Source organism: Cherax quadricarinatus, chromosome 12, assembly GCF_038502225.1.
Source record: "Cherax quadricarinatus isolate ZL_2023a chromosome 12, ASM3850222v1, whole genome shotgun sequence".
Taxonomy (NCBI): domain Eukaryota; kingdom Metazoa; phylum Arthropoda; class Malacostraca; order Decapoda; family Parastacidae; genus Cherax; species Cherax quadricarinatus.
In genome coordinates, this window is record NC_091303.1 from 52,095,738 (window position 1) to 52,167,826 (window position 72,089).

Here is a 72,089-nt window from a genome sequence, read left to right on the forward strand (position 1 = left end):
TACCAGCTTGACAGCCAGCCTACCACTGTACGTTTTTATTAGTGGGAGATTGCAGAGCGCCAATTTCATATGCCAAGTGTAGTTAGTACGATCCATTTTTTCTGGCATTGTACATATGCAGGAACAGAAACAAGTGCGAGCTAGTGCGCGCGATCTCTCTCTCTCTCTCTCTCTCTCTCTCTCTCTCTCTCTCTCTCTCTCTCTCTCTCTCTCTCTCTCTCTCTCTTTCTCTTTCTCTCTCTTTCTCTCTCTTTCTCTCTCTCTCTCTCTCTTTCTCTCTTTCTCTCTTTCTCTCTTTCTCTCTTTCTCTTTCTCTTTCTCTCTTTCTTTCTCTTTCTCTCTCTCTCTCTCTCTCTCTCTCTCTCTCTCTCTCTCTCTCTCTCTCTCTCTCTCTCTCTCTCTCTCTCTTTCTCTCTGTCTCTCTGACACAGACACTCAGATGAGTCAAAGGGATGTTAGGAAGTATTCCTTTCAGTCATAGAGTAGTCAGGAAGTGGAATAGTCTAGCAAGTGAGGTAGTGGAGGCAGCAACCATACATAGCTTTAAGATGAGGTATAATAAAGCTCATGGAGCAGGGAGAGAGAGGACCTAGTAGCGCTCAGTGAAGAGGCGGAGCCAGGAGCTCAGTATCGACCCCTGCAACCACAATTAGGTGAGTACACACACAGACACACTCACACATGTGGGAATAGTTTGGGAAGCGATGTAGTGGAGGCAGGATCCATACATAGCTTTAAGCAGAGGTATGATAAAGCTCACGGCTCAGGGAGAGTGACCTAGTAGCGATCAGTGAAGAGGCGGGGCCAGGAGCTCGGACTCGACCCCCGCAACCTCAACTAGGTGAGTACACACACTAGAATGATACAAGCAGTCACAATCTAGTCTATAAAGAATAAAACACCTCGTGTTTGGAAAACAAAAGCCTTATGGTTTGGTTTCACAGAATGGTTTAAGGCTGGAGATGAGAAGATAAAGGGAGGGAGAGGGCCATATAAATAGGAATTTTCTTTTCAACATGTACAAAATAAGCCTCGTCTTACATGTTCAGACATATTATTTTATGTTTTAAAAAGGTCTTTACCGCGTAAGTCATTACTGTTAAACTTTGTCAACATATGCGGGCCAATAACAGCAACAGCCTGGTTGACCATGCAAGCACCCGACGAGCCTGGCCCATGGCCTGGCTCCGGGAAAAGAAAAGCTCTCGAAACTCGTCAGATGTATATCAAAGGTATATATGCGGTTTCGTCGTGTATTGTATTTTGCTTTGCCGTCAACCCTCACCCGTGGCACCATGACACTTCTCCAGCATAAACAACACATGCTTCCCTGAACCTTGACGTCACCTTGACGTCATCTTGACGTCATCTTGATGTCTCTTACTCTGCTACACAATCTCACCACCACTGACAACGATCAAACATTCCTTATCACCAAAATTAAGCCTCTCATACATATCCTTTATTGTTACCACAACAGCTTCCTTCTCTTCCACATAACACAACTCAGACTCCTACCTTCCCTAGGTGTTTCGTCAACTCTGCAGGACATCTTTCCGTCTTATAATCAACCATACGATAGCTAATTTGAAATAATCATGGAAACCAAGACAGAGACCTAATCAAGGCTTCTTCCCAAGACACGGAAGAAAAATGGTAATAAAAGGTCAAATGAGAAGGAAGACAGAGCCACTAATAGAAAACAATGACTGCAGATTGTCTTCATAAATGGAAAAATAGACATAAATGCAATATAATGCTATCCACCATTGACTACTTTTCGGCCACACAGTTGGCTTTATCAAGTCACAAACAGATCTACCTGAGCAGAGAGTAAATGAGTCACATAGTGACGCGACGACTCAGGTATCGATGTTTTATGCATTTGTCTTCATGTCTTCACAGAGTTTTAAGAAACGAGTTTGTCAGTACCAGAAACGGAAGAAAGGATGGATCAAGTAGAACTATCCAGGACACAAATAACCCGCACATAGAGAGGAGCTTACGACGACATTTCGGTCCTACTTGGACCATTTACAAAGTCAGTGTGACTTTGTAAATGGTCCAAGTCGGACCGAAACGTCGTCGTAAGCTCCTCTCTTCTATGTGCGGGTTATTTGTGTATCGTTCCAGTCACGGTATTGTGCCTTTTTTTGTTATTTGGAACTATCCAGTAATGAAATGACTCATTAGAGAAAGTGAGGGAACGCCTAATGGAACCTGATAGAGCTAATGCAACAGGACCAGATCTAATATCACTAAGAATATTAATATGAGCCTTATCAACATGCACGTTGCTCACACTGATCTATAGCAAGCCATTAGAGATGAGAGAGTTGTCATAATTTAGTAAACGTGACATTAATAGTCAAGAAAGGTTACATTAAAGACTAACTTAAAGACAGTAACTTGAAAATTACCGTGGAAATTCATAAGCCAAAAAACTTGCTGAACATTAGCAAAGATCTGAAACTGGAAGCGGGTTGGGCAAATTTTCTGTTAGTGGGATGGATTTGTGAAGGACCTGTCTAGTATGGGCCAACAGGCCTGCTGCAGTGTTACTCCTTTCTTATGTTCTCAGAAGACATAACTGATGTAGAGATTACGCGGAGTGGGTAAGCTGCATATTCCTAGGCTGTAAGAAGGTTTATGATAGGGTGCTGTAAAGAAAAATACTTAGTATATCGGAAACAAAAAAAGTTGGGTTAATTCTTGACTTCATATCAAGAATTGTAAATAACAGGAGTCATCAGATTATTCTTAGGCCTCATTTAGATTATGCTGCACAGTTCTGGCCACTGTTACAGGACAACGTACACAGAAGGATGACAAAGTTGATCTCACTTATCAAAAACCTTTCCTACAAGGATGGACTGAGGGCACTGAATCTGCACTCTAGAAAGGCGTAGAATTAAGGGGTATGTGATTGAGGTGCATAAATGGAAAACAAGAATAAATACAAGGGGCGTAAACAGTGTACTAAAACTATCTACCCTGGAGTCTACCTGGAGGGTATTCCAAGGATCATCACCCCCGCGTCCCGGTCCACGACCAGGCCTCCTGGTGAATCAGGGTCTGATTAACTAGACTGTTACTGCTGACCGCACGCAATCCAACGTATGAACCACAGCCCGGCTGATCCGGCACTGATTTAGGTGTCTGTCCGGCTCCCTCTTGAAGACAGCTAGGGGTCCATTGGTAATTCCCCTTATGGCTGGTAGGAGGCTGTTGAACAACCTTGGGCCCCGAACACTAACTGTGTTTTCCCTTAGTGTACCAATGGTGCCCCTACTTTTCACTGGGCATATGTTGCATCGCCTGCCAAGTCTTTTGCTTTTGTAGGGAGTGATTTCTGTGTGCAGATTAGGGACCAGTCCCTCTAGGGTTTCCCAAATGTAGATTATGATGCATCTCTCTCACCTGCCTTCCAGTGAGTACAAGTCAAGTGCTTCCAAGCGTTCCCAGTAGCTAAGGTGATTGATGGAACTGATATATGAAGTAAAAGTTCTCTATACATTCTCTAGATCTGCGATTTCACCTGCCTTGAATGGAGATGTTAATGTACAGCAGTATTCCAGCCTAGAGAGAACAAATGATTTAATAAGGATCATTGGCTTGGCATCTCTTGCTTTGAATGTTCTCATCATCATCCTATCAGATGTCTGAAGGTGAGATCTTCAGACACCACAACTCTTAGGTCCTTCATATTACTTTTCTGCTCTATTGTGTTACTACAGTTCGTAGTGTACTCAGTTCTAGCCATTTCTTCCAGTTATCTATAACGGAGTAGTTGGAGATTTGTCGTGTCCTCAGTGGATGACACTCATGCGAAGGATGATAAGGTGCTATGGTTTACACCTCTGTCTATGTCTGATATGAGGATAAGGAATAGGATAGGGGCGAGTACTGTGCCTTGTGGAACAGAGCTCTTCGCTATGGCAGCTTCCGATTTAATTCTGTTTACCACTACTCTTTCTGCTCGATTGGCTAGAAAGTTGAAGATCCATCTGCTCACTTTGCCAGTTATCCCTTTAGCATGCATTTTGTATACTATTACACCATGATCGCACTTGTCAAAGGCTTAACAAAATCTGTGTATACCACATCTGCATTCTGATTGTTTTCCAGTGCTTCCAAGACTATATCATGGTGTTCCAGTAGTTGCGAGAGGCAGGAGCGACCTGCTTTGAACCTATGTTGCCCTGGATTGTGCAGTTGTTGGGAATCTTAGAACTCTTTCAAATATTTGTATGATGTGGGATGTTAAAGCTATTGGTCTATAATTCTTAGCTATTGCTTTGCTTCTACCTTTATGAAGTGGGGCTATATCCGTTGTTTTTAGTGACTGTGGAATCTCACCTGTGTCTATGCTCCTTCTCCTCAGCATACTTAGGGCCCATGAGAGGGGTCTCTTGCAGTTCTTAATGAACACAGAGTTCCACGAGTCTGGGCCTGGGACTGAGTGCATGGCCATGTGTCAATGGCTTTCTCAAAGTCTAGTGGAGTTAGGGTTATGTCAGAAATTTGTCATACAGTGGCAGGGCAGGACAGTGAGGTTCATGAAAAAAATATTTGGATTGTCTATCTTTAGACTGATTAATGGTTTGCTAAACACAGAGTCGTATTGAGATTTCAGTATCTCACTCTTTTCTTTGTTGTCATCTGCTTAATATCCATCTTGTCTGTGCAAGGGCCCTATACTAGATATGGTTTTTATCTTGTTTTTGGTATATGAAAAGAAATATTTCGAATTTCTTTCAATTTCACTAAATGCTTTTAGCTCCTCTTGTCTCTCCTGGATTCTGTATGAGTCCTTTAACTAAAGTTCAATATTTTCCACTTCCCTGGTTAGCACTTCCTTCCATGTTTCACATAATCTAGCATTCTTGAGGAGCTCAGTGATTCTTCGCCTTCTCCTGTAGAGGGAGTTCTTTTTTCCTAGGGGGTAATATGCCTTGAACGTACTTCAGCTACCAGGAAGTTGATCTTTTCAAGGCACTGGTTAGGGTCCATGTTACATAAGATATCTTCCCAACATGTTTTATTTAAGACATGGTTTACCTGGTCCCAGTTGATGTTCTTTTTTGTTGAAGTTGTATTTGGTGAAGGCATTTTGCTGATCAAGACCCTTGTGCATGTAAGTCTGGACTTCGATTAGATTGTGATCAGAATTAGTTATTGATATTGTTATGTTTCTTACCTGGTTCTCATTATTTTTGAAAATAAGGTCAGGTGTGTTCTCCAGTCTTGTTGGCTCCACTATCTGCTGGCTTAGGGTGTGTTTATTGAAGAAATTCAGCAGCCCATGTGTGTGTGATTTTTCATCTGAGCTGCCTCCAGGGATTATTTCTGCTACATTATTTGCTACATTCTTCCATTTTGTATGTCTTAGATTGAAATCAACAAGCGGCAAGATGTTTGGGGCTGGGGATGGAAGGTTTTGCAGACAATAGTCAATTTTCAGTAGCTGTTCCTTGAGCTGTTGGGAAGTTGCATCTGGTGGCTTGTATACAAGCACAGTGACTAAGTTTTGGTTCTCGATTTTTGTTAGAACTTCATCATTTGTGATCAGTATCTTCGTGAAAATGAGCGACTCTCTGACATACAAGCCAACCCCCTCTCCCTTGTTTCCTGTTCTTTTTGTCGCAACTGAAAAGGCTGTACCCAGGTATCCATGTTTCACTGGCAAAGTAACCTTTTGTGTGGGTGTCTGTGATGGCTGCAAACAGTGCATTTGACTCCCGTAGAAGTACATTGATGAAAGGTATTTTGTTGGTGGTGGATGGCTTAAGGCCCTGTACGTTAGCAAACATAAATGAGGTCTTGTTGCGTGTTTTTTGGAGAGGATCTTTTTGTTGGCATCAGTAATTGTGATTCTGGAGGGGCCACTGGCTGTGCCTCCAGTCCAACAAGGCTCCAAAATGGTGAATTATTTTGGTTATTTCTTTCCGTTTTCTTTCTTCATTTTCTGCCACTAAAAAATCACTGAGAGTGGAGTTTTCGTAACAACTGTAACTGATTTTTTTTTTGCTTTGTGATTTGTGTGTACCTCCTGGTCCCTTTTAAGTGGCATGTGAGGCAGTTGGTGTTGTAACATTGCATTTTAAGGAGTGAAGACTGACACATCTCAGGATGGAACAATTTGCAAGAAGTAGAACGACACATTCCTTTTAACAGGAGGTCGCGGCATATTTTGGGATGCTCAAAGTTCCATGTCCTGTTTGTTTCCCCCGATATTTCATGCTTATAGATGCCCAATCATAGAATTTGCACCAATTTGCTTTTGGTTGGATACAATTCGTACTGAATATATTCAGGACTCGCAGCAATGGGTTCAAGTTGAATTTTTTTTTATTTAGATAGGATACATAAAAGCACTGGTTTGTTAATAGACTTGTGGATGAGTGGAAACTCCCGAGTAGCGTAATTGTAGCTAAAAGCTTGAGTAACTTGAAAAATATAATAGAAAAGTACACGAGTGGGTGTAGGTGAGTGTGAGGTGGACCTAAAGCAATGCTCCATCCTTCCTTAAGTGGGTGTAACTCACACCTGTCTAGCATGGGCCAGTAGCTTTTTTGTTGTTGTTGTTGTTCTTATGTTCTTATTAATTAAGTTGAATATGTTCCAGTTCTTTATTTTTCCTGTCTCGTTTTTTAAATATCGGATCTATATCAACTGACATCCACACCTCTGGTATTTGTCTTTTATCAACTGAGTTGTCAAAGATTGTGACTGGTGGTTAACACAGTGCTTTTGTAATCTCTCTCTCTCTCTCTCTCTCTCTCTCTCTCTCTCTCTCTCTCTCTCTGTCTGTCTCTTTCTCCCCTCTCTCTCTCTCCCCCTCTCTCCCCCTCTCTCTTCCTCTCTCTCTCCTCCTCTCTCTCTCCTCCTCTCTCCCCCTCTCTCTCTCCCCCTCTCTCTCTCCCCCTCTCTCCCCCTCTCTCCCCCTCTCTCTCTCTCCCCCTCTCTCCCCCTCTCTCTCTCTCCCTCTCTCTCTTTTCCTCTCTCTCTCCCCCTCTCTTTTCCTCTCTCCCCCTCTCTCTCTTTTCCTCTCTCTCTCCCCCTCTCTCCCCCTCTCTCTCTCCCCCTCTCTCTCTCCCCCTCCCTCTCTCCCCCTCTCTCTCTCCCCCTCTCTCTCTCCCCCTCTCTCTCTCCCCCTCTCTCCCTCTCTCTCCCTCTCAAAACTTACTGAGAGAGGTTATCTGGTCTTCGAGGTATCACGCTCGGTCAGTAGTTTCTTCACCTGCTCTCCTCTTCAGTATTGTGTTTAATGCTCGCTGTTGTACTTTCTTTTTTTATCTCTCTGGTAACGTCCTTATTTCCTTCAAGGATCCCTCCTTAAATCTTTAGTTTGGCTCATTTCAGTTTTTCTGAACATTTCTTGAGAGCTCTCCTTCCTTTTTCACCCTTATTATTATTACTGCAGTATTTCTCCTAATATGCTTGCATAGCATCTCCTGTTTACATTTGGTTATCGATGCTCTGTCATTCTCACTCTCTTTTAGTCTCTTCTTGTTTTTGCATATTCATTTCTGCTCTTTCTCTCACTTCCCTGTTCTCCATTTTTTTGTTTCTTAATTTGCATGCTCTTGCATTTTTAGCTATAACCTCTCTGCACCTGTGTGTGTGTGTGTGTGTGTGTGTGTGTGTGTGTGTGTGTGTGTGTGTGTGTGTGTGTGTGTGTGTGTGTGTGTGTGTGGTTGAAGGGGTCGAGTAACAGCTAGTGGCCACACCTCGTCGCTAGTCGCTACTAGGTCACTCTCCCCCCGCTTAAGAACATAAGAAAAAAGGAACACTGCAACAGGCCTACTGACCCATGCGTAGCAGGTCCATGTCCCCTCTTCCCCCCGGATAGGCTCAATGACCCACCCAGTCTGGTTACCTCCGCTCAAGGAAGGAGCACGGCACCAGATCTAGCAGCACAAGCTAGTCAGGTCCAGCTCACACCCGCCCACACCCACTCATGTATTTATCTAACCTATTTTTAAAACTACACAACGTATTAGCCTGAATAACTGTACTCGGGAGTTTGTTCCACAACTCTATTACCAAACCAGTGCTTTCCTGTATCTTTCCTGAATCTGAATTTTTCCAACTTGAAACCATGGCTGCGAGTCCTGTCTTGGCAAATTTTCAGCACACTATTTACATCCCCTTTATTTATTCCTGTTTTCCATTTATACACCTCGATCATATCCCCCCTAATTCTACGCCTTTCGAGAGAGTGCAGATTCAGGGCCCTCAGTCTATCCTCATAGGGAAGATTTCTGATACATGGGATCATCTTTGTCATCCTCCTCTGTACGTTTTCCAGAACATTTATATCCATTCAGTAATGCGGTGACCAGAACTGAGCAGCATAGTCTAAATGAGGCCTATCCAAGGATATATAGAGTTGAACAACCTGAGGACTTCTATTATTTATACTTCTAGATATGAAGCCAAGAATTCTGTTAGCTTTATTGCAAACACTAATGCACTGTTGTCTTGGTTTTAGATTACTGCTAACCAGAACTCCTAAATCCTTTTCGCAATCAGTATTAAGATCTACATTATTTAGTTCATATGTGGCATGATTATTTTCCTGTCCAGCATTTAGAACTTTGCATTTGTCTATATTAAACTGCATTTGCCACTTCTCCGACCATTGCATCAGTCTATTCAAATCATCCTGGAGTGCTCTAGTGTCCTCATTAGAATGAATTGGACGGTCTATTTCGGTGTCATCAGCAAATTTGCTTATGTCGCTATTTATATTCTCTCATCTATGTCGTTTATGTAATTTGTGAACAATAACGGGCCCAACACTGACCCCTTAGGAACACCGCTTGTGACGTGCCCCCATTCTGATTTCTCCCCATTTATGCAAACTTTCTGCTGCCTATTTGTCAGCCATGCCTTTACCCAGGAAAAAATTTCTCCTATTCCGTGCGCCTTAAGTTTCCTCAGTAGCCTCTGGCGTGGAACTCTATCGAAAGCCTTACTGATGTCCATATACACAATATCATATTCATTACCATAATTTACCTCCTCAAACACCTTAGTGAAAAAAGTTAGTAAATTCGTAAGACAGGAACGCCCCTTTGTAAAACCGTGTTGAGATTCATTAATCAATCTGTGCCTGTCAAGATGGTTACGAATTGCTTCGGCAATTATTCATTCCATAAATTTTCCCACTATTGGTCTATAGTTCGAAGCCAGGGACCTGTCACCTGCCTTGTAAATAGGTATTACATTTGCCATTTTCCACTTATCAGGCACTATGCCAGTTTGTAGTGATATGTTAAAAAGATTAGCCAAAGGTATGCTAAGTTCCTCTTTACATTCCTTTAACACCCTTGCAAACAGTTCATCAGAGCCTGGGGATTTGTCAGGTTTTAGTTTCTCTATTTGTCTGAGGACCATGTCTCTAGTTACCACAATCGTGCATAGTTTATCATACTGTTGTACATAATCTATTATATCAGGAATATCGCTAGTATTTTCCTGGTTGAAAACTGAGAAGAAGTAGGTATTGAAAATTTTACACACATCCTTATCACTGTCAGTGATCTAACCAGAGTTACTCCTAAGTGGGCCAATCTTGTCCCTAATCTTACGTCTGTGTACCTGAAAAAAAACTTTTTGGGTTAGTCTTTGAATCCCTTGCGACCCTAGCCTCATAATCCCTTTTTGCTTTTCTTATTCCTTTCTTTATCTCTTTAATTGAATACATTAATTTGTTAACTGCCCATCCCCTCTTTTGATACGCCTCTATATGCTTCTCTTTTAACCAATGAGATGTTTTAATCTATTGTTCATCCATCTGGGATCATTTTTGTTAGATCTAATTTCCATACTCGGAACAAAAGTTGTCTGGGCAGCTAGAACTATGCTATGAAAAACGTCATATTGGCAACCAAGATCACCTACCTGACCCGTAGTCAGGACATCCCAATTTAGCCCACCCAAGTAATTTTTCAACCCCATGAAGTCGGCCAAGCGAAAATCTGGGACAGATATTTGATTGCAGTTTTCTGGGTAATTCCATAATATATTGAAACTAAGTGATTTGTGATCACTTTCCCCAAGCTCATCATTAACCTCAAGATTACTAATTAGTGACTCTTTGTTGGCAAGAACCAAGTCAAGCAGACTGTTTCCTCTAGTTGGTTCTGTCACAAACTGTTCTAAAAAGCAATCCTGAACCGTATCAATAAAGTCACTAGACTCGAGATTTCCTGTCATATTGTTCCTATCAATTTGTCTAAAGTTAAAATCTCCCATTTTCACAACATTTTCATATCTAGATGCCATATGAATTTCGTCCCATAACAGCTGACTGCACTCTCTATCAAGGTTTGGGGGTCTATAAATCACACCCAAAATTAATTTGTCACGACCCTCGAGAAACTGTAACCAAACAGATTCTTTGTTCGATGTGTCTAATCTTACATCATGTCTAAGACAATTTAAATTTTCTCTGACATACATCGTCACACCACCACCCTTCCTGTTGACCCTATCAGTGTGGAATAGTTTATAACCATGTATGTTGCATTCAGAAGGCATTTCTCTATCTTTCAGGTTGAATCAGGTCTCTGTTATACCAATAATATCTATATTACATACACTTGCAAGTAATCTTAGCTCATTGTAGATCAATGGTTCAGAGAACCGACACGTTGATAAATTAGACACATGTGCAACTCTTGGGTATCTTGATTGAGGAAACGTTTCGCCACACAGTGGCTTCATCAGTCCGTACAATGGAAAATCTTGAACAGGGGTAGAATGAGGTAATCTGTCCCTCAGCCTTGAGTCGATGTGGTCAGTCCATCAATCGTGAATATAATACGGCATAAGTGGAAACATAAACACATATGCAGTTTAATGTGACCCTTTATTGACAACGTTTCGCCCACACAGTGGGCTTTTTCAAGTCACAAACAGATCTGTTTGTGACTTGAAAAAGCCCACTGTGTGGGCGAAACGTTGTTAATAAAGGATCACATTAAACTGCATATATGTTCGTTTCCATTGTGTCGGTATTTTATACCATTTATTTTCAACGGCATAAGTGCAGAGAAGGAGCCTATCAACTCCATTGATCTACAGTCCTGTCAGACACTGCAACTTCTTTGGATCTTAATACTTGGGAATTCTTCGCTTGCTTAACCCTTGGGCACGACCTACTTCCACATTGAACAAACGTGACACCACCTACGACTGCTGCACTTCTCCTGCCTACGGTTTATAAGCTGCTTCTCCACACTTACGCCGTATTCTATTCAAGATTGATGGACTGACCACATCGACTCAAGGATGAGGGACTGATTACCTCATTCTCCTCCTGTTCTTCAAGATTCTCCTTTGTATGGACTGATGAAGCCACTGTGTGGCGAAACGTTTCCTCAATAAAGATACCCAAGAGTTGCACATGTGTCTTATTTATCAATCTTAGCTCGTCTATTTTATTTCTTAAACTCCTACTCTTTGTATAGTAAACCTTAAGGGAGCTAGTCACTCGTTGTCCACTACTATCTCTCTTTGTTGATCAATTGATTTGCCATTACTAGCAACTTTATTTTGAATATTGTCTTTTAAACATATCCCTGAGGTATCCCGGTAATAACTGCTGTTTTTAACCCTAATGCTGCAGCCTGATTGTTTCCCACAAACACCCATACCTCTATAATCTATCAGTTTAAATTCCTAGACAAGTCATCAATTACCCTCTCAATTGAATTGGCTAATGCAACCACTCCATCCCCAGAGAGATGAACCCCATCCCTTGCATACATATCACGTTTGCCAAAGAAAAGGTCCCAGTTATCAATGAATGGGATTGCAAGTTCCTTGCAGTACCTGTCTAGCCAGCCATTTATACCAATTGCCCTAGACATCCATTCATTGTTCACTCCCTTTTCAGGAAAGATGCTACATATGACTGGGATACTTCCCTTAGATCTACCTACTTCTATGGCTGACCTGTACTTATCCAGCAGCTCCTCACTCCTGCCCTTCCCAGTGTCGTTACCACCAGCACTAAAACAGATAATGGGCTTGTTCCCATTACCTAACATAATGTTATCTAACCTACTGACTATGTCACCAACACCAGGTCCTGGAAGACACACTCTCTGCCTGACCTTTCTGTCTCTGTTACAAAAAGCACGGTCCATATATCTTACATGAGAATCTCCTACTATTAAAATATTCTTACCTTGATTAGCAGGGGAATCAGTGGTACCTTCATCCTCACTAACCACTGAAGTACACTCATCCTGGAGAACAGAGAATCTATTTCCTACCTTGACATCTTCTCTGTTAACCCTCCTTATCTTCTTCCTGAACTGTGAACCACTTGCCACTTAAAGTGGCTGTCACTATCACTGCTGGTGACCATTTCCTCCTTACCAGCTAAATCCTTCTCACACTCCGAAACTCCTCTAGGCGAAGCTTCAGCCTCCTATTTTCCTCCTGAAGAAGTAGAACCTCCTTCTTCAACACTTTAACCTGAGATTCTAAAACACTACAACAAGCCATGGTGCTTGGTAACACCTCAGGCTAACTCCCAGAGCTAAGGACAGGTATGACCGCAGGTGACCACTAACCTCGGCTTCAATGGCTTCGTCATACCTGTTATTAAAGCTATGTATGGATCCTGCCTCCACTACATCAAGCTACACATTGTTCCACTTCGTGACAACTCTAAGGCTAAAGAAATACATTTCTATGACTCGTGTAAGATTTCAACTTCAAGTTGTCCCCCTTGTTCCTTTGTCTCATCTCTGAAACAATCTATCTCTGAAACAATCTTGTGAATTCCTTCCAGTATTTTATACGTAGTTATCATGTCCCCTCCTATAATCTATACTCTGAGTTCCCTTAACCTCTCCTCTTGAGACATACCCCTTAGTTCCAGAACTAGTGATCTTGCAAACGTTTCACTCTAATTTTTTGATGTGTTTGACGAGGTGTAGGTTCCAAACTGGTGCTGAATACTCCAGTATGGGCTTGACGTACATGGTGTACAGTGTTATGAATCACTCTAGATGTCAAAATGTTATTCTCAGGTTTGCCCAGCGCCCGTATCTTGCAGCAGTTGATTTGCGCCTCAAGAGATGTACTTGGTATGATGCTCATCCCAGGATCCTTTTCCTTAAGTGAAGTTTGCATGCTTTGATCTCCTAACCTGTACTCCGTCTGTCCAGATCCTCTAGCAGGGTTAACTAATCCTCGTCCACTTGTATTCTCCTCATTATTTTCAAATCATCAGCGAACAGGGAAACCTTTGAATCTATTCCTTCAGTCATATCATTCACATATTTTTTTTTATTATTATCACACTGGCCGATTCCCACCAAGGCAGGGTGGCCCGAAAAAGAAAAACTTTCACCATCATTCGCTCCATCACTGTCTTGCCAGAAGGGTGCTTTACACTACAGTTTTTAAACTGCAACATTAACACCCCTCCTTCAGAGTGCAGGCACTGTACTTCCCATCTCCAGGACTCAAGTCCGGCCTGCCGGTTTCCCTGAATCCCTTCATAAATGTTACTTTGCTCACACTCCAACAGCACGTCAAGTATTAAAAACCATTTGTCTCCATTCACTCCTATCAAACACGCTCACGCATGCCTGCTGGAAGTCCAAGCCCCTCGCACACAAAACCTCCTTTACCCCCTCCCTCCAACCCTTCCTAGGCCGACCCCTACCCTGCCTTCCTTCCACTACAGACTGATACACTCTTGAAGTCATTCTGTTTCGCTCCATTCTCTCTACATGTCCGAACCACCTCAACAACCCTTCCTCAGCCCTCTGGACAACAGTTTTGGTAATCCCACACCTCCTCCTAACTTCCAAACTACGAATTCTCTGCATTATATTCACACCACACATTGCCCTCAGACATGACATCTCCACTGCCTCCAGCCTTCTCCTCGCTGCAACATTCATCACCCACGCTTCACACCCATATAAGAGCGTTGGTAAAACTATACTCTCATACATTCCCCTCTTTGCCTCCAAGGACAAAGTTCTTTGTCTCCACAGACTCCTAAGTGCACCACTCACTCTTTTTCCCTCATCAATTCTATGATTCACCTCATCTTTCATAGACCCATCCGCTGACACGTCCACTCCCAAATATCTGAATACGTTCACCTCCTCCATACTCTCTCCCTCCAATCTGATATTCAATCTTTCATCACCTAATCTTTTTGTTATCCTCATAACCTTACTCTTTCCTGTATTCACCTTTAATTTTCTTCTTTTGCACACCCTACCAAATTCATCCACCAATCTCTGCAGCTTCTCTTCAGAATCTCCCAAGAGCACAGTGTCATCAGCAAAGAGCAGCTGTGACAACTCCCACTTTGTGTGTGATTCTTTATCTTTTAACTCCACGCCTCTTGCCAAGACCCTCGCATTTACTTCTCTTACAACCCCATCTATAAATATATTAAACAACCACGGTGACATCACACATCCTTGTCTAAGGCCTACTTTTACTGGGAAAAAATTTCCCTCTTTCCTACATACTCTAACTTGAGCCTCACTATCCTCGTAAAAACTCTTCACTGCTTTCAGTAACCTACCTCCTACACCATACACTTGCAACATCTGCCACATTGCCCCCTTATCCACCCTGTCATACGCCTTTTCCAAATCCATAAATGCCACAAAGACCTCTTTAGCCTTATCTAAATACTGTTCACTTATATGTTTCACTGTAAACACCTGGTCCACACACCCCGTACCTTTCCTAAAGCCTCCTTGTTCATCTGCTATCCTATTCTCCGTCTTACTCTTAATTCTTTCAATTATAACTCTACCATACACTTTACCAGGTACACTCAACAGACTTATCCCCCTATAATTTTTGCACTCTCTTTTATCCCCTTTGCCTTTATATAGGTAGTAGGTTGGTAGACAGCAACCACCCAGGGAAGTACTACCGTCCTGCCAGATGACTGTAAAACAAAAACCTGTAACTGTTTTGCATGATGGTAGGATTGCTGGTTTCTTTTTCTGTCTCATAAACACGCTAGATAACAGGGATATCTTGCTACTCCTACTTACACTTTGGTCACACTTCACAGACACGCACATGCATATATATATATACATACATCTAGGTTTTTCTCCTTTTTCTAAATAGCTCTTGTTCTTTTTTATTTCTTCTATTGTCCATGGGGAAGTGGAAAAGAATCTTTCCTCCGTAAGCCATGCGTGTCGTATGAGGCGACTAAAATGCCGGGAGCAATGGGCTAGTAACCCCTTCTCCTGTATACATTTACTAAAAAAGAGAAGAAGAAAAACTTTATAAAATTGGGATGCTTAAATGTGCGTGGATGTAGTGCGGATGACAAGAAACAGATGATTGCTGATGTTATGAATGAAAAGAAGTTGGATGTCCTGGCTCTAAGCGAAACAAAGCTGAAGGGGGTAGGAGAATTTCAGTGGGGGGAAATAAATGGGATTAAATCTGGAGTGTCTGAGAGAGTTAGAGCAAAGGAAGGGGTAGCAGTAATGTTAAATGATCAGTTATGGAAGGAGAAAAGAGAATATGAATGTGTAAATTCAAGAATTATGTGGATTAAAGTAAAGGTTGGATGCGAGAAGTGGGTCATAATAAGCGTGTATGCACCTGGAGAAGAGAGGAATGCAGAGGAGAGAGAGAGATTTTGGGAGATGTTAAGTGAATGTATAGGAGCCTTTGAACCAAGTGAGAGAGTAATTGTGGTAGGGGACCTGAATGCTAAAGTAGGAGAAACTTTTAGAGAGGGTGTGGTAGGTAAGTTTGGGGTGCCAGGTGTAAATGATAATGGGAGCCCTTTGATTGAACTTTGTATAGAAAGGGGTTTAGTTATAGGTAATACATATTTTAAGAAAAAGAGGATAAATAAGTATACACGATATGATGTAGGGCGAAATGACAGTAGTTTGTTGGATTATGTATTGGTAGATAAAAGACTGTTGAGTAGACTTCAGGATGTACATGTGTATAGAGGGGCCACAGATATATCAGATCACTTTCTAGTTGTAGCTACACTGAGAGTAAAAGGTAGATGGGATACAAGGAGAATAGAAGCATCAGGGAAGAGAGAGGTGAAGGTTTATAAACTAAAAGAGGAGGCAGTTAGGGTAAGATATAAACAGCTATTGGAGGATAGATGGGCTAATGAGAGCATAGGCAATGGGGTCGAAGAGGTATGGGGTAGGTTTAAAAATGTAGTGTTAGAGTGTTCAGCAGAAGTTTGTGGTTACAGGAAAGTGGGTGCAGGAGGGAAGAGGAGTGATTGGTGGAATGATGATGTAAAGAGAGTAGTAAGGGAGAAAAAGTTAGCATATGAGAAGTTTTTACAAAGTAGAAGTGATGCAAGGAGGGAAGAGTATATGGAGAAAAAGAGAGAGGTTAAGAGAGTGGTGAAACAATGTTAAAAGAGAGCAAATGAGAGAGTGGGTGAGATGTTATCAACAAATTTTGTTGAAAATAAGAAAAAGTTTTGGAGTGAGATTAACAAGTTAAGAAAGCCTAGAGAACAAATGGATTTGTCAGTTAAAAATAGGAGAGGAGAGTTATTAAATGGAGAGTTAGAGGTATTGGGAAGATGGAGGGAATATTTTGAGGAATTGTTAAATGTTGATGAAGATAGGGAAGCTGTGATTTCGTGTATAGGGCAAGGAGGAATAACATCTTGTAGGAGTGAGGAAGAGCCAGTTGTGAGTGTGGGGGAAGTTCGTGAGGCAGTAGGTAAAATGAAAGGGGGTAAGGCAGCCGGGATTGATGGGATAAAGATAGAAATGTTAAAAGCAGGTGGGGATATAGTTTTGGAGTGGTTGGTGCAATTATTTAATAAATGTATGGAAGAGGGTAAGGTACCTAGGGATTGGCAGAGAGCATGCATTCACATATACATACACGAAATAGCACCGGCCCCAGGATTGACCCTTGTGGAACCCCACTCAACATATGCGCCCACTCTGACACCTCGTCACGTATCAACACTAATTGTTTTTTTCCTGTCAGGTATTCCTTGATCCATTGCAGTGTTTTTTCTTCCTGTACTTAAGTGCTCCTCTAGCTTTTGTACCAAACTCTTGGTCTGAACTGTGTGAGTGTGCGTATAGTCACCTAGGTGTACTTACCTAGTTGTGGTTGCAGGGGTCGATTCATAGCTCCTGGCCCCACCTCTTCACTGTGTGTGTGTGTGTGTTTGTGTGTGCGTGGGTGCGTGCGTGCGTGTGTAGAGATAAAACGTTAGTATGCGTGTTTCCAGCCAGTGGTCTCCAGGCCTGCAGATCCAGGCACGAATATTTCCAGTCAAGTTACCATGGGGAGTGGCATGGAAAACTCATCTTGGTGTCTTTGTTGCTGGTACTCGTCCCCCCTCCCTCCCCCATTTATCTATGCCGCCAACTACTTCCTCTTACTCCCCACCCCCTCCTTTACTCCCCCCTCTCTTTCCCTTACTACTACTACCTAGTTCCCCTTTCCCCTATTCCGTTTTAACTTTCATGCTTTTATCTTTAATTTCCCGTCCCATATCTGTGTTCGCGCGCTTTTTCCCTCTCTCGGATCTTCATTCCTTTCAACATATCCCTTTTATTTTGCTACACATTGATCACCACTATCACCATCACCACCACCACTATCGCCACCACCACTATCACCACCATCATCACCACCACCACTATCACCACCACCACCACCACTATAACCACCACCACCCCAATCACCACCACCATGACCACCACCGCTATCACCACTACCATCATCACCACTACCACTATCACCACCACCACCACTATAACCACCACCACTGTGACCACCACCACTATAACCACCACCACTGTGACCACCACCACTATAACCACCACCACTGTGACCACCACCACCACACCAATCACCACCACCGCTATCACCACTACCATCATTACCACTATCACCACCACCACCACTATAACCACCACCACTGTGACCACCACCACTATAACCACCACCACTGTGACCACCACCACTGTGACCACCACCACTGTGACCACCACCACTATAACCACCACCACTGTGACCACCACCACCACACCAATCACCACCACCATGACCACCACCGCTATCACCACTACCATCATCACCACTACCACTATCACCACCACCGTGACCACCACCACTATCACCACTACTATCACCACCATCACCGATTCTCTCTCACCTTTTTCCCTTCCCTCTTTCAACACAACCCCACCCATACTTACCCATTACCTCTCCTCTCTTCCCCCATACCTCCACCATTTATCCCTCTTTCCTGCATCCCCTTCCTACTTTGGACTGGCTCCCCCCCCCTCCCCACTAAAAGCTTTACCCATTCATTCCCCTTCCTAATCCCTACGATCCCACCCCACCCCACCCCACTCCTCCCATAACCCACACCATACCATTCCCACAATTTAAACCCTCGCGCAACCTACCACCTCCCCACCCTCACCCTTCTCACAACCCACGCCATCTTACCCAACCCATGACCCTCGCCACCCCTCTCCTTCCATGACCCTCGCCACCCCACCCTTCCCATGACCCTCGCCACCCCTTCCCTTCCAAGACCCACGCCACCCCACCCTCCCCAAATCCCACGCCACCCCACCCTTCCCACATCCCACGCCACCCCCACCACATGTATTCCACCTTCCACTGCTCTCCAATCTCCACTCAAATTGTCACCCCTCCGCCCTAACACCCTCACTCCCTCACCTCTCCCCTCCTCTCTCTCTCCACCCCTCTCCTCTCCCCAGCTATCACCAGTGTTGCCTCTTGCTCTACACAACAATCTCCTCTCCCATTGCTCTCTGTCGAGTTTCACATTCAGTTTACTCTATTTTGACAGTTCTCTCTTATATTCCCTCTTCTTTTATCTCAACGCCTCCTCTTTTATATATCTTATCATTTTATTTTCCTTTCCTTGTTATTCCCATTTATCTATTGGTTTTATCTTTTTTGTATTCATTTTATCCTCCTTTCATAATGGCATTCCTCAGGCGCCATGTTGGTTCTTGTTCCTCAGTGTTCTTTTCTTATTCCCGCACCTCTTCCATGTTTTGTTCTCCCCTTTCTCTTCTCCCCTCTTCTCATTACACCCTGGCATATCTCTCGCCTTCCTCCTCACACCTTTATCACCAGTTACTCAGCAACCGACATGTCTATTTTCCTACCCTCTGATTATATTCTCATTCTCTCTCTCTCTCTCTCTCTCTCTCTCTCTCTCTCTCTCTCTCTCTCTCTCTCTCTCTCTCTCTCTCTCTCTCTCTCTCTCTCTCTCTCTCTCTCTCAACATATGCCATTGGCAAGAGAGTAACACCTCTATATGTCACAAATAAGAGATTACAAGGACCTCAATAGAAATTGAGAGACAACACAATAAGTGTACGGGGTCCAAGACTATTCAACTGCCTCCCAGCCTACATAAGGGGGATTACCAATAGACCCCTGGCTGTCTTTAAGAAGGCACTGGACAGGCACCTAAAGTCGGTACCTGACCAACCGGGCTGTGGTTCGTATGTCAGCTTACGTGCGGCTGGTAGTAACAGCCTGGTTGATCAAACTCTGACCCACCGTGAGGTCTGGTCTCACACCGAGCCGCGGGGGCGTTTACCCCCGAAACCTTCTCCAGGTAAACTCCAGGTAAACCTGTGTAACTTGTATGGGTTACCCAGGTAGGACATTTACACATTTCTTACTATGTATGATAATTGTTAAGTTTCTCAAGTTGTGTTGCTGAACTTTAGTGTAAAGTTGCACCTAAATAAACTTAGGCACTTGAAGCTTAGATACAGCAGAAATTCATGATCGAAATAAGTCAGTCGAGAAAGCCACAAACTGACACACTGACTTGCTGACACATTAACTTGCTGACACACTGATGCACTGATGCACTGACTCACAGACAAAGTGACTCACTGACAAAGTGACTCACTGACACACTGACTCGTTGACACACTGACTCACTGACTCACAGAAACACTGACACACTGACACACTGACTCACAGGCACACTGACTCGTTGACACACTGACTCACTGACTCAAAGAAACACTGACACACTGACTCACTGACACACTGACTCACAGGCACACTGACTCGTTGACACACTGACTCACTGACTCAAAGAAACACTGACACACTGACTCACTGACACACTGACTCACAGGCACACTGACTCGTTGACACACTGACTCACTGACTCACAGAAACACTGACACACTGACTCACAGGCACACTGACTCGTTGACACACTGACTCACTGACACACTGACTCACTGACAGTCTCTGCTTCATTCGTCCATTGCCTTTAAAAGAAGGTTAATGCTGTCACCACGTTGCCAGTGACAGACGACCCAGATTAATAGCATCACAAAGTCTCTCAGTGAGATCTTTTCATTACATCATTAATGGGACACCAACGTGTTATATATACTGTCATGGCGGTGATAATGTTAAAATATATAATAATAAAAGGGCACAATGCCTTAACTGGAATAAAACACAAATACCACAGACGAGGGGAAATTAACCTTATAACTACGTTTCGGTCAGATTTGGACCATTAATTAGTCCAAGTTGGACCGATACGTCATGAGTTTCATTATATGTGCTGGTTGTTTCGGTCGTTGCAGGAACCGATAAAGGTATCCCCGTACTGCATACCGTCAGTCCCTTGACCTCAATACAAGCGAATGGAATAGTGCAGAGTGCGGCATAAGTTGTAACTCGGTTAATTATCACCACTGAAGATTTGAAGAGACCGAGATGCATTCACAGGTCAGCATGTGGATAGTATTTCCCAGTTGCTTCAATTAAAAAAAAATAAGAAATGGACAGCTCAAATCGGTCTCAAACCTCCCATTAAGGAACATCATTTCTGAAGCTAAACTGAGGAGGCATTCTCTTGTTATCTCAAGAGACCAATTGACTGAAAATTAAAAAGTCTATCCTTATCATATATGAAGTCCTGAGAACCCATTTTTTTTTCATATTTTCTTTTCTCATAACCTATTTCAAATTTTCCGAAATCTTACGAGAAATAATACTCTATTTTTATATTTGAGAAAATTCTGTTTCTTAAAATTGGTTAAAAATGAAAAATTGGCACCCATACAGCCCAAAATTAATATAATTTTTTTGAAATTAAAGTACACCAAAGTTTATGGTTTGAAGCCGATCAGAAAATGCATTCTCTAGTTATTACATGGAAATCATTTAATAAAAGTCGCAAACTGAAATTTACGTAGCTGAAAATCTGTGTCAAATTTTCTTTTTATAAAGTCCTGTAACGGTGAACGTTTGAAGCCGATCAGGTAAAGCATTCTCCAGCAATGGATCTGATGACAACAATACAAGAATACATCAACATGTTGACAACAATACAAGAATATATCATCATGTTGACAACAATACAAGAATACATCATGATGTTGACAACAATACAAGAATACATCATCATGTTGACAACAATACAAGAATACATCATCATGTTGACAACAATACAAGAATACATCATCATGTTGACAACAATACAAGAATACATCAACATATTGACAATACAAGAATACATCAACATGTTGACAACAATACAGGAATACATCAACATGTTGACAACAATACAAGAATACATCAACATGTTGACAACAATACAAGAATACATCAACATGTTGACAACAATACAGGAATACATCAACATGTTGACAACAATACAAGAATACATCAACATGTTGACACCAATACAGGAATACATCAACATGTTGACAACAATACAAGAATACATCAACATGTTGACAACAATACAAGAATACATCAACATATTGACAACAATACAAGAATAAATCATCATGTTGACAATACAAGAAAACATCATCATGTTGACAACAATACAAGAATACATCAACATGTTGACAACAATACAAGAATACATCATGTTGACAATACAAGAATACATCAACATATTGACAACAATACAAGAATACATCATCATGTTGACAACAATACAAGAATACATCATCATGTTGACAACATTACAAGAATACATCATGTTGACAACAATACAAGAATACATCAACATATTGACAACAATACAAGAATACATCAACATATTGACAACAATACAAGAATACATCATCATGTTGACAACAATACAAGAACACATCATCATGTTGACAACAATACAAGAATACATCATCATGTTGACAACAATACAAGAATACATCATCATGTTGACAACAATACAAGAATACATCATCATGTTGACAACAATACAAGAATACATCAACATGTTGACAACAATACAGGAATACATCAACATGTTGACAACAATACAGGAATACATCAACATGTTGACAACAATACAAGAATACATCAACATGTTGACAACAATACAAGAATACATCAACATGTTGACAACAATACAAGAATACATCAACATGTTGACAACAATACAGGAATACATCAACATGTTGACAACAATACAAGAATACATCAACATGTTGACAACAATACAGGAATACATCAACATGTTGACAACAATACAGGAATACATCAACATGTTGACAACAATACAAGAATACATCAACATGTTGACAACAATACAGGAATACATCAACATGTTGACAACAATACAGGAATACATCAACATGTTGACAACAATACAAGAATACATCAACATGTTGACAACAATACAAGAATACATCAACATGTTGACAACAATACAAGAATACATCAACATGTTGACAACAATACAAGAATACATCAACATGTTGACAACAATACAAGAATACATCAACATGTTGACAACAATACAAGAATACATCAACATGTTGACAACAATACAAGAATACATCAACATGTTAAAGCTGATCAGGAGAAATATTCTTCACTTACTGAAGACAAAGGAATCACTGTTTATTGAATAAGATAAACCTGCTGTTTGACCCTTCTGGGTTTAGCGTTTAATTATAATAATAATGTAATAATAATAATCATAATACTGGGATTTCTGCCGCCCAGTAAGATCACGAATTCTGCATTCAAGAAACACCACGAGTGCTGATAGTTTGAAGCCGATCGCATGAATCATTTTCCAGTTATGGCGAGGCTTACAACGATTCCAAGCATTTTTTTTAAACCACTTGACTATACTGTTAAACTTGACCGTACACGAACAAGACATGTTGCTTGTAATGCTGACTTTAATCTGCGTCAGCCATTAAACAATGAAGTCGTTCAGAGGAGGTAAACTGAATCTTATTTCAGTGATTTAACAGGAATAAAAATGTGTAACACTTTCACACACAAAATGAACGACTCTCCACCAACACACTTGTGTTTCACTCTCCACCAACACACTTGTTTCACTCTCCACCAACACACTTGTTTCACTCTCCACCAACACACTTGTGTTTCACTCTCCACCAACACACTTGTTTCACTCTCCACCAACACACTTGTGTTTCACTCTCCACCAACACACTTGTTTCACTCTCCACCAACACACTTGTGTTTCACTCTCCACCAACACACTTGTGTTTCACTCTCCACCAACACACTTGTGTTTCACTCTCCACCAACACACTTGTTTCACTCTCCACCAACACACTTGTGTTTCACTCTCCACCAACACACTTGTTTCACTCTCCACCAACACACTTGTTTCACTCTCCACCAACACACTTGTGTTTCACTCTCCACCAACACACTTGTGTTTCACTCTCCACCAACACACTTGTGTTTCACTCTCCACCAACACACTTGTTTCACTCTCCACCAACACACTTGTGTTTCACTCTCCACCAACACACTTGTGTTTCACTCTCCACCAACACACTTGTGTTTCACTCTCCACCAACACACTTGTGTTTCACTCTCCACCAACACACTTGCGTTTCACTCTCCATCAACACACTTGCGTTTCACCACCAACACACTTGCGTTTCACTCTCCACCAACACACTTGCGTTTCACTCTCCACCAACACACTTGTGTTTCACTCTCCACCAACACACTTGTGTTTCACTCTCCACCAACACACTTGTGTTTCACTCTCCACCAACACACTTGTGTTTCACTCTCCACCAACACACTTGTGTTTCACTCTCCACCAACACACTTGTGTTTCACTCTCCACCAACACACTTGTGTTTCACTCTCCACCAACACACTTGTGTTTCACTCTCCACCAACACACTTGTGTTTCACTCTCCACCAACACACTTGTGTTTCACTCTCCACCAACACACTTGTGTTTCACTCTCCACCAACACACTTGTTTCACTCTCCACCAACACACTTGTTTCACTCTCCACCAACACACTTGTGTTTCACTCTCCACCAACACACTTGTGTTTCACTCTCCACCAACACACTTGTGTTTCACTCTCCACCATCACACTTGTGTTTCACTCTCCACCATCACACTTGTGTTTCACTCTCCAACACACTTGTGTTTCACTCTCCACCAACACACTTGTGTTTCACTCTCCACCATCACACTTGTGTTTCACTCTCCACCATCACACTTGTGTTTCACTCTCCACCATCACACTTGTGTTTCACTCTCCACCAACACACTTGTTTAACTCTCCACCATCACACTTGTGTTTCACTCTCCACCAACACACTTGTTTCACTCTCCACCAACACACTTGTGTTTCACTCTCCACCAACACACTTGTGTTTCACTCTCCACCAACACACTTGTGTTTCACTCTCCACCAACACACTTGCGTTTCACTCTCCACCAACACACTTGTGTTTCACTCTCCACCAACACACTTGCGTTTCACTCTCCACCAACACACTTGTGTTTCACTCTCCACCAACACACTTGTGTTTCACTCTCCAACACACTTGTTTCACTCTCCACCAACACACTTGTGTTTCACTCTCCACCAACACACTTGCGTTTCACTCTCCACCAACACACTTGCGTTTCACTCTCCACCAACACACTTGTGTTTCACTCTCCACCAACACACTTGCGTTTCACTCTCCACCAACACACTTGTGTTTCACTCTCCACCAACACACTTGTTTCACTCTCCACCAACACACTTGTGTTTCACTCTCCACCAACACACTTGTGTTTCACTCTCCACCAACACACTTGTGTTTCACTCTCCACCAACACACTTGTGTTTCACTCTCCACCAACACACTTGTGTTTCACTCTCCACCAACACACTTGTGTTTCACTCTCCACCAACACACTTGCATTTCTCCACCAACACACTTGCGTTTCACCACCAACACACTTGCGTTTCACTCTCCACCAACACACTTGCGTTTCACTCTCCACCAACACACTTGCGTTTCACTCTCCACCAACACACTTGCGTTTCACTCTCCACCAACACACTTGTGTTTCACTCTCCACCAACACACTTGCGTTTCACCACCAACACACTTGCGTTTCACCACCAAAACACTTGCGTTTCACTCTCCACCAACACACTTGCGTTTCACTCTCCACCAACACACTTGCGTTTCACTCTCCACCAACACACTTGCGTTTCACTCTCCACCAACACACTTGCGTTTCACTCTCCACCAACACACTTGCGTTTCACTCTCCACCAACACACTTGAGTTTCACTCTCCACCAACACACTTGCGTTTCACTCTCCACCAACACACTTGCGTTTCACCACCAACACACTTGCGTTTCACTCTCCACCAACACACTTGCGTTTCACTCTCCACCAACACACTTGCGTTTCACTCTCCACCAACACACCTGTGTTTCACTCTCCACCAACACACTTGTGTTTCACTCTCCACCAACACACTTTTGTATCACTCTCCACCAACACACTTGTGTTTCACTCTCCACCAACACACTTGCGTTTCACTCTCCACCAACACACTTGCTTTTCACTCTCCACCAACACTCTTGTGTTTCACTCTCCACCAACACACTTGTGTTTCACTCTCCACCAACACACTTGTGTTTCACTCTCCACCAACACACTTTTGTATCACTCTCCACCAACACACTTGTGTTTCACTCTCCACCAACACACTTGCGTTTCACCACCAACACACTTGCGTTTCCTCACCAACACACTTGTGTTTCACTCTCCACCAACACACTTGCGTTTCACTCTCCACCAACACACTTGCGTTTCACTCTCCACCAACACACTTGCGTTTCACTCTCCACCAACACACTTGCGTTTCACTCTCCACCAACACACTTGCGTTTCACCACCAACACACTTGCGTTTCACTCTCCACCAACACACTTGTGTTTCACCCTCCAACACACTTGCGTTTCACTCTCCACCAACACACTTGCGTTTCACTCTCCACCAACACACTTGCGTTTCACTCTCCACCAACACACCTGTGTTTCACTCTCCACCAACACACTTGTGTTTCACTCTCCACCAACACACTTTTGTATCACTCTCCACCAACACACTTGTGTTTCACTCTCCACCAACACACTTGCGTTTCACTCTCCACCAACACACTTGCTTTTCACTCTCCACCAACACTCTTGTGTTTCACTCTCCACCAACACACTTGTGTTTCACTCTCCACCAACACACTTGTGTTTCACTCTCCACCAACACACTTTTGTATCACTCTCCACCAACACACTTGTGTTTCACTCTCCACCAACACACTTGCGTTTCACCACCAACACACTTGCGTTTCCTCACCAACACACTTGTGTTTCACTCTCCACCAACACACTTGCGTTTCACTCTCCACCAACACACTTGCGTTTCACTCTCCACCAACACACTTGCGTTTCACTCTCCACCAACACACTTGCGTTTCACTCTCCACCAACACACTTGCGTTTCACCACCAACACACTTGCGTTTCACTCTCCACCAACACACTTGTGTTTCACCCTCCACCAACACACTTGCGTTTCACTCTCCACCAACACACTTGCGTTTCACTCTCCACCAACACACTTGCGTTTCACTCTCCACCAACACACTTGTGTTTCACTCTCCACCAACACACTTGTGTTTCACTCTCCACCAACACACTTGTGTTTCACTCTCCACCAACACACTTGTGTTTCACTCTCCACCAACACACTTGTGTTTCACTCTCCACCAACACACTTGTGTTTCACTCTCCACCAACACACTTGTGTTTCACTCTCCACCAACACACTTGTGTTTCACTCTCCACCAACACACTTGTGTTTCACTCTCCACCAACACACTTGCGTTTCACTCTCCACCAACACACTTGCGTTTCACTCTCCACCAACACACTTGTGTTTCACTCTCCACCAACACACTTGTGTTTCACTCTCCACCAACACACTTGTGTTTCACTCTCCACCAACACACTTGCGTTTCACCACGAACACACTTGCGTTTCACTCTCCACCAACACACTTTCGTTTCACTCTCCACCAACACACTTGCGCTTCACTCTCCACCAACACACTTGCGTTTCACTCTCCACCAACACACTTGTGTTTCACTCTCCACCAACACACTTGTGTTTCACTCTCCACCAACACACTTGTTTCACTCTCCACCAACACACTTGTGTTTCACTCTCCACCAACACACTTGTGTTTCACTCTCCACCAACACACTTGTGTTTCACTCTCCACCAACACACTTGCGTTTCACTCTCCACCAACACACTTGCGTTTCACTCTCCACCAACACACTTGTGTTTCACTCTCCACCAACACACTTGCGTTTCACTCTCCACCAACACACTTGCGTTTCACCACCAACACACTTGCGTTTCACTCTCCACCAACACACTTGTGTTTCACTCTCCACCAACACACTTGCGTTTCACTCTCCACCAACACACTTGCGTTTCACTCTCCACCAACACACTTGCGTTTCACTCTCCACCAACACACTTGCGTTTCACTCTCCACCAACACACTTGTGTTTCACTCTCCACCAACACACTTGTGTTTCACTCTCCACCAACACACTTGTGTTTCACTCTCCACCAACACACTTGCGTTTCACCACGAACACACTTGCGTTTCACTCTCCACCAACACACTTTCGTTTCACTCTCCACCAACACACTTGCGCTTCACTCTCCACCAACACACTTGCGTTTCACTCTCCACCAACACACTTGTGTTTCACTCTCCACCAACACACTTGTGTTTCACTCTCCACCAACACACTTGTTTCACTCTCCACCAACACACTTGTGTTTCACTCTCCACCAACACACTTGTGTTTCACTCTCCACCAACACACTTGTGTTTCACTCTCCACCAACACACTTGCGTTTCACTCTCCACCAACACACTTGCGTTTCACTCTCCACCAACACACTTGTGTTTCACTCTCCACCAACACACTTGCGTTTCACTCTCCACCAACACACTTGCGTTTCACCACCAACACACTTGCGTTTCACTCTCCACCAACACACTTGTGTTTCACTCTCCACCAACACACTTGCGTTTCACTCTCCACCAACACACTTGCGTTTCACTCTCCACCAACACACTTGCGTTTCACTCTCCACCAACACACTTGCGTTTCACTCTCCACCAACACACTTGTGTTTCACTCTCCACCAACACACTTGTGTTTCACTCTCCACCAACACACTTGTGTTTCACTCTCCACCAACACACTTTTGTATCACTCTCCACCAACACACTTGTTTCACTCTCCACCAACACACTTGTGTTTCACTCTCCACCAACACACTTGTGTTTCACTCTCCACCAACACACTTGTGTTTCACTCTCCACCAACACACTTGTGTTTCACTCTCCACCAACACACTTGTGTTTCACTCTCCACCAACACACTTGCGTTTCACTCTCCACCAACACACTTGGGTTTCACTCTCCACCAACACACTTGTGTTTCACTCTCCACCAACACACTTGCGTTTCACCACAAACACACTTGCGTTTCACTCTCCACCAACACACTTTCGTTTCACTCTCCACCAACACACTTGTGTTTCACTCTCCACCAACACACTTGCGTTTCACTCTCCACCAACACACTTGTGTTTCACTCTCCACCAACACACTTGCGTTTCACTCACCACCAACACACTTGTGTTTCACTCTCCACCAACACACTTGTGTTTCACTCTCCACCAACACACTTGTGTTTCACTCTCCACCAACACACTTGCGTTTCACTCTCCACCAACACACTTGCGTTTCACTCTCCACCAACACACTTGTGTTTCACTCTCCACCAACACACTTGTGTTTCACTCTCTACCAACACACTTGCGTTTCACTCTCCACCAACACACTTGTGTTTCACTCTCCACCAACACACTTGCGTTTCACTCTCCACCAACACACTTGCGTTTCACTCTCCACCCACACACTTGCGTTTCACTCTCCAACAACACACTTGTGTTTCACTCTCCACCAACACACTTGTGTTTCACTCTCCACCAACACACTTGTGTTTCACTCTCCACCAACACACTTGTTTCACTCTCCACCAACACACTTGTGTTTCACTCTCCACCAACACACTTTTGTATCACTCTCCACCAACACACTTGTGTTTCACTCTCCACCAACACACTTGTGTTTCACTCTCCACCAACACACTTGTGTTTCACTCTCCACCAACACACTTGTGTTTCACTCCCCACCAACACACTTGTGTTTCACTCTCCACCAACACACTTGTGTTTCACTCTCCACCAACACACTTGTGTTTCACTCTCCACCAACACACTTGTGTTTCACTCTCCACCAACACACTTGCGTTTCACTCTCCACCAACACACTTGCGTTTCACTCTCCACCAACACACTTGCGTTTCACTCTCCACCAACACACTTGCGTTTCACTCTCCACCAACACACTTGCGTTTCACTCTCCACCAACACACTTGCGTTTCACTCTCCACCAACACACTTGCGTTTCACTCTCCACCAACACACTTGTGTTTCACTCTACCAACACACTTGTGTTTCACTCTCCACCAACACACTTGCGTTTCACTCTCCACCATCGTGGAAGTAACAACCATTTTGAACACCTGAAGCTCTGCCTCCTGAGGGTTTAGGAAATTATCAGGACCATTCCAGGATGCTGGGAATGGGCTCAACAACTTGGGTCGTAGGGTACGAATAAATGTCAATTGTTCCAATTAATTTAGACCTAGTTACCGTACCCAGTCTCTGAAAATTTGAAGCCCCTCAGATTTTGCATTCTTGAGTTATGAGAGAAAAAATGAATGTTTGTTAGAGTGCGAAAGAAAGAAAAAAAATTCTGGCAACCAATTACAGGAAAACTCTAATAATAATAATAATAATAATAATAATAATAATAATAATAATTACAATTCACGAAATCGTATTAACACGATCGCAAACAAGCCACGGAACGGGTGAGGATTGAACCTATTGCGAGTGAGTCTTAAAACTCCACGTCGGTACGTAATGACTGGAGTTTTACGAATAACTCGCCATAGGTTCAAGCCCCATCCGTTCCGTGGTTAATATTCATAACAATAAAATATAAAGAATTAATTTTAGTCGAGCAGTGTTTCTGCGATAATTACTTATCCGTAAAAAACTCCAGAAGTTATAAGAGAAGAAACTTCAGAAGGCGCCACACAAGCACCACGCTGGCACACACAGTCTGCTGGGCAGCCACCTCATCAAAACTCGCTAATGACTTGACTACCAGTTGTGACACATCCCGCGGCTTCAAGTTCTTTGTATACAAAACGCTGCGACTTTCACACAGGACCCAGTCATTCTGTATTCCACGCTGTCTCTATATCTCTATTACGGTTTGGCAAACTGCCAGAGCATTTTTCGTTGTGAAAACAACACGTAGGCTCTTAAACCTGTCTTTCTAGACCGAATTTGCTAAAAAAAAAGTCTATTTCTTTTTTTATATTAATCTTATCTATACCTGACTTTTGGTAACAGGTATATTGCTATATTTTCACTATTGATATGCGTTATTTATATCTGGGGGAAAAGAATATTTTGGTTTGTCGTCTCCATTTGGTTGCATGTTGGTGGATGCCAAGACCCCACCATCTATATAGCTTTATCAAGACGTTAATAAAGCAAGTGCTGATAAATGAAATACTTGGGTGTCTTTATCCTGGAAACGTTCCGCCACACAGTGGCTTCTTTAGTCTAATGGTGAAGAAGGTGGAAGATGAGTTCGAGGTAATCAGTCCCCCAGCCTGGAGTCGATGCGTTCAGTCATAGTTTTGATTACTTCAAACTCTTCATTTTTCCTGTTTTTCTGCATTGGACTGAAGAAGCCGAAGAAGCCAGTGTGAGGCGAAACGTTTCCAGAACAAAAATTCTCAAATGTTGGACAAGTTTCTCATTTATCAACTTCTCGATGTTCCAGTCACCGCCTCTTTTATGCCTTTATTCAAATAATGTCTTCTAACCCAACCTTTTTAATCACTTTAGTCTACCTTGGTTATCTCTCTTACTTAACTCTCCTCCCTTCCACCTTAGGGTAATTCCTGAGATATAAGCCCGACCTTCCCTATTCTGTTTCTAATGCCTCATTTCAGTGGACTCGCGCTCAATTCTCCATGATCACGTCCGCTCACACTTGGATGCTACGGCTGTGTACAACAATGGCTCCAAATCTCCTGACGAAGTGAGATTTGTCAGTGTTTCCTGGTGGTTGCATCCCAGGACGACTGTCACGGTTGGTTAATACTTTCACATCAGAGTTACACTGACAGGTCATTGCCTTACGTCACTTCGCCTCATCATGTGATGTGCTCTCAGATTCTCAAGTTGTCCACAGTACTGATTCTTCGCATCTCTTTGTTCTTTATTTTTCAAGTTGGCTGCATTGCATCTCTTACAGACAGGTAAAAAAATGCGTCTGTTCTGACCACGCCACTGTGGTCAGAACAGACACCTCTGCACACTCCGCAGTTCCACAGCCTGGCTGGGAGAGTCAAGTTTCTCTCTTCCGATTACGGAACAGAGGATGGATCATTCCAACACATTTTTTTAGTACTGAATTGCGTTCAGGGGCTTAACACATCATAACATATTAATACTACTACTACTACTAATAATAATAATAATACTATTATTATTATTATTATTATGAATGTCTAATCCTACTAAGACAGTTTTCTATGTACCATTTTTTTTCTGGTAGTAACTCAGTACTAGAGTAAAAGCGTTATCCTCCGTTGTTGGTTTGAGTTGGTAACTTCTTAACTGAAATTGATTTACTGCAGCAACTGTAACTTCCTCCACTCTCCGGTGTGCGTTGCTTCAATACTCCTGCCCCTTCCCTGGTACCTCTGCTACCACCTTCACTATGCAGCGCTGAATAATTTTCATGGATTTTACACAAAACATGATTTAGCTATTGTAATAATCACGAGATGAGCAACACAGAACTGTATGTAGTAAGTGAAGTTAACTAGATACAGCGAAGTCAAAACACAATTGACACATAAACAGTTCTGTTTGTACAACTAGATAAACAAACACATACAGACACGCATACAAGCAACACACACACACACACACACACTGAATGAACAATTAAAAAGGACGCTGAAGTGATAAATTAGGCAGAGAATGAAGAGCAAATGAAGTCACCAAGCGTTCAACAGTTGCTAGCTTCACCAGACACAAAACAACAACTAACTCTCACTATTGTCACTCGCCTGAAAGAAGACAGGTAGCGAGGAAGTACATATCTGTTCCTTTAGCATGTAGCCTATGTACGACTGTGGGAATATAATCAGGAGATTGATAGAACACTTTGATAGAAGTAATTTAATAAACATTAACCAGCATGAGTATAGACACAGTAAATCTCTTGCAATAAATCTGTTGGAGTTCTGTGACATAGTAACAGAGGAGAGAGACGAGAGAAAGAATGATGGGTAGAATACACACAGAGAGTCAAAAACTAGAGGAGCTGGCAGAAATAATAGGGTATCCACCAAACAGTTTTTGAAAGCTTGTAGTTTCTACAAGAGAACACAATTTTTAATTCGATCTTTTGACGAAATGATGGCACCTGTGTCCACTGTCTCAGACAAATGCTGAACAACCGTTCCCACTGTCCTCTACACAGCTACCTAGAAGAAAGTGCTGCAACTTTAACTTCCGATCTCAAAGAAGCCTTTGCCATCGCACACATCAGTGGACTGTGGCTGTGGTACAGTCTTGACAGAACCAGGACTGAAGACAAGGGTCAACGAATCGTAGAGGCATTAACTAAGCACCAAACTTAACACTCTTTGCACCCATCATCAGCAACTGTTATACAGACTCCTATCCAACACCGAAACTGAAGCCCTCAGGCTAAGTTTGTCACAGATATTCGCAACTCTAAGCAAGATCATTGACTTTGTTGAAATCATCACTCCACAATTCTATATGACAGCCATCAAACACTTGGCACGTGACACCAGCATAAGTCATCATTACTGTGGATAAAGGGGCAGGATCGTCATCTTTACCTAGGTAAAGAAATGCACCTAACTATTTCTCAGCAATGCCCAAAAAATTCTGATAGGCAGAGCAAGGCAAAGGGCAATGCTACTTCCTTTCCTCTAACGGCAAACCGGTTAGCTGAATTACCCAAATCATGTTAACACAAATGCCCATGAGATCCATAACACATGGCAGAGGCAGCACACACCACGCCCTGGTGGATATTCTCTGAAAACATATGAGTGAACTGCTCGATTCTGTCAACAACTCACATCTTTGCCGCTCTGGGTTTCTAATTAACAAGATAAAGGACATAAACATCAAAAACAAGAAATTAGCTAGTTCAGACGTGGCTTCTCTCTTCACTAAAGACCTCACCGAGAAGCTATTGATTTGTTACACATCTGGTTAGGTTGGATATGGACCTGCCAGTACCTTGTCGAGAATTCTTCAAACTATATTTGAACTCCGAATGCACTTAATGTCTTTTTTCTTCAGTAATATTTTTTTACAGCCAGTTCGGCATGATCATTGTCTCGCCAATCAGTACCGATATGGCGAATCTGTAGACGGAATTACCAGAGGCCAAAAGTTTTAGCAACATCAATCCTAAAGCGGTCATTTGGCTTCGCTATGTGTACAATACTTTTCTCATTGTTCCCAAAGACTAACCTCATGAACAGCCTCAACAGTGCGAAACTGACTGCTCGTTACGCCTAAAAGAAGCAGCTAATGATATCCTTTGCTTTCTAGACATACCTGTCATGAATCAAGACAGCCACCTCAAATTAAAATTATACCTAAAATCAACCATTGACAACATGATACCACATCTCACACTATGACCAAAGAACTGAAAAAGTGGTGCACGGGATATATGGAAAAATAATGCAACATTCTTTTGGATACCTTACCGACCGTAAAAATTCCGGTACACGAATCCTCCGTGTACATGATCCGTAATGGAGGAATCGTGCACATAAAATTTTTATCTAACCTAAGCCAGAAAACATTACAAACCTCCTACAGCCAACACCGCAGGAAAGAGGGGATATCACACCTTCATTCGCCAGGTCAGCAAAAGGACAGCCTCCAGGACCAAGCCAATAGGGGTCTTTACATTTTCCAAGAAGCAGTTGTTACCCAAAACTACTCGGGAGAGATCTCCCGTAGCCTACAAGTCAGACTCCAGATTTCACAACATGAATTTCGCCTGCAAGATACATGACAAGACAGCGCATGTGATATCATAGAAGAACGATAGCTAGTCATCAAAGAAACGGACAAAACACCACACAGATGTCTGGAAGCTGCACATAAAATACAATCTAACAGAACCAAGGCACTTTCAATTTAGCCAGAACTTTTGCTCATCTCAGCTTACTCAAACAGGTTATCAGATGGACTGGTAGACCTGCAGTGCCGCTGCTTCGAAATTCTCCAACTTTACTTCACTTACCCGGCCACTCACTTGACTTTGCCTATGGAAATTTATCTTTATTTCTCAAAGGGTTGAGACTGCAGACCTAATTGAAGGAGAAAAAAACCTAGATGCGTGTAAGAAGCCAAATAAATCGCCGGAAGCATATATCAACCGAATTACTGGGCAGCTAATGCACTTTTAGCAAGTGTAACAAGCAGCATTCAGGAATCTCAGTAAAGATTCACTCAGGGCCTTAAATCATATGTCAGGCCCATTTTAGAATATGAATCACAAGCATGGATGCCATGCCTCATAAAGCATTTTAAGAAATTGGAGGAAGTGCAGAGGCATGCAGCGAGGCTACTTTCAGAGCTTAGGGAGATGAACTACGTGGAGAGGTAAAGGAAGTGAATCTGACGGCTAAGAGAACAGGAGAATCAGGAAAGACGTGAGAGCAACATAAAAACATTCAGAAGAAAAGATAGGATAGACAGTCTGAGAGGCGGGAAATATATACCCGAAGACACAGTTGGAAAGTAAAAACACAGACCAATCAGAGGAATATTAAGAAGTATTTCTTCAGTCTCAAGGCGGAGGAAGTAGTAGTGGAAAGATGCTGCATACATAGTTTTAAGAGTAGTTACTATAGGGCCCACAAGGCTAGTGGCATGTTAAGAGGCAGGGTCTGGAGCTGAAACTCAACCTCTGCAACAGCAACAACAAACACACACACACACACACACACACACACACACACACACACACACACACACACACACACACAAAATGTTCCAGTTAAAAAAAAAAAAAAGACAGGCAGGTAGCATTAAACTACAGACCATTGTCACTGACAAGTATAATATGCAAAGTCATGGAGAAGCTTATCAGGAAAAGACTGGTAAGGCACTTATAAAGGAATAAGCTTATGCACGGTAACCAGCACGGTTTCAGGGAGGGGAATTCTTACTGGAGTTTTACGAAAAGGTGACAGAAGAAAGGCAAGAGAGAGAGGGGTGGGTAGACGGCATTTTTATGAGACTGTAAGAAGGCTTTTGACACAATTCTGCACAAAAGATTAGTGCAAAAACTAGAGGAGCAGGCAGAAATAACAGTAAAGGCATTGCAATGGGTCAGAGAATACCCGTCATGAAGGAAACGGTGAGTGATAATACGTGACGAGGTGTAAGAGTGGGCGCCTGTGATGAGCGGGCTTCCACAAGGGTCAATCCTAGGACCGGTTCTGTTTCTGATGTATGTGAATGACATGACGGAAGGGATAGACTCAAAGGTGTCCCTGTTTGCAGACGACGTGAAGCTAATGCAGATAATTTAAGTGGGTGAGGATCAGGCAGGACTTAAAGGGATCTGAATAGGCTATAAGCCTGGTCCAACAACTGGCTCTTGCAATTTAACTCCACCAAGTGCAAAGCCATAAAGATCGGCGTAGGGCAAAGACGGCTGTAGAGTACAAGCTAGGAAAGCCAAAGACTGAAAAACCTTACTCAAGGAAAAGGAACTTGTGGTGAGTATAAAACCGAGCAAATCTCCTGATACGCACACCAGATAAAGAATTGAGGCTAAGGAGCGCCTAGGAAAATCTAAGAAGAGCATTTCGACACCTGAGTAAGGAATCGTTCAAGACTCTGTGCACCATATACGTCAGGCCCATATTGAAATATGCAGCATGAGTATGGAACAAACACTTGGCAAAGCACGTCAAGAAACTAGAGAAATTGCTAAAGTTTGCAACAAGATTAGTCCCCTAGCTAAGGGTTATGCCCTACGGCCTACGAGGAGAGGTTAAGGGAAATCAGCCTGACGGCACTGGAGGACAGGAGACATAGGGAGCATGATAACGACATATCAAACACTAAGAGGACTGATAAGGTGGATAGGGACATGATTATTCAGAGATGGGACACAGCAACAAGGGGTCACAACTGGAAGCTGAAGACTCATATGAGACAAAGGGATGTTAGGAAGTATTTCTGCAGTCATGCAGTAGTCAAGAAATGAAATCATCTGGAAAGTGATGTAGTGGAGGCATGTTCCATACATAGCTTTAAGAGAAGTGGTTCGATGAAGCTCATGGAGCAGGGAGAGAATGAACCTAGTAGCGACCAGTGAAGAGGCGGGGCTAGGAACTGTGAATCGACCCCTGCAACCACAACTAGGCGAGTACACAAACAAGCAAACCACAACATTTGAAAAATCAAACCCTCCCGCTCCAGAGGCATTGGAATTCACAAACCCAAATCAAGAACGATGATTCAGGGAGTTGATATGCGAAGAGAGGGGCAGGAGGATACTTGGCTGGGGGCTTAGGGATGGGATGAGGGAAGAATCTGGCAGACGATCCTTGCAGCAGTAAAGGCGAACTCTGGAGTGGCGTAAGCTTGCCCTGATGGCAAGATAAAAGTGTCGTCTGAACTATGCCGGCAGGAGGCTGTCAGTTGGTCGACATTCTGACGAGAAAGGAAAGAGAGGGGAAGACACGAGCAGGGAGAAGAATTATATAGAATATATGAGGGGGGGGGGGGCTCGGGTAAAAAAGGACAAAATAAAGGATAATGAGAACAAGAAATAACAGACAGTAAATGGGAAGAGCAGATCGCGAGTGAAGAAAATTACCATGTTACATCTTAAACGTGCATTATGATACGGAACTTAAACATGACAGGAGGACTTGGTCGTTTAATGCCTTAACAATAATTCTCACACATACAAACACATATATATATATATATATATATATATATATATATATATATATATATATATATATATATATATATATATATATATATATATATATATATATGTCGTGCCGAATAGGCAGAACTTGCTATCTTGGCTTAAATAGCAACGCTCATCTTGCCATATAGGACAAGCGAAAATTTGTGTATGCAATAATTTCGCCAAAATCATTCTGAACCTAACGAAAAAAATATATTTCACTGTGTTTGTTTTGTATTAAATTATTTAGGACAAGCGAAAATTTGTGTATGCAATAATTTCGCCAAAATCATTCTGAACCTAACGAAAAAAATATATTTCACTGTGTTTGTTTTGTATTAAATTATTGTAAACAAATCAAAAATATATTTAGTTGGGTTAGGCTAAAATAAATTGCACTTGTTATAATAAGGTTAGGTAAGTTTTCTAAGATTCTTTTGGAGCAAAATTATAAATTTTTACATTAACATTAATGAAAAAAATATATCTTTAAACGTATAAGAGAAAATTTTAGAAAGGACTTAATTTTAAATGAGTTCTTGCTAATTGACCAGTTTTACATATTCGGCACGACATATATATATATATATATATATATATATATATATATATATATATATATATATATATATATATATATATATATATATATATATATATATATATATATATGTGTGTGTGTGCAGAAATGTTACAGCCAGTAGGATTCGAACCCACGGTGGTCGCTGTCCACGAGGTTGGCTTATCCCCCATCGTGACGCCTTAAACCACTCAGTTTCAAAATGTTAGCTCACCAGCTTTCACAGTATATACTTCATCTTGTTTCAACGAGTGAATTGAGTATAGTATCGCTCGGGAAACCAGAACATACAGGAGGAGAATAAAACAGCTGGAGACTATGAGTGAGGTTCACTGAAGACATTATAGAAGTCATGTCGCCAGTCACTTGCTTGTATCATCCAGGGATCATCCGACTGCCAAGAGGGTACACAAATAATGAACAAGAACGTACAATACCACATCTGGAACAATACAGAAATAACCCGTACTCAGGAGAGACTAGCTTACGACTACGTTTCGGTTCTACTTGGACCATTTACACATGGCGTACTTGCAGAGGACAGCAATAAGAAGAAGATATATCCAAGATATACTGTATTCATAAACACACCTTATTTCCTTAAGAAATATTCGCGGCGTTATCTGGGTCTTAGTACAGCCTCCCACTGCGCGTCTTTACTGTGTTCGGCTTCACCTGGTACCTGCCGATACCCATACCCAGTTATCACCCGATACCGACGCTTCTATATATATATATATATATATATATATATATATATATATATATATATATATATATATATATATATATATATATATATATATATATATATATATATTTCAACAAGTCGGCCGTCTCCTACCGAGGCAGGGTGACCCAAAAAAAAGAAAATCCCCAAAAAGAAAATACTTTCATCATTCAACACTTTCACCACACTCGCACATTATCACTGTTTTTGCAGAGGTGCTCAGAATACAACAGAATACAATACTTTTATTAACTCCACACCTTTTCCTAATTTCCACACTCCGAATTTTCTGCATAATATTTACACCACACATTGCCCTTAAACAGGACATCTCCACTGTCTCCAACCGTCTCCTCGCTGCTGCATTTACCACCCAATCTTCACACCCATATAAGAGTGTTGGTACTACTATACTTTCATACATTCCCTTCTTTGCCTCCATAGATAACGTTTTTTGACTCCACATATACCTCAACGCACCACTTACCTTTTTTCCATCATCAATTCTATGATTAACCTCATCCTTCATAAATCCATCCGCCGACACGTCAACTCCCAAGTATCTGAAAACATTCACTTCTTCCATACTCCTCCTCCCCAATTTGATATCCAATTTTTCTTTATCTAAATCATTTGACACCCTCATCACCTTACTCTTTTCTATGTTCACTTTCAACTTTCTACCTTTACACACTCTCCCAAACTCATCCACTAACCTTTGCAATTTTTCTTTAGAATCTCCCATAAGCACAGTATCATCAGCAAAAAGTAACTATGTCAATTCCCATTTTGAATTTGATTCCCCAAAATTTAATCCCACCCCTCTACCGAACACCCTAGCATTTACTTCCTTTACAACCCCATCTATAAATATGTTAAACAACCATGGTGACATTACACATCCCTGTCTAAGACCTACTTTTACCGGGAAGTATTCTCCCTCTCTTCTACACACCCTAACCTGAGCCTCACTATCCTCATAAAAACTCTTAACAGCATTTAGTAACTTACCACCTATTCCATATACTTGCAACATCTGCCACATTGCTCCTCTATCTACTCTATCATATGCCTTTTCTAAATCCATAAATGCATTAAAAACTTCCATACCTTTATCTAAATACTGTTCACATATATGCTTCAATGTAAACACTTGATCTACACATCCCCTACCCACTCTGAAACCTCCTTGCTCATCCGCAATCCTACATTCTGTCTTACCTCTAATTCTTTCAATTATAACCCTACCGTACACTTTTCCTGGTATACTCAGTGAACTTATTCCTCTATAATTTTTACAATCTCTTTTGTCCCCTTTCCCTTTATATAAAGGGACTATACATGCTCTCCGCCAATCCCTAGGTACCTTCCCCTCTTTCATACATTTATTAAACAAAAGTACCAACCACTCCAACACTATATCCCCCCCTGCTTTTAACATTTCTGTCATGATCCCATCAGTTCCAGCTGCTTTACCCCCTTTCATTTTACGTAATGCCTCACGTACCTCCCCCACACTTACATTCTGCTCTTCTTCACTCCTAAAAGATGGTATACCTCCCTGACCAGTGCATGAAATTACTGCCTCTGTTTCTTCCTTAACATTTAAAAGTTCCTCAAAATATTCTCGCCATCTACCTAATACCTCCATCTCCCCATCTACTAACTCCCCTACTCTGTTTTTAACTGACAAATCCATACTTTCCCTAGGCTTTCTTAACTTGTTTAACTCATTCCAAAATTTTTTCTTATTTTCATTAAAATTTCTTGACAGTGCCTCTTCCACTCTATCATCTGCTCTCCGTTTGCACTCTCTCACCACTCTCTTTACCTTTCTTTTACTCTCCATATACTCTGCTCTTCTTATAACACTTCTGCTTTGTAAAAACCTCTCATAAGCTACCTTTTTCTCTTTTATCACACCCTTTACTTCATCATTCCACCAATCACTCCTCTTTCCTCCTGCCCCCACCCTCCTATAACCACAAACTTCTGCCCCACATTCTAATACTGCATTTTTAAAACTATTCCAACCCTATTCAACCCCCCACTACTCATCTTTGCACTAGCCCACCTTTCTGCCAATAGTCGCTTGTATCTCACCCGAACTTCCTCCTCCCTTAGTTTATACACTTTCACCTCCCTCTTAATTGTTGTTGCCACCTTCCTCTTTTCCCATCTACCTCTTACTCTAACTGTAGCTACAACTAAATAATGATCCGATATATCAGTTGCCCCTCTATAAACATGTACATCCTGGAGCCTACCCATCAACCTTTTATCCACCAATACATAATCTAATAAACTACTTTCATTACGTGCTACATCATACCTTGTATATTTATTTATCCTCTTTTTCATAAAATATGTATTACTTATTACCAAATCACTTTAAAGGCTCCCCATTTACATTTACCCCTGGCACCCCAAATTTTCCTACTACTCCCTCCATAACATTTTTACCCACTTTAGCATTGAAATCCCCAACCACCAATACTCTCACACTTGATTCAAAACTCCCCACGCATTCGCTCAACATTTCCCAAAATCTCTCTCTCTCCTCTACACTTCTCTCTTCTCCAGGTGCATACACGTTTATTATAACCCACTTTTCACATCCAATCTTTATTTTACTCAACATAATCCTTGAATTAATACATTTATAGTCCCTCTTTTCCTGCCATAGCTTATCCTTCAACATTATTGCTACTCCTCCTTTAGCTCTAACTCTATTTGAAACCCCTGACTAATCCCATTTATTCCTCTCCATTGAAACTCTCCCACCCCCTTCAGCTTTGTTTCACTTAAAGCCAGGACATCCAGCTTCTTCTCATTCATAACATCCACAATCATCTCTTTCTTATCATCTGCACAACATCCACGCACATTCAGACTTCCCACTTTGACAATTTTCTTCTTCTTCTTCTTATATATATATATATATATATATATATATATATATATATATATATATATATGTATATGTATATATATATATAGGTATATGTATATATATATATATATATATATATATATATGTATATGTATATATATATATATATATATATATATATATATATATATATATATATATATATATTTATTTTTTATTTTTATTATCACACCGGCCGATACCCACAAAGGCAGGGTGGCCCGAAAAAGAAAAACTTTCACCATCATTCACTCCATCACTGTCTTGCCAGAAGGGTGCTTTACACTACAGTTTTTAAACTGCAACATTAACACCCCTCCTTCAGAGTGCAGGCACTGTACTTCCCATCTCCAGGACTCAAGTCCGGCCTGCCGGTTTCCCTGAATCCCTTCATAAATGTTACTTTGCTCACACTCCAACAGCACGTCAAGTATTAAAAACCATTTGTCTCCATTCACTCCTATCAAACACGCTCAAGCATGCCTGCTGGAAGTCCAAGCCCCTCGCACACAAAACCTCCTTTACCCCCTCCCTCCAACCCTTCCTAGGCCGACCCCTACCCCGCCTTCCTTCCACTACAGACTGATACACTCTTGAAGTCATTCTGTTTCGCTCCATTCTCTCTACATGTCCGAACCACCTCAACAACCCTTCCTCAGCCCTCTGGACAACAGTTTTGGTAATCCCGCACCTCCTCCTAACTTCCAAACTACGAATTCTCTGCATTATATTCACACCACACATTGCCCTCAGACATGACATCTCCACTGCCTCCAGCCTTCTCCTCGCTGCAACATTCATCACCCACGCTTCACACCCATATAAGAGCGTTGGTAAAACTATACTCTCATACATTCCCCTCTTTGCCTCCAAGGACAAAGTTCTTTGTCTCCACAGACTCCTAAGTGCACCACTCACTCTTTTTCCCTCATCAATTCTATGATTCACCTCATCTTTCATAGACCCATCCGCTGACACGTCCACTCCCAAATATCTGAATACGTTCACCTCCTCCATACTCTCTCCCTCCAATCTGATATTCAATCTTTCATCACCTAATCTTTTTGTTATCCTCATAACCTTACTCTTTCCTGTATTCACCTTTAATTTTCTTCTTTTGCACACCCTACCAAATTCATCCACCAATCTCTGCAACTTCTCTTCAGAATCTCCCAAGAGCACAGTGTCATCAGCAAAGAGCAGCTGTGACAACTCCCACTTTGTGTGTGATTCTTTATCTTTTAACTCCACGCCTCTTGCCAAGACCCTCGCATTTACTTCTCTTACAACCCCATCTATAAATATATTAAACAACCACGGTGACATCACACATCCTTGTCTAAGGCCTACTTTTACTGGGAAAAAATTTCCCTCTTTCCTACATACTCTAACTTGAGCCTCACTATCCTCGTAAAAACTCTTCACTGCTTTCAGTAACCTACCTCCTACACCATACACTTGCAACATCTGCCACATTGCCCCCCTATCCACCCTGTCATACGCCTTTTCCAAATCCATAAATGCCACAAAGACCTCTTTAGCCTTATCTAAATACTGTTCACTTATATGTTTCACTGTAAACACCTGGTCCACACACCCCCTACCTTTATATATATATATATATATATATATATATATATATATATATATATATATATATATATATATATATATATATATATATATATATATATATATATATATATATATATACATATATGTATATATATATATATATATATATATATATATATATATATATATATATATATATATATATATATATATATATATATGTCGTGCCGAATATGTAAAACTGGACAATTAGCAAGAACTCATTTAAAATTAAGTCCTTTCTAAAATTTTCTCTTATACGTTTAAAGATACATTTTTTTCATTAATGTTAATGTAAAAAAATTTAATTTTGCAGCAAAAGAATCTTAGAAAACTTACCTAACCTTATTATAAGAAAATAAATTTATTTTAGCCTAACCCAACTAAATATATTTTAGATTTATTTACAATAATTTAATACTAAACATACACAATGAAATATATTTTTTTTCGTTAGGTTAAGAATGATTTTGGCGAAATTATTGCATACACAAATTTTTGCTTGTCCTTTATGGCAAGATGAACGTTGCTATTTAAACCAAGATCGCAAGTTCTGCCTATTCGGCACGACATTATATAATATATATATATATATATATATATATATATATATATATATATATATATATATATATATATATATATATATATATATATATATGTATGTTGTGCGTGTACTCACCTAATTGTGGTTGCAGGGATCGAGACTCAGCTCCTGGCCCCGCCTCTTCAATGACTGGTGTGTGTATGTATTGGTGTATGTATGTATGTGTGTATGTATGTATGTGTGTATGTATGTATGTGTGTATGTATGTGTGTGTGAATATATATGTATGTGTATATACGTATGTGTACTTACCTAATTGTGGTTGCAGGGATCGAGACTCAGCTCCTGGCCCCCGCCTCTTCACTGATCGTTACTAGGTCCTCTCTCTTCTTCCAGAGCTTTGTCATACCTCGTCTTAAAGCTATGTATGGTTCCTGCCTCCACTACATCGCTTGCTAAGCTATTCCACTTCCTGACGACTCTGTGACTGAAGAAATACTTCCTAACATCCCTCTGACTCGTCTGAGTCTTCAGCTTCCAATTGTGACCCTATGTTTCTGTGTCCCCTCTCTGGAACAACCTGTCTCTGTCTACCTTATCTATTCCACGCAGTATTTTGTGTGTCGTTATCATGTCTCCCCTGACCCTTCTGTCCTCCAATGTCGTCAGTCCGATTTCCCTCAACCTTTCTTCGAGCTCCGGAACTAGCCTTGTTGCAAACCCTTGCACTTTCTCTAATTTCTTGACGGGTTTGACCAGGTGTGGGTTCCAAACTGGCGCTGCATACTCCAGTATGAGCCTGATGTACACAGTGTACAGTGTCTTGAACGATTCCTTACTAAGGGATCGGAACGCTATTCTCAGGTTTGCCAGGCGCCCGTATGCTGCAGCAGTTATCTGGTTGATGTGTGCCTCCGGAGACATGCTCGGTGTTATGGTCACCCCAAGATCTTTCACCTTGAGCGAGGTTTGCAGTCCTTGACCACCTAGTATATATTCTGTCTGCGGTCTTCTCTGCCCTTCTCCGATCTTCATGACTTTGCATTTGGCAGGGATGAATTCAAGAAGCCAATTGCTGGACCACGTGTCCAGCCTATCCAGGTCTCTTTGAAGTCCTGCCTGGTCCTCATCTGATTTAATTCTCCTCATTATTTTCACATTATCTGCGAACAGGAACACCTCTGAGTCTATCCCTTCCATCATGTCATTCACATATACCAGAAATAGCACTGGTCTTAGAACCGACCCCTGTGGGACCCCGCTCGTCACAGGTGCCCACTGTGATACCTCATCCCGTACCATGACTCGTTGTTGCCTCCCTGTCAGATATTCTCTGATCCATTGCAGTGCCTTTGCTGTTATATGCGCCTGATCACCTAGTTTCTGCACTAGTCGCTTTTGAGGAACAGTGTCGAAGGCCTTCTTGCAGCCCAAGAAAATGCAATCAACCCACCCCTCTCTCTCGTGTCCTACCTCCGTAACTTTGTCATAGAACTCCAGAAGGTTTGTGACACAGGATTTGCCTTCCATGAATCCATGCTGGTTATCGTTTATAATCTTGTTCCGTTCCAGGTGCTCCACCACTCTCGTCCTGATAATCTTCTCCATGATTTTGCATACTATACACGTCAGTGACACTGGTCTGTAATTTAGTGCCTCTTTTCTATGTGTATGTGCTCCCTGTTTTGTTAGATTGGATTGTTTTTACATATCAAAGTAACTATTTTGCTTTTAAATCTATACCTAGATAGACTCCACGAGAAACCAATAGCTTCCAATGACACAATGGCCAGGATTATTTTTTATTTATTAATTTTTTTTTTTACATATTCTACGACTTTTCGAGCTGCCGGCCTCTACCTCTCTACACACGAAATCACGGAATGCCAAACTTTCAGATGAAACGAATAAACCTCGCACTAATTCCTGGAAACGCTTTTATGCTACGTGGAAAAAAAAAAACATTTAACGTTTTAATTAACTTAACGGTGAGTGTGTGTTAAACAAATACGAAGAGATCAGAGCAGTTTTATGTAGCATGTTGACGTGTTATTTACTTGTACCCAGTCTACAAGCACAACACAACACTCAGTCTACAAGCACACAACACAACACTCAGTCTACAAGCACAACACAACACTCAGTCTACAAGCACAACACAACACTCAGTCAACAAACACAACACAACACTCAGTCTACAAGCACAACACTCAGTCTACAAGCACAACACTCAGTCTACAAGCACAACACTCAGTCTACAAGCACAACACTCAATCTACAAGCACAACACAACACTCAGTCTACAAGCACAACACAACACTCAGTCTACAAGCACAACACAACACTCAGTCTACAAGCACAACAACACTCACTACAAGCACAACACAACACTCAGTACAAGCACAACACAACACTCAGTCTACAAGCACAACACAACACTCAGTCTACAAGCACAACACAACACTCAGTCTACAAGCACAACACAACACTCAGTCTACAAGCACAACACAGTCTACACTCAGTCTACAAGCACAACACAACACTCAGTCTACAAGCACAACACAACACTCAGTCTACAAGCACAACACAACACTCAGTCTACAAGCACAACACAACACTCAGTCTACAAGCACAACACAACACTCAGTCTACAAGCACAAAACACAACACACAGTCTACAAGCACAACACAACACTCAGTCTACAAGCACACAACACAACACTCAGTCTACAAGCACAAACAACACAACACTCAGTCTACAAGCACAAAGCACAACACTCAGTCTACAAGCACACAACACAACACTCAGTCTACAAGCACACAACACAACACTCAGTCTACAAGCACACAACACAACACTCAGTCTACAAGCACAACACAACACTCAGTCTACAAGCACAACACAACACTCAGTCTACAAGCACAACACAACACTCAGTCTACAAGCACACAACACTCAGTCTACAAGCACAACACAACACTCAGTCTACAAGCACAACACAACACTCAGTCTACAAGCACACAACACAACACTCAGTCTACAAGTACAACACAACACTCAGTCTACAAGCACAACACAACACTCAGTCTACAAGCACAACACAACACTCAGTCTACAAGCACAACACAACACTCAGTCTACAAGCACAACACACCACTCACAGTCCAAACACAACACAACACTCAGTCTACAAGCACAACACAACACAACACTCAGTCTACAAGCACAACACAACACTCAGTCTACAAGCACAACACAACACTCAGTCTACAAGCACAACACAACACTCAGTCTACAAGCACAACACAACACTCAGTCTACAAGCACAACACAACACTCAGTCTACAAGCACAACACAACACTCAGTCTACAAGCACAATCAGTACAAGCACAACACAACACTCAGTCTACAAGCACAACACAACACTCAGTCTACAAGCACAACACAACACTCAGTCTACAAGCACAACACAACAAGCACAACACAACACTCACACAACACAACACTCAGTCTACAAGCACAACACAACAAGCTCAGTCTACAAGCACAACACAAAGCACAACACTCAGTCTACAAGCACAACACAACACTCAGTCTACAAGCACAACACACACAACACACAACACAACACTCAGTCTACAAGCACAACAACACTCAGTCTACAAGCACAACACAACACTCAGTCTACAAGCACAACACAACACTCAGTCTACAAGCACACAACACAACACTCAGTCTACAAGCACACAACACAACACTCAGTCTACAAGCACAACACAACACTCAGTCTACAAGCACAACACAACACTCAGTCTACAAGCACAACACAACACTCAGTCTACAAGCACAACACAACACTCAGTCTACAAGCACACACACAACACTCAATCTACAAGCACAACACAACACTCAGTCTACAAGCACAACACAACACTCAGTCTACAAGCACAACACAACACTCAGTCTACAAGCACAACACAACACTCAGTCTACAAGCACAACACAACACTCAGTCTACAAGCACAACACAACACTCAGTCTACAAGCACAACACAACACTCAGTCTACAAGCACAAAACACAACACTCAGTCTACAAGCACAAAACACAACACTCAGTCTACAAGCACACAACACAACACTCAGTCTACAAGCACACAACACAACACTCAGTCTACAAGCACACAACACAACACTCAGTCTACAAGCACAACACAACACTCAGTCTACAAGCACAACACAACACTCAGTCTACAAGCACAACACAACACTCAGTCTACAAGCACAACACAACACTCAGTCTACAAGCACAACACAACACTCAGTCTACAAGCACAACACAACACTCAGTCTACAAGCACAACACAACACTCAGTCTACAAGCACACAACACAACACTCAGTCTACAAGCACAACACAACACTCAGTCTACAAGCACAACACAACACTCAGTCTACAAGCACACAACACAACACTCAGTCTACAAGCACAACACAACACTCAGTCTACAAGCACAAAACACAACACTCAGTCTACAAGCACAAAACACAACACTCAGTCTACAAGCACACAACACAACACTCAGTCTACAAGCACACAACACAACACTCAGTCTACAAGCACAACACAACACTCAGTCTACAAGCACAACACAACACTCAGTCTACAAGCACAACACAACACTCAGTCTACAAGCACAACACAACACTCAGTCTACAAGCACAACACAACACTCAGTCTACAAGCACAACACAACACTCAGTCTACAAGCACAACACAACACTCAGTCTACAAGCACAACACAACACTCAGTCTAAAAGCACACAACACAACACTCAGTCTACAAGCACAACACAACACTCAGTCTACAAGCACAACACAACACTCAGTCTACAAGCACACAACACAACACTCAGTCTACAAGCACAACACAACACTCAGTCTACAAGCACAACACAACACTCAGTCTACAAGCACAACACAACACTCAGTCTACAAGCACAACACAACACTCAGTCTACAAGCACACAACACTCAGTCTACAAGCACAACACAACACTCAGTCTACAAGCACAACACAACACTCAGTCTACAAGCACACAACACAACACTCAGTCTACAAGTACAACACAACACTCAGTCTACAAGCACAACACAACACTCAGTCTACAAGCACAACACAACACTCAGTCTACAAGCACACAACACAACACTCAGTCTACAAGCACAACACAACACTCAGTCTACAAGCACAACACAACACTCAGTCTACAAGCACACAACACAACACTCAGTCTACAAGCACGCAACACAACACTCAGTCTACAAGCACACAACACAACACTCAGTCTACAAGCACACAACACAACACTCAGTCTACAAGCACACAACACAACTCTCAGTCTACAAGCACAACACAACACTCAGTCTACAAGCACACAACACAACCCTCAGTCTACAAGCACACAACACAACACTCAGTCTACAAGCACAATATAACAATCAGTCTACAAGCACAACACAACACTGTCTACAAGCACAATATAACACTCAGCCTACAAGCACAATATAACACTCAGTCTGCAAGCACAAAACACAACACTCAGTCTACAAGCACACAACACAACACTCAGTCTACAAGCACAATATAACACTCAGTCTACAAGCACAATATAACACTCAGTCTACAAGCACAATATAACACTCAGTCTACAAGCACACAACACAACACTCAGTCTACAAGCACAACACAACACTCAGTCTACAAGCACAACACAATTCTCAGTCTACAAGCAAAACACAACACTCAGTTTGCAAGCACAACACAACCCTCAGTCTACAAGAACAACATAACACTTAGTTTAGAAGCACAACACAACCCTCAATCTACAAGAACAACACTCAATTTACAAGCACAACACAACCCTCAGTCTACAAACACAACACAACCCTCTGTCTACAAGAACAACACAACCCTCAGTCTATAAGCTCAACTCAACCCTCTGCAAGCACACAACACAACCCTCTACAAGCACACAACACAACCCTCAGTATTCAAGCACACAACACAACCCTTGATCTACATGCACACAACACAACCCCCAGTCTACAAACACACAATACAACCCTCAGTCTACAAACACAATACATCCCTCAGTCTACAAACACACAATACATCCCTCAGTCTACAAACACACAATACAACCCTCAGTCTACAAACACACAATACAACCCTCAGTCTACAAACACACAATACAACCCTCAGTCTACAAGCTCACAATATAATCTTCAGTCTACAAGCACACAACACAACTCTCAGTCTACAAGCACACAACACAACCCTCACTCTACAAGCACAACACAACCCTCACTCTACAAGCACAACACAACCCTCGCTCTACAAGCACAACACAACCCTCAATCTACAAGCACACACAACCTTCAGTCTACAAGCACACAACACAACCTTCAGTCTACAAGCACACAACACAACCTTCAGTCTACAAGCACACAACACAACCTTCAGTCTACAAGCACACAACACAACCTTCAGTCTACAAGCACACAACACAACCTTCAGTCTACAAGCACACAACACAACCTTCAGTCTACAAGCACACAACACAACCTTCAGTCTACAAGCACACACAACCTTCAGTCTACAAGCACACAACACACCCTTCAGTCTACATGCACACAACATAATCGACAGTACAACCCGCAACACAGTCCACTACACGATCCACAAACCCACATACACGGCTTTCAGGCCAACCCAGAACACAACCCACTTACAGTAGCGTCGCCTGTTATACCGTTCATCACATCCTCTTACCCCATCCTCACAACCTTCCCATCCTCACTACCCCTCTCACTACCTCCCCATCCTCACTACCCCTCCCACTACCTTCCCATCCTCACTACCCCTCTCACTACCTTCCCATCCTCACTACCGCTCTCACTACCTTCCCATCCTCACTACCCCTCTCACTACCTTACCATCCTCACTACCCCTCTCACTACCTTCCCATCCTCACTACCGCTCTCAATACCTTCCCATCCTCACTACCCCTCTCACTACCTTGCCATTTTCACTACCCCTCTCACTACTACCTTCCCATCCTCACTACCGCTCTCACTACCTTCCCATCCTCACTACCCCTCTCACTACCTTCCCATCCTCACTACCGCTCTCAATACCTCCCCATCCTCACTACCCCTCTCACTACCTTCCCATCCTCACTACCGCTCTCAATACCTTCCCATCCTCACTACCCCTCTCACTACCTCCTCATCTTCACTACCCCTCTCACTACCTTCCCATCCTCACTACCCCTCTCACTACCTTCCCATCCTCACTACCGCTCTCAATACCTTTCCATCCTCACTACCCCTCTCACTACCTTCCCATCCTCACTACCCCTCTCACTACCTTCCCATCCTCACTACCGCTCTCAATACCTCCCCATCCTCACTACCGCTCTCAATACCTCCCCATCCTCACTACCCCTCTCACTACCTTCCCATCCTCACTACCGCTCTCAATACCTCCCCATCCTCACTACCGCTCTCAATACCTCCCCATCCTCACTACCCCTCTCACTACCTTCCCATCCTCACTACCGCTCTCAATACCTCCCCATCCTCACTACCGCTCTCAATACCTCCCCATCCTCACTACCCCTCTCACTACCTTCCCATCCTCACTACCGCTCTCAATACCTTCCCATCCTCACTACCGCTCTCACTACCTCCCCATCTTCACTGCTCTCTCTGGTAGACTTTAGTATTGCAGGAACTAGACTTCAGTATTGTAGAAATTAGACGTCATTCCTGCAGGAAGTAGACTTCAATGCTGTAGGAAATAGACGTCACTGCTGCAGGAACAAGCTTTCACTGGTTTAAATGTAGTTTTAATTTTAGGCATCTACGGCACCTTCACGTTGCCAAAATCTTTTTTCTTTCCTCCAAAAGTTTTGTTTACATTTCGCTCGTAAGTCGAGGTCTCTTCCGACAGCCTACAAATTTTCTACCACGGTGTACTGTAACTAAGACAATATTCTTGGAACTTTTTTTATGTACAGGAGCTCCTTAAGTTGAAGAATGAGAGACTTGTGCAACATTTGGCAACATTACACAACTGTCTCATTCCTTAACTTGTGGGTTTTCTAAGCCATTTACATCACATAATTAAAGTTGTTGAATATATTCCAGACTTTCTAGACTGGCAGGTATAACTTCCATAACTCTGTGTGGAGTAGCTTTGAACGTTCAAAGAAGTTGCCTCTGTATCTGACATCACCAAAGAGTAAAATTCAAATGTGTTGTTTATTTCTCCTAATTTTTTCTGTGTAAGATAATGCGAAAGTTTGAGGTTCTTTTGAATCACGTTAAATAAATTTGAGTCTTCCTCTTCTGAATAGCCTTAACATTTTATGGCTGATGCGTATTAAGACCGGGATAATACCCATTAAGTTTAGTCTGTGTGTCGAAAAATTCACCAGTTTGCAAAATTAGTTAAATTTGGAATTGTTTATCTCCGTGCAGTAAGTGAGGAATGATTCTTGTGATCAGATTGAAGCTTGAAATGAGCACTTTTGTACTCTCCAGGACACATGCGTAGGTCCCAATTTGTCTGTTTGATTAAATAAGTCCTAAAATTTATTTTAATTTATTAAGGAATGTTTATTTAGGTTGGTTTCCAACTATCATCGCTTAGGCATTCATAAAACGCATTATACCCTACAAGTTGAAACTTCGTAGGTATAAATTTGCAGGAATATAAATACAATGAAAATTTTTAATAATTTGATAAAAGGAGATTTACAGTGATAGTCTTCAAACTTTCACCACTAATGTGTTAGAACCAGGTAACAGGTTGTTAGTACGAGGTAAATGGTTGTAATACTAAGGAATTCCAGTGAGGTGCTGGCTTCACATCTTGACTCTCAAACACAGGTGTAATAAATATTTTTTTTTTTACTAGATTTTCGCAGGAGGCAGGATAAATGGTCTTACGCCAGTAAATTTATATATAAATATATATATGTGTCAGTGCCATTGACACAATTCTCAGGAAGAAATTGGAAGAGTTAAGGAGAATGGAACAACGAATAGGCAATCTGGACACCCACGATGCCTTGTACCTTCTCACAAAGTGCTTGAGTCTGCCCAGGTTGACATATTTCCTAAGATGTGCACCCTCATATGATAACCCTATTCTGCACGAGTATGACAGTATTCTGAGGCAGATTTTTACGAAAGTACTTAACCTTACTCTAGAAGACGGGCAGTGGAACCAAGCTACACTTCCAGTCAGACTAGGAGGCATTGGTGTCCGCAAGTCATCACAGATTGCGTTACCTGCTTTTCTGTCCTCGTGTATTGCATCCAGAGAGCTTGTAGCAGCGATTCTCCCTGAACATCTCAGGGACAAGATTGGAGCCCAGGACCAAAAATTCATTGACGGAGCAATGATCTGGGATAATCTAACGGGCTCTGAAACCAGACCTGCTCCCCCCAACAACTACAAACAATCGCACTGGGATGGTCCAATAGTGGAAAATATAGCCTCAACGATGCTTCAGAGTGTGTCAGGGAAGGATAGAGCCCGCCTGCTGGCAGTGAGAGCCCCTCATGCTGGGGACTTTCTGTTGGCTGTTCCCAACTCCAGCCTTGGCACACGCCTCGACCCACAGACCATCCGCATCGGTGTTGCCCTTCGACTTGCCGCCCCTATTCTCGCCGAACACAGGTGTATTTGTGGCAGTGAAGCAGCAGACCGATTCGGGTATCATGGTCTTGTGTGCCGTAAATCCGAGGGAAAGATTGCAAGACATGAGGAGGTTAATAACATTATCAAGAGGAGCCTCACAACAGCTGGATGCCCAGCAGTAAGGGAGCCACCCCAACTATGCAGATCTGATGGCAGCCAGAAGCGTCCAGATGGTATCACCCTTCAAGCCTGGACAGATGGGAAGCAGGTGGTGTGGGACTATACATGTGCATCTACCTTGGCTGATACCTATCTCCAATACACCAGGGAGGAAGGAGGGGCAGCTGCCAGCTTTAGGGAGTCCCAAAAGTCTAGAAAATATGGAGAACTTGCCCATCATTATATGTTTGTTCCCATAGGCTCAGAGACCCTTGGCTCATGGGGAAAGAGTGCATCTAATTTCCTTAAGGAGCTGGGAAAAAGACTCATCAGGGTAACTAGGGATCCCAGGGCAGCTAGTTTTCTGTTCCAGCGGCTCAGTGCGGCTGTTCAAAGGGGTAATGCATGCTGCATTTTGGGCACACGCCCCAGCTCTGAGGAGCTGGATGAGATTTTCGCCTTATAATCGGTGATACACACGTAACAACATGTACCGTATATGCCACCTTTATATCAACAATGTATCTCTTAAATCTTCTGTGCCATATTATGTAATAAAATATTCCTATTGGTAAAAAAAAAATAGTTTAAAAGATGGGGTGGTAGGGGAAGTGGAATATTCAAATGGCTTCAGGATGAAATCCAAATATTCTTCCTTGAAGCCTTTTTATCCACTTCTCCGAGGCTATGGGTCCCACAATTTACACCAGAGGTGGACCCCATCTTATATATATATATATATATATATATATATATATATATATATATATATATATATGCCGAATATGCAAAACTGGTGAATTAGCAAGAACTCATTTAAAATTAAGTCCTTTCTGAAATTTTCTCTTATACGTTTAAAGATATATTTTTTTCATTAATGTTAATGTAAAAATTTATAATTTTGCACCAAAAGAATCTTAGAAAACTTACCTAACCTTATTATAACAAGAACAATTTATTTTAGCCTAACCCAACTAAATATATTTTAAATACGTTTACAATAATTTAGTACTAAACAAACACAATCAAATATATTTTTTTTCGTTAGGTTCAGAATGATTTTGGCGAAATTATTGCATACACAAATTTTCACTTGTCCTATATGGCAAGATGAGCGTTGCTATTTAAGCCAAGATCGCAAGTTCTGCCTATTCGGCACGACATATATATATATATATATATATATATATATATATATAGATATATATATATATATATATATATATATATATATATATATATATATTGTACGAAAGAGACATGTACAATGTATATTTACTACCTTGTTTTATTAAAGATTTATATTTCTTTTTATTATCCCTTGTGGACTTTTCGAAATTTGAAATGAAATGAAGTGTTCAACTTGTTAAAGTCGTCTTGGGTTGGGAGTTGGACTTCTAATCTGACAGGTTACGGGATTTTAAGTACTGGACGCAGTGGTCTGGATGCCACTATAGTGGACCACGGCAGCAACGACCACCGATCAGAGAGCGTTGTGTGATAACGTGGCAATGAGGCTTTATACAGCCATCAATAGGTTCATCAGCTTCTGTGTGGGTGGAGGGGGAGGAGGCGCCCCTGAGGGAACAGCGCGCCAGGGATGGAATATGGAATGGAGCATAGGGAAAGGTGAGGTAAAGTAAGAACTGGAGTATGGAGGATATTCTCTAGTGTGATGCTTCTCCATCTTCACTGAAATCTAGGATAAAGTGATGATTATATTGGGTAACGATTCCAGGTTGTATCAACACACACACACACACACACACACACACACACACACACACACACACACACACACACACACACACACACACACACACACACACACACACACATATACACACACACACATGTACGTATATACAACAGACCTAGTGTCTAATCGACATGTGCCTAGGACAAAATGGTAACTAACACACACACACAATCTCCTGAGGCACACATCAACCAAATAACTGCTGCAGCATATGGGCGCCTAGCAAACCTAAGAACAGCATTCCGACATCTTAATAAGGAATCGTTCGGGACCCTGTACACCGTGTTATGTTAGGCCTATATTGGAGTATGCGGCACCAGTTTGGAACCCACACCTAGCCAAGCACGTAAGGAAACCAGAGGAAGTGCAAAGGATTGCAACTAGATTTATCCCGGAGCTCAGGGGCATGTCCTACGAGGGACAGGACAGATAGGGGGGATATGATAACGACATACAAAATACTGAGAGAAATTGACAAGGTAGACAGAGACAGGATGTTCGAGATGGGACACAGCAACAAGGGGTCATAGTTGGAAGTTGAAGACTCAGATGAATCACAGAGATGATAGGAAGTATTTCTTCAGCCACAGAGTTGTCGGGAAGTGGAATAATCTGGGAAGTGATGTAGTAGAGGCAGGATCCATACATAGCTTTAAGAAGAGATACAATAAAGCTCATGGGGCAGGGAGAGAGTGGACCTAGTAGTGACCAGCGAAGAGGCGGGGCCAGGATCTGTGACTCGACACTTGGAACCTCAAATAGGTAAGAACAAATAGGCAAGAACACACACAACACGCGCACAGCACAACACACACACACAACACAACGCACAACACAGCACAACGCACAACACAGCACACACAACACAGCACACACAACACAGCACACACAACACAGCACACACAACACAGCACACACAACACAGCACACACAACACAGCACACACAACACAGCACACACAACACAGCACACACAACACAGCACACACAACACAGCACACACAACACAGCACACACAACACAGCGCACACACACACACACACACACACACACACACACACACACACACACACACACACACACACAACGCAACGCACAACACAGCAGACACAACACAGCACACACAACACAGCGCACACAACACAGCGCACACAACACAGCACACACAACACAGCACACACAACACACACACAGCACACACAACACAGCGCACACACAAACAACACACACAAACAACACACACAAACAACACACACTACACACACACTACACACACACAACACACACACAACACACACAAACAACACACACAAACAACACACACACAACACACACAAACAACACACACACACACTACACACACACAGCACACACAAACACACACACACTACACACACACTACACACACATACAACACACACACACACACTACACACACACTACACACACAAACACACACACACACATACACACACACAAACTACACACACACACACACAAACAACACACACACAAACACACACACAACACACACACACACACACACTACATACAACACACACACTACACACAACACACACACAATACACACACACATCCATAAACATCGTGTACTTAGTACATCATACCTCCTTAGTATATATTAAACAGTTTAATTTCACCTCTCTAGTATAATATAGACTGTAGAATTTGGAAATTATATATGCTATTTATATATTTTTGCCTGGCCTCACACTGTAACTTCTCTTAATATTGAGTGACTCACGAAATCGTAATGGTATGGTTTCCTATTACTGAGGGACGGAGCACCTAAAAATTTCCTTGTTATCAATACTCTCCAGTATCTTAGTCGCCTTTTTGCTCGCCTGAAGATGCTTACTGCACAGGCGAAATGTATCTAAATATAAATACCCAAGTGTTTATATATGTCATACTGATCTACTTGTTGACACTGTGATGTATATCGTTAGTTTAATGGCATAACTTCAATGACTGTTGTTCCAGGCATTGTTGTATGTCATGGCCGCTTTGTTAGTAGATAATGATTAAATAACGAGGTTTTGAAATAATGAGAGGAAAGAGAATTAGGTCGCCGTCAGTAGTATGTAAAGTAAAAGAACACATAGCCAACTAATGTGACATTTTATTGTGGCAACGTTTCGCTGTCCAGGAGCTTTATCAAGACGTAGTTCTAACAACATTAATACAGCCTTCAGTAGGGGTATTTCGCTATAAGGTACGTTTGATGTTGTCTGGTGAACCGTACGTCAAAGAAAGGCAGTGTGTCGTGACCTTCCTGAAAGGTGAATTTAAGTGAGGTATCTTCCTGGGTTAGTTGTCCTTTGAAGTGTCGTAAGCTGAAGCGGGTTGATACGCTGACTATGAGGTCTTCAACGTTCCTCGAGTGAAGTGTTGGGGAATAATGTCGAGGCGGTGTGTCTCTAGGTGATCCAGGAAGATACTGTTGACTCAACACTCAATTGGTATTGATAAAGCCACTGGATGGCGAAACGTCTACAATAAAGATACCCAGATGTTGCACATGTGTGTTAATTTCATCATCATTACCGTAATCAACATAACCGTCATCAACATTGTGACCATGGTCATCATTGTAATCAAAATTAACATCATTTGCCATCATTAGTATTGTCAGCATCATTGATATAATAATTAAAAAAAATCATTGTTGTTATCACATTGATCATAAGCATTGTCATAACATCTTATCATTACCACGTCATCATCACATGGTGATGGACATCAGTAGTGATGATGATCACAACAGAACACTGTAGTGGTATAAAAATGAATCACCATCATCACACAGCACTACATTGGAAGTGTGTTCACGCATCACCACTACCACCATTACTACCACTACCTCCACCATTACTACCACTACCACCACCAGCATTACTACAATTAGCACCACCACCACATTACTACCAGCACCATTACTGCCACCACTACCGCCATCACTACCACCGCCATCACTACCACCACCATCGCTACCACCACCATCGCTACCACCACCATCGCTACCACCACCATCGCTACCACCACCATCACTGCCACCACCATCGCTACCACCACCATCGCTACCACCACCATCACTACCACCACCATCACTACCACCACCATCACTACCACCACCATCACTGCCACCACCATCACTGCCACCACCATCACTGCCACCACCACCATCACTGCCGCCACCATCACTGCCGCCACCATCACTACCACCACCATCACTGCCACCACCACCATCACTGCCGCCACCATCACTGTCACCACCATCACTGCCGCCACCATCACTACCACCGCCACTACTATCACTACCGCCACCATTACCATTACTACTACCACCACCACTACCATTACTACCATCATTACTATTACTACCATCATTACCATTACTACCATCACCACCAAAACTACTACCATCACCACCACCATTACTACCACTACCATCATCACCACCATCATTACCAATACTACCACCACCGCCCCTACCGCAACCACACAACACTATAGTCATCACAGATCACACAACACTGTAGTCATCACAGATCACCACACAACACTACAGTCATCACAAATCACACAACACTGTAGTCATCACAGATCACCACACAACACTATAGTCATCACAGACCACACAACACTGTAGTCATCACAGATCACCACACAACACTACAGTCATCACAAATCACACAACACTGTAGTCATCACAGATCACACAACACTACAGTCATCACAGATCACACAACACTGTAGTCATCACAGATCACACAACACTACAGTCATCACAGATCACACAACACTGTAGTCATCACAGATCACACAACACTGTAGTCATCACAGATCACACAACACTACAGTCATCACAGATCACACAACACTACAGTCATCACAGATCACACAACACTGTAGTCATCACAGATCACACAACACTGTAGTCATCACAGATCACACAACACTGTAGTCATCACAGATCACACAACACTACAGTCATCACAGATCACACAACACTACAGTCATCACAGATCACACAACACTGTAGTCATCACAGATCACCACACAACACTACAGTCATCACATATCACACAACACTGTAGTCATCACAGATCACCACACAACACTACAGTCATCACAGATCACACAACACTACAGTCATCATAGATCACACAACACTGTAGTCATCACAGATCACCACACAACACTACAGTCATCACAGATCACACAACACTACAGTTATCACAGATCACACAACACTGTAGTCATCACAGATCGCCACACAACACTACAGTCATCACAGATCACACAACACTGTAGTCATCACAGATCGCCACACAACACTACAGTCATCACAGATCACACAACACTGTAGTCATCACAGATCACCACACAACACTACAGTCATCACAGATCACACAACACTGTAGTCATCACAGATCACACAACACTACAGTCATCACAGATCACACAACACTACAGTCCTCACAGATCACACAACACTACAGTCATCACAGATCACCACACAACACTACAGTCATCACAGATCACCACACAACACTACAGTCATCACAGATCACCACACAACACTACAGTCATCACAGATCACCACACAACACTACAGTCATCACAGATCACCACACAACACTACAGTCATCACAGATCACCACACAACACTACAGTCATCACAGATCACCACACAACACTACAGTCATCACAGATCACACAACACTGCAGTCATCACAGATCACCACCAGACAACAGTATAGTGTCGAGGTTAAAGAGTGTTTGCTCCTCGATGTGGAGTCCAAGGAAGGCCAACACTTTGTTAGACACAAGCACACCTAAAAATACTTCTCCCTCAGCCACAGTGTAAAGCTCTTGACGTTTCTCAGCCTGCGTCTCATTATAAGATTCTCAGAGACACCCTTTAGTGTCAACCACTCCATGTGTCCCTCCCCTCCTTCCTTCTCTCCTATCCTTCTCCTTTCCCTTCCCACTTCCTTTATTATCACATTCCCTGGATCCCCCTCTCGCTTCCATTTCCTTCCCTTCTTTCATCTCTCTCTCTACCTCTACCTACCTCCCTCCCTTCCCCTCTACTCTCGCCCAGGATTTCAAAATAGTCTAGACAACACAGATACATCACATGTAACAATAATGACTCAAGAAATCGTAATGACACGATTGCAAACAAACCATACCCCAGGTCGGGATTGAACCCGCGGTCATAGAGTCTCAAAACTCCAGCCCGTCGCGTTAGCCACTAGACCAGCTAGCCACAATAAGATTCATACCTAGTTGGATGAATCTTATTGTGGCTAGCTGGTCTAGTGGCTAACGCGACGGGCTGGAGTTTTGAGACTCTATGACCGCGGGTTCAGTCTCGGCCGGGGGTATGGTAACAATAATGTTGGTAACCAAGATGCGACAGCACTGAAGACTCTTATCAAAACAAAAGAAAATCGTCTCCAATATCAAAATTAAATATTCAGCTTAAAGTAGATTTTTGGAAAACAGTAAACATAATTATGGCGAGTATTGCAACATTTCAAGAAAACAACTTATTAACAAACTAAAAAAAAGTGAATTTCGCATTGAGAGATTCTACAATTTTCTGATATACTAACATTTCCATAAATGCAATAAACTGGTGATATCACAATATTGAAAAACAGCCACTGAGAAAAAAAAAGTGAAATTCCAAGCACTTCTTTGATTTATAACATTATCAAGGACCTGCAGTTATAAAATAACAGAAGGCAATATGAGGCTGAGATATGACCGTCCCTCTATGATGCTACAATGACTAAATGGTAATAACTGACCATAATTTTTAAAGGGGTGGACCGGTAAGCCAGCAGAAGGCCTCGGTCAGATGACCAAAAGCTCCATCTGACCAAGACCAGCCCCAGGAAACATTTGTCCTGTTTCCTGACAAACCTTACCCAACCTACCCTTTATGATGCTGGTGGGATAGTTTTGGACTTGTCAAATATGGGTTAAATTCCTCCCCAATTTTATGATTCTTTTTTGTTATATATTAAATTTTTCCCAAATTTTATTAATTATATATTATTCTAATTTTTATATCCTAAATCAATATTCACAGTAAAATAAAAAAAATTATGAAGCTTCATTAAACCAAATTTGTCTCAGTCATAGACTTGCTTCATACAAGTTTCTCGGCATTTTGAAAATCAATGGATGGTTAAAATCTCTCACATAAATAAATAGAGCATTAGACTGCTGTCCAGTTCTAATGCTATCTTTATGGTGTTGTAATTTTAATTCAAGACTTTCCCAGTTTGACCATAGTAAACTTTATTACATATTTTACAAGGGAAACCATACCCCGGCCGGGATTGAACCCGCGGTTCAATCCCGGCCGGGGTATGGTTTGTTTACAATCGTGTCATTACGATTTCGTGAGTCATGTTTACAAGGGAATTTTGTAGACACAGCCGTCAGCATTTCATGGGAAATTTTAATCAGAAACTTTTTCTTCTGTATCAGGATTATTAAATACAACTTTGATTTTAAAATTCTTAAGTAGAGAAGGTATAAAAAGAACGTTTTCATGGAAAAGGGAGAACCAAAATATTCTTGGTTGGACATGACTGTTTGGCTTTCTTTGAATTTTAAAGTGTATTTCTAGCAAATTTAAAGGGTTTATCAATTAAGTAACAATTGTGGGTTTAGCGCTTAGATACGATTTTAGAAATAATTATCATATAAATACTTTGGGCATTTCTAAATCATTAGCTACTTCATAAATCTTCAATATTTCTTCATCTATGAACTCTGGACTGTAAGTAAAAAAAGATCTCAAAAGCATGGATGAGAATTGAAAAAGTTTAACTCAGTCGTGATTTGAAGAATAATAGTGCAGATGAGAACAGTTATTAGGTCATTGATGTGAGAAATCATGATAGCGCTTGTAACTTCGCTATTTTTTCACATTGCTTGTTTTGCATTAACACACAAACACACAGACATGTCCTACGAGGAGAGATTAAGGGAACTCAACTTGATGACACTGGAGGACAGGGGGGACATGATAACGACATATAAAATACTGAGAGGAATCGACAGGGTGTATATTTCAGAGATAGGACACGGGAAGCAAGGATCACAGTTGGAAGTTGAAGACTCGGATGTTAGGAAGTTCTTCTTCAGTTATAAAGTTGTCAGGAAGTGGAATAGTCTGGAAAGTGACGTAGTGGAGGCAGGTACCATACATAGCTTTAAGAAGAGGTACGAAAAAGCTCATGGAGCAGCAAGAGAGTGGACCCAGTAGCGACCAGTGAAGAGGCGGGACCAAGAGCAATGACTTGACACCTGCAACCACAATTAGGTGATTACACAGAGACAGACACACACACACACACACACACACACACACACACACACACACACACACACACACACACACACACACACACACACACACACACCCACACACACACCCACACACACACCCACACACACACACACACACACACACACACACACACACACACACACACACACACACACACAGACACACACACACACACACACACACACACACACACACACACACACACACACACACACAGACACACCCACACACCCACACACACACACAGACACACCCACACACAGACACACCCACACACACACACACACACACACACACACACACACACACACACCCACACAGACACACACACACACACACACACACACACACACAGACACACCCACACGCCCACACACCCACACACACACACACACACACACACACACACAGACACACCCACACACACACACACACACCCACACACCCACACACACAGACACACCCACACACACACAGACACACACACACACACACACACACACACACACACACACACACACACACACACACACACACACACACACACACACACACACGTAATCTGCCTCCCCAAAAAATATTATATAAAAATATCCCTAAAGCGTAAAGAAACTCACGCTATTTTTTTCGATTTAAATACTGTAATGCTTTTTCCAGGTTTACAATGAGTGCCGCCCACCGTTTGTAGTGTATATATATATATATATATATATATATATATATATATATATATATATATATATATATATATATATATATATATATATATGCAAAACAACCACTCTGAAAGAATAGAGAAATTCCAAGAGCTTTCGTGACTACTCACATTATCAAGGAACTATGAAAGTAAAGCATCCAAGGAAGCTATATAAGGGGTCGGCCAGCACCTCACTATCAGATCCCACGACGGTTAAACACGTGACGCGCGGCGAGCCAACTTGGATATGTCCTTTGCAAAACTCACCCCCAAGCTATTTATTTGTCCAGTGTATTATTAAATTCTTCCCAAATTCTATTAATTATAAATGGATCTAATTTATATAAACCAAAGGAAATATTCATATTATTGTCAAAACTGCTTTTTATGAAACAAGATTCAATTATATTCCTGTCGACCATCGACTTGCTTGATACTACTATCTCAACTTTTTGAAAATCAATTGGATGGTTAAAATCTCTTAAATTAATAAATAGAGCATTGGAATCTTGTCCAGTTCTAATGCTATATTTATGTTGTTTTAATCTTAGTTCGAGATTTTTACCAGTTTGACCGTAATAAACTTTATCGCAAATTTTACAAGGAATCTTATAGACACATCCATCAGCATTTTGGGGGGAATTCTTAATCAAAAGTTTTTTTTACTGTATCAAGATTTTTGAATACAACTTTAATATTAAAAGTCTTAAGAAGAGAAGGCATATCAACCAAGTTTTCATGGTAAGGGAGAACCAACATATTTTTAGTTGAATAAGGCTGGTTGCCCTTTTTTGGATTATAAAAAGTGTTCCTAGCAACTTTAAAAGATTTATCAATTACATTTCTTGGGTATTTTAAATCATTACCTATTTCATAAATTTTGGATATTTCCTCATCTATGAACTCAGGACTACAAATTCGTAAAGCTCTCAAAAACATTGATGAGAAAACAGACAGTTTGACTCTATCTTGATGCGAGGAATAATAGTGGACATAGGAACAGTTATTTGTAGGTTTTCTGTAAATTTTAAATTTGACTTCATTATTACCCTTAATAATTAAAACATCTAGAAAAGGCAATGAGTTATTTTCTTCGAACTCAACAGTAAAGTTTATAGAATGGGCTAAGCTATTTAATTTTCCAAGAAAATGGTGTATATCTACATTTTTGGGCATAAGACACAAAATATCATCAACATATCTGAACCATTTAGCTCTATTAGGGAGGATTGTGTTAAGCAACCTTGTTTCAAAAAATTCCATGTATAGGTTACTAAGAACAGGTGAAAGAGGATTTCCCATTGCCATACCAAACTTCTGAGTGTAAAACTTATCATTAAATACAAATTTTGCATCAACAATGCGAAGTTTAATAAGTTTAATGACAGTAGGAACTGGCAATGGTAAATCATAGTTAACGAGTTCTTCAGATAAGAAACTTAATAAATCATCAACAGGAACTTTCGTAAACAAGGAAGTAACATCAAAACTAACCATGTTAAAATCATTTAAGTCAGTCAAGGAGCTTAATTTATCAACCAAGTCTATGTTGTTTTTAACATTAAAGTTAGAAATTTTGCCAACAATAGGGCTCAAAATATCAACAAGCCATTTGGATAATTTATATGAAACTGACCCTATGGAGCTAATAATTGGTCTGACTGGATTCCCTGGTTTGTGTGTTTTTATTAGTCCATACATGTAAGGTAAAGATGGATTAGTGGAAGTAAATTGTTTGACTAATTCATCTTTGCCTTTCAGTAGAAGTTTTATTGTTTTGCATATTTTGAAATCACCTGTTTACTGTGATCTTATTGCATTAATGGATACCACACGACTCTTCAGAATGTTCTCGATAAGCTTTCCTAATCATATATCTTTTGTTTCACAGTTTTCTTCTGCACTGATCAAGTCCCACAAGTTAAAAATTCTACTTAATTTTTTAAAAAATTGTTTAAATGAACAAGTTCTGCCCAAGTCTCTTTTACCCAATAGACTCCTTGACATGAGAGATCGTCCTTTTGATGATTTTATGAGAATTATTCTTCAGAAACATATTGAAATAACTAAAATACAGGAGAAGGAAGCATTCAAAATATTGAGAAACAAAAAATACTCTTTTAATCAGGCCATTCCATCAGAATGGAAACACAGTATGTTGGATCATTGCTATAATAAACTCAGAAGAATTTGTAATGAACTCAAGAGCAAACTACAAAGAAAATTAGACATTTTAATTGAAAATAGTGGTTGGGCAAAGCATGCTAATAACAATTTTGTAATTAACTTATCAGATGAAATTTTAGACAAACATACAACTGCTGCTCTAGGTTTTGGCCTAAGTTTTGCAACTTCAAAAAAACTTAATAATGTTGAAATTGCAAAAGCCTTTTGTAACTTTGAAAAATTTTCTGATTTATCCTCTGATGAAATTAATATTAGTAAAGGAATGGTATATAGCTCTGTTAAAACCAAACATTCCCAATTGCCCTCAAAGATTCTTTAAGTCTTATGATACACTTAATAACAATAAAAATTTGCGCCTTACTAAAGCAGACAAAATAAATGCAATAGTAATTATGAAAGAAAATGATTACCAAGAAAAAATGAATAATCTCTTAGATGATACTGAAACCTATTCTAAACTTAGGAAAAATCCCCTAGAAACCGTTAACAGCAATTTCAATAAAACAATAAAACTTCTACTGAAAGGCAAAGATGAATTAGTCAAACAATTTACTTCCACTAATCCATCTTTACCTTACATGTATGGACTAATAAAAACACACAACCCAGGGAATCCAGTCAGACCAATTATTAGCTCCATAGGGTCAGTTTCATATAAATTATCCAAATGGCTTGTTGATATTTTGAGCCCTATTGTTGGCAAAATTTCTAACTTTAATGTTAAAAACAACATAGACTTGGTTGATAAATTAAGCTCCTTGACTGACTTAAATGATTTTAACATGGTTAGTTTTGATGTTACTTCCTTGTTTACGAAAGTTCCTGTTGATGATTTATTAAGTTTCTTATCTGAAGAACTCGTTAACTATGATTTACCATTGCCAGTTCCTACTGTCATTAAACTTATTAAACTTTGCATTGTTGATGCAAAATTTGTATTTAATGATAAGTTTTACACTCAGAAGTTTGGTATGGCAATGGGAAATCCTCTTTCACCTGTTCTTAGTAACCTATACATGGAATTTTTTGAAACAAGGTTGCTTAACACAATCCTCCCTAATAGAGCTAAATGGTTCAGATATGTTGATGATATTATGTGTCTTATGCCCAAAAATGTAGATATACACCATTTTCTTGGAAAATTAAATAACTTAGCCCATTCTATAAACTTTACTGTTGAGTTTGAAGAAAATAACTCATTGCCTTTTCTAGATGTTTTAATTATTAAGGGTAATAATGAATTCAAATTTAAAATTTACAGAAAACCTACAAATAACTGTTCCTATGTCCACTATTATTCCTCGCATCAAGATAGAGTCAAACTGTCTGTTTTCTCATCAATGTTTTTGAGAGCTTTACGAATTTGTAGTCCTGAGTTCATAGATGAGGAAATATCCAAAATTTATGAAATAGGTAATGATTTAAAATACCCAAGAAATGTAATTGATAAATCTTTTAAAGTTGCTAGAAACACTTTTTATAATCCAAAAAGGGGCAACCAGCCTTATTCAACTAAAAATATGTTGGTTCTCCCTTACCATGAAAACTTGGTTGATATGCCTTCTCTTCTTAAGACTTTTAATATTAAAGTTGTATTCAAAAATCTTGATACAGTAAAAAAACTTTTGATAAAGAATTCCCCCCAAAATGCTGATGGATGTGTCTATAAGATTCCTTGTAAAATTTGCGATAAAGTTTATTACGGTCAAACTGGTAAAAATCTCGAACTAAGATTAAAACAACATAAATATAGCATTAGAACTGGACAAGATTCCAATGCTCTATTTATTCATGTAAGAGATTTTAACCATCCAATTGATTTTCAAAAAGTTGAGAAAGTAGTATCAAGCAAGTCCATGGTCGACAGGAATATAATTGAATCTTGTTTCATAAAAAGCAGTTTTGACAATAATATGAATATTTCCTTTGGTTTATATAAATTAGATCCATTTATAATTAATAGAATTTGGGAAGAATTTAATAATACACTGGACAAATAATTTTTAAATTTTCTTGGGTAGAATAGCTTGGGGGTGAGTTGTGCAAAGGACCTATCCAAGTTGGCTCGCCGCGCGCCACGTGTTTAACCGTTGTGGGATCTGATAGTGAGGTGCTGGCCGGACCCCTTATATAGCTTCCTTGTATGCTTCACTTTCATAGTTCCTTGATAATGTGAGTAGTCACGAAAGCGCTTGGAATTTCTCTATTCTTTCAGAGTGGTTGTTTTGCATATTATATATTATATATATTATATATACATATATATTATATATATATATATATATATATATATATATATATATATATATATATATATATATATATATATATATATATATATATATATATATAATACACACACACACAATTTTCGGCTCATACCAATATCTCTTATTTTTTTTAATAAAATCATAATAACTATATTCATTGTCTATGGAAATGCTTATTGCACAAAAACACACAAAGGTTAAATATTAACTAATTCAGTTTCACTGAGGTAACAATGTCATTACTCGTTACTAATTAAATCACCCTCGTGAGGCCTACAAATTAAAAAAAAAATTCTGAATCTGTCTCCATATTATTTATGTAACATTATGAAATTAGTTACGAATGTAAAATGGCAATAATTTTCAGCCATGTTATCATGAAATTGTTAATTTAAATCTTTAACAAATGTTTGAAACTTAAAAACGTTCCTTACTGTAATAAGTGGAAATTCAGTGCCTAAATTTATAGTTCAGAATTTGATGAACGTTTCTCCATTATTAAACTTAAGTAATCAACAGATTTCCATTATGTAGTTCAAAGATTTTTTAAACTTTAGTAAAAAAAAACTGAAAAAATAAATACATTTTTAATACCTGTAATTAAAAATTAACAATATACCTGAAATTAACTATATGTTTTTCTGTCAATGCTCGATCCAAGGAAGGTATCCCTGTATAACATAATTCCAGTCCCTTGTGCCTCAATATACGCGATTGGAATAGTGCAGAGTGCGGCATAAGTTGACAGTGCAGTTAAATATTGTTGAAGATTTGATGGGAATCAGACGCCACATTCATCAGTCATCACAATGAATCTATTATCCAAATTTCATGATTAAAATTGTAACTTAGAACATATACGTGACAAATATAATTCAAATTCATCGAAGAGATCAGTATCCTAAAACACACAAGCACATTATGCTCGAAGTCACTCACAAGTTGCGGCATCTCAATTTTTCCAATTTCGTCCAAGAAAGTGAACTGGGACGCACCCAGGTTAAAATCAACCCAAACTTTTCTGTAAGGTGTAACAAAAAAAAAACATATTAAAATATTTTATACTAATAGTCAAAGCGACAGGAATAAAAATAATGAATTACATTTGTTAGCGTGTGCAGGAAGCGTTGATGTTATTGCAGTAACTGAAAGATCGTATAATTTAAAGAGTTGGGACATGATTGCCGAGTTTCACATTCAAAGATTTACAAGTTTTTTGATGTAGATTGAAATAATGGGAAGGGGGGGGGGAGAAGGTGTAGCGTTATTTGTATGAGAAAACATAAATTGTTGCGTGAAAACAGATATATAAATAGATGGATTAGTCACAGAATCATCTTGGGTAGAATTTCTAGAAAGTCAAGAAAAACTAATTTTAGGTGTAGTATACCGATCTTCAGGCTTATAAAATGATTGAGAGAACATCGTTAGGGCTTCAAGACAGGATAGTAAGAGACTTGAAATTTAGTCAAATTGACTGGACTTCTTTGACTGGTAATCTAGAATCCAGTGACTTCCTTGAAGTTGCTCAGGACTTCTTTCTGAAGCAGTTTCTAACAGAGCCTACCAGAGGTAATATTTTTTTTAACCGAGTCTTCTCAAATAAGGAAATACTTGTAAATAATCTAGATAGAACTGAAGAGCTTGGTGCAAGTAATCATATATTATCTTTAATATTACCTGGGAATACCAGAACAAGCATAAGACAGAAAGTCCCAAATTTTATATGTACCAGATGGTACATATTATACCAAGTTATACTCCAAGAGTTGTGTAAAAGCTTGTTTCATTAATTATCCGAACTATATTAACTGTAATTATTATCACATAGACAACTTGGTTATTAAAGATCTCAATTTTTATTTAGTTGATTATATTTATCCAGTTGCAATCCATAAAACGTTATTGAGAAGTCACACAATTTACTAGATAACTGGACTAGAATAATCTCTGACAAGCTGTCACGAAACTAGAAATAGACTAGATACTAGAGGGGATCAATAGGAATATCTGAAGATATCTTCACTTAGTTGATTTCGCATTTTGTAACAGGCATACAATTTCTCCATTATTTTATATCTTAATTTACTACAAGTAGATATACAAGGTACACAGACCATAGCTGACATTAATGACATACTACTATATAGAAAGTCGCTTGTTATGCTGAGCATTTCGGGAAAATTAGGTCAGTTTTTCTCCCAGGATGCGACCCACACCAATCGACTAACACCCAGGTACCCATTTTACTGATGGGTGAACATACACAACCGGTGTAAGGAAACACGTCCGATGTTTCTACCCCTTCGCCGGGAATCGAACCCGGACCCTCACCATAAATTCATCAGTTCTCCACCTACATATTTCAGTTTGTCTCCGCCCTCTTCACTATCTTCCGTCACATAAACATGTTAACTCTTCATAGACTCTGACGCTCTTAATCGTACATAAGGGTTAAAAATACGAAGCTAATTCATGAGACGTTCTCCAGTTATGCACAAATTAATATGGAAAAGTAGGAAGAGGAAAAACATTCAGACAACCACTTAAAGGTAGACCTTCAAGGATAACTAAACATTCTCAAACTCAAGTTGAGAAGTATTATCATCAATCCTTTTTATGAACTTAATCTACCTGGAGTCTACCTAGAGGTCGTTCAGTGGGGCAATGCCCCCGCATCCCAGTCCTTGACCAGGCCTCGCGGTGGATCAGGGCCTGATCAACCAGGCTCTTACTGCTGGCCGCCCGCAATCCAATGTACGAACCACAGCCTGGTAGATCGGAAACTGAGGAAGACAGATGTTCCTCTAATTCTTTCACATACTTCTGAACAGAAGGACAAACTTATAAGTGTACTGGCAAGGATGGAAGAATTATCATTGTACTCACCTATTTGTACTCACCTATTTGTGGTTGTGTGTGTGTGTGTGTGTGTGTGTGTGTGTGTGTGTGTGTTAGCAACTCACAATCGTGAGGTTAAGTGATAATGTTGATATTTTTAAGCACACATGTAATCTTAATATTTTGAAAAGTATCGGCCGCTTTTAACCGATACCGACAAAATAGTTAATCACAGTAACCGATACACCTTAGCTTAAGTTATTTTGTATTTTTCTGTTCATGAATACGAATGTTTTCAGTTTCTTGCATTCCATGTGAATTTGAAGACTTCGTTTTATATGCAAATGTTCTTGGAGATGAACAACTGTTTGAGTTGTACACAGTGTTGGATACAATCTTGTACACAGTCTTGTACACAGTGTTGGACACAGTGTTGGACACAGTGCTGGACACAGTCTTGTACACAGTCTTGTACACAGTCTTGTACACAGTGTTGGACACAGTGTTGGACACAGTGTTGGACACAGTGTTGGACACAGTGTTGGACACAGTCTTGTACACAGTCTTGTACACAGTCTTGTACACAGTCTTGTACACAGTCTTGTACACAGTCTTGTACACAGTGTTGGACACAGTGTTGGACACAGTCTTGTACACAGTGTTGGACACAGTGTTGGACATAGTGTTGTACACGGTGTTGTAAACGATGTTGTACACGGTGTTGCACACATTGTACACAGTGTGGTACACAGTGTTATACACAGTGTTGTACACAATGTTGGATACAATCTTGTACACAGTCTTGTACACAGTGTTGGACACAGTGTTGTACACAGACTTGTAAACAGTGTTGGACACAGTCTTGTACACAGTCTTGTACACAGTCTTGTACACAGTCTTGTACACAGTCTTGTACACAGTCTTGTACACAGTCTTGTACACAGTCTTGTACACAGTCTTGTACACAGTCTTGTACACAGTCTTGTACACAGTGTTGGACACAGTGTTGGACACAGTGCTGGACACAATCTTGTACATAGTCTTGTACACAGTCTTGTACACA